This window comes from Ruditapes philippinarum, unplaced genomic scaffold (genome assembly GCF_026571515.1).
Source record: "Ruditapes philippinarum isolate M1 unplaced genomic scaffold, ASM2657151v2 ctg3334_1_1_1_1, whole genome shotgun sequence".
NCBI lineage: Eukaryota > Metazoa > Mollusca > Bivalvia > Venerida > Veneridae > Ruditapes > Ruditapes philippinarum.
Window position 1 is genome coordinate 36,328 of NW_026861874.1, and position 72,089 is coordinate 108,416.

The window sequence follows — 72,089 nt, forward strand, 5'->3', positions numbered from 1 at the left end:
TGATAATTAAACTCGAACTTGTTAAACAAGCCGTCATAAAGTTTACTGACCGATGGTTCTAGTGTATAAATCTCGTTCCACAAATAAGACTGAAATATTTTTGAATGATTATAATGCTAATGGTTTCCCTGGTTACCAGTACATTGACAGGCCAATGTAAGGTCAGATAAAAGCATTGTACATTGCTCCAGCACATTTGTCGATATATCCCTAATATTATATGATAGAAAAAAGGGATTTTCTCCCTAAAACGCTTAAAACGGAAAAATTGAAAATATTAAAGACTTTTTTTAATTTAACATGTTCGTGGACAGTACAGAAAAGTACATGCGGCCGCTCATGCTCCCTAGCACCGGTTAAATAGAGGATATTGAATGAGTGTAGTTTAATACTAAATTTATTGAACGAGTTGAATAAAATCATATTATGCGAGCCTCTGGCGAGCATAATATTGTTTTATTCAACGAGTTCAATAAATTCAGTATTGAATCTACACGAATATAATATTCTTTTTATCACATATATAAACTAAGAACAGTAAACTGTGAAAATGAGTAATTTTTCAATGACGCGCCCATAGTGTATCGCTAACATTAGCGCGCTTTAACGCTATGTTTCTATATAGCGCAAATGACGTCACGTCAGAGTGTTATTACACTAGTGTAATATCGTTTTTATTAAATGGCTTTATTACACTCCTGCGCCGCGGCTTATGTGATAAAGCAGAATATCAAACATTTAACCTGGGATGATAAAAAATGATTTTAGAAACATCAATAGATGTGTTCATTAGACATTCCACATATAAAGTACTTCAAGTCCATTTCAAAAATTAGTGGGGTGTAGATTCAACAACATTTTTACATACTGCCATGGCTTTTCATAACCGGTCTTTGTCCAAAATACATTGACCTACTTTTTTATGTATTTGTAAACAAATCTTCTTGTCAAATAGAGCATGCTTTGTTTACAAAATATACCTTCGCAAAATTTTATGTTTAACTTTATACTTAAAATGGTATAAAATAACATTTAATATATTGACAGTTGTGAGAAATTAAACATAGAAGACAAGACAATATTTACAAATAATTATTTTTTTCACGTGGTAAACCAACTTAATAGATTAATGATATGTAAATGTATGTAAACCGTGAACTATATTAAACACTACAGCTAGCCTAGCTGTACGTTGATTGCTTTAAAGAATTACCTGTATAACGAAATTGTCGTGTTTGGTGTTTGTACCTTTTTCTGAACGGGATGTAAATTTTTAGTGACAGATATTTGGCTGTCAACATTAATAAATATTGAGGATTTCGGAGAATAAACGTATGTATGATTAAATGAAATTTTTTTAATTTTTTGTTTAATAAAATTTACTTTTTAATTTAAACATCAAAATATATACATAATTTTTATTATTTACGTTTAACGTATTTACGGGTCACAAACAGGGCATACAAAAAAAATTGGGTTTTGGGACTTTTCGGTTTTGCCACCCGGGCTTGATGTTTGAAATAGGTTTTGTAAGTTTGGATTTTTCCCATGCATTTTAAAACGGTAAGGGGCGGGTTTTTTTCCCAATAAACGATTGGGAAAGTTTCCTGATACGACAAAGAGCGTCTGTCTTTGGGATCGGGCTCTATTCAAAAATTTTTATGTGGAAGTGTGTGTCTAAATAACCCATAACGTTTTAAAGTTACCGTTTAAAATTTTTTTAAAATTTCATTAAAGGGGTTTAAGGGATCCCCAGTCCCAAAAATATATGTATAAAATGCCTACCAAGTCCCAAAACAGTACCCGGGGCCCGGTTGGCGGGGACCAAAGCCCCTGCCCAGGTTTGGCCCTATGCGGGTTGTAAAGGTTTTCACTTCCGGTTTCAGCCGGGCTAGGGTTCATTTGTTATGAAAGCCGCATTTAATTATTTCAAATATGAGCCTAAAAAATGTTTACCAATTTATAACATGATTTGATACACGCTAAGTGGATATTTTAACTTAGTTACCGCGACAGTTCATGCTTCAATAAATATCAATGACTAAAAGCGCGTCTGCTTAAATGAATAAAAACGCGTCTGCTTAATACCTTGAAATATTTTTTTACGTTTTTCAGTGATGTATATAATTTATGCACTGATAAGAGTACTTTTATATTTTCAAGGTTAGTTATATTTTTTATTTGATGTTAAATCTAATTATTCATTTTCTCTTTCATCGAGTGTGCATCGTAGATTCTGATTTTTTTTAAAATTAGCAGTGAATTCTTATTTGACAAATCTCAATCTCAAATAAATAGATAAATTAATAATAAATAAATAAATAAATAAATAAATAAGTTCACATTCATTTAACCAATTATACTATATTTAACATAGCTCAATATTTGCCTCTTTTGTGTATGGTTTATAGAGGATATTCAAGTTTTTCAATAAATACAGGATTTATTTTCATTGAGTGATATGAAAATAAATATTTCATACATGAAGACGACAAGAAAATCTGCATTTAGATAAAAACACTTGAATTGTCTGTTTTTATATAAATTTTTCTCTTTTTGACATTTCATAACTTGAATTTGGTATATTGGCTAAATTTGGAAGATGAAGTCCGGCAAGACACAAGTGAAAATACGGAAAATATGTTTCACTACAGTGAAAAATATTTTTTTACTGTGAAAATACGGAATATGGAAAAATAACTTTTTATTTCATCAATATTTCTCAATATTTTATGTATAAGTATATGAGCCGCGTCACGACAAAACAAACATAGTGGATTTGCGACCAGCATGGATCCAGACCAGCCTGCGCATCCGCGCAGTCTGATTAGGATCCATGCTGTTCGCTAACCAACTATATTACAAGTGGAGAAACTGACAGCGAACAGCATGGATCCTGATCAGTCTGCGCGGATGCTGGTCGCAAACCCACTATGTTGGTTTTGTCGTGACGCGGCTCATATAATAAAGTGGTTTTATTAACCTCATCGAAATGTAGAGTGCGTGTATTTTAACCACCGTTCGTTTGATGTAATACATTATTGCAGCATCTTCAGAAAACATAAAAAGCGGCATTATTTGTATACAAGCACTAAAGCTGATGTTGTTTAAAACGTGTGTCAAAATGAGTTAGTTATTCAAAACGGAGCTTAAAATAAGTAGAATAATAGGCCTTCATGTTATATGAATATAATTTATTTCAATATAATTCAAGACAAGTTGAGTAAGCTGGTTTCAATTTGTTTTGTTTTTTTAAGGTAACTGAAATCTGGAATATTTTTGCACAGAGTCAATAGCTACATCAGAAGAAAGGCTTGCCTTGTTTAAGGCGGAGTACCCTCACACAGATAATTTTTCCCTGACCGGGGCAGATCTGGGCGTGGTGGCCGGATACTTTGTTATCATTATTGCCATAGGAGTTGTGGTAAGTTGTAAAAAAATACAAATTGTAACAATTTCTGATGTTTCATGGTTAATCTTTCTTATAAAAGAAAGAAACAGTTTGAATGTTAAAAGAAAAATAATATGTGGTTTAGTGTGGTTAATGCAAAGTTGTGGTTCTTTTTGTGTAATACAAAATATACTTTCTATATAGTGCCATTTTTAATAAGTAATATAGTTTTAGGGGTTTTCGGATCAAATTTTTGGTTTCCCGATTAAGAATTGCCGTCTGTTTAATTTTGTTATATTATTTCCTTATTAAATGACATTAATTGAAACAAATTAAGGTGCATAACAATGAGGGGGGAGGGGGGATAACATGTCTGCATATAAAGTGCAAAAACTGCATGGAGACAGTAGTTTGTCATACTTACATAAATATAAATATTACAAGGTTTATGTTGAACGTGATTTGAATAAAGAAATGATATTTTAATTTACATAAGTGAAAGGAGATAAAGTTGAGCTTCAGGAGAAGTAAATAAAGCGACCATAATGAACGTTGAGCTAATTAGAAAGTAGAGGATACGGGTTGGGGCTCGTTTTCGTTGCTTTTCATTTCAAGGTTGAAAACTTAATTGATGATTGTGTTTTCCCCCATGTTTAAGTTTAATATTGTAATTATAATATTGACTGATATTGCAGACGACACGCATTCCCACACAGCTTTCCGCATTAGCATTATTATTCTTTTAGTTCCGTTTACCAATAGTCCCATTTGGGTATAGTGAAAAACATAGAAAGCCTCTCCACGAATTCATTCTTTTTATAACAAATGAACCTACTCATAAGTGATTACCTCCCCTTTTATATTCTATAGCACAACCTCGGTATAGTTCTACGACAGTCAGTCAACACAAGCCATTAAACAAACAAGACAAAGGTTCTACGACAGTCAGTCAACACAAGCCATTAAACAAACAAGACAAAGGTTCTACGACAGTCAGTCAACACAAGTCATTAAACAAACAAAACAAAGATACAAAGGAAAACGTCATTTTAAGACAATGTGAAGTATCATATTATTATAACATCATTTTATTTCAGGCAATGTGCAGGTCTAACAGAAGCACGGTTGGTGGGTTCTTTCTCGCAGGAAGATCTATGTTCTTTTTACCTGTAAGTATTTTCATGATGTTGATGTATATTCAATGATTTTATATTAATCAAATAAAAATGTTTTAATAGTTAAAATATGACTGTGTATGACTGAAACAAAGATAGGGATGAAATGCTATATAAGTTTGATATTCATTAGAACTTACATCTGCTGTCATGATAACGTGAATACGTCAAACCTGAAACATTTACGAGTGTTTATTGCCATAATGGGTTTCTTATTATTACTATTTATATTTGTTAAATGTTTAATATCTATTGTTGTAGACGTCTTTTTGTTGGACACATATTATGATATATATCACAAGTAAAGCATGCATATGACATATAATGATATGTATATCACAAGTTAACCATGTATATGTCACATATTATGTTACATATAACAATTTAACCATGCTTTTGACACACATATGATTAGTATTACAAGTAAACCATGGTTTGAACAAATATGATATCAATCACAAGTAAACCATGCATAGGCATATATTATGATACATATTACAAGTAAACCATGTTTTTGAAACACATATTATGATATATATCACAAGTAAACCATGTTTAGGACACATATTATGTTACATATAACAATTTAACCATGCTTTTGACACACATATGATAAATATTACAAGTAAACCATGGTTTGAACAAATCACAAGTAAACCATGCATAGGCATATATTATGATACATATTACAAGTAAACCATGTTTTTGAAACACATATTATGATGTATATCACAAGTAAACCATGTTTAGGACACATATCATGATTTATTACCCTTCCAGATTTTGTCCGCCTTTTTGATTGGTTATTGATCACCCGAAAGAAATTGATATTACCGAGCCAGACGGGTAATATACACACTAAATTTCCCCGTTGGGTACCCCACGTTGCAAACAACATGCGCTGGGGTGATGCGCGTACGGTTCGAATTTACGCGGTGTAAATTCCGATTTACAAGCTCTTTTTTTAACTGTCAAATGATAAATATTTACCAAAGTAAAGTAATTTTACATATCCTCATTAGTATTGAAAACAAATATGACCTTGTAAAAGCTTGATATTAATTACAAAAAGTGACTCAATAGACTACTCATTTTCTCTTGTTTACATTCGTTAGGTACGGGGAAAAATACGTCATGTATTTATGTGACGTCATGTTGTGATGACGGGGCATCCTAAATGGAATCTTATTTCGACGTTTCATTTGAAACAAGAATGATTTTTTTAAAAATCGTTTAAACTCGGCAAGGGAAGGGTAATAAAATTATTATTTTGGTTTTGGAGTGATATATGTGGATTTATTATATACTTATAAATGAAATATTGAGAAATATTGATGAAATAAAATGCGTATTTTCATTTTCCGTACTTTCACTGTAAAAATTTATTTTTCACTGCAGTGAAACATATTTTCCGTATTTTCACTGGTGTCTTGCCGGACTACTTTGTTTTAAATTCTACCAGTACACAAAATTAAAGGGAAAGTTTTTCAAATTTTATCGCAAAAGGAGAAAAATGTACATAATAAACAGAAAATTCAAGTTTTTTCTATAAATACATGATTTATTTTCATCTTGTGGCATGAAAATTACCATATTTCACTCGTGGCTACCGCCACTCATGAAATATTTATTTTCATACCACTCGATGAAAATAAATGATGTATTTATAGAAAAAACTTGAATATCCTCTATATATTACCTGCCAAGATAAAATATCACCCTCGCCTAACGGCTCGGGTGATATACAATCTTAGCAGGTAATATATCCACATATATCACCCCAAAACCAAAATAACATATAATATATCACCAGTAAACCATGTTTAGGACACATATTATGATAGATATCACAAGTAAACCATGCTTAGGACAGATATTGTAATAAATATCACAAGTAAACCACGCTTAGGACACATAGTATGATATATATCACAAGTAAACCACGCTTAGGACACATATTGTAATAGATATCACAAGTAAACCACGCTTAGGACACATAGTATGATATATATCACAAGAAAACCATGCTTTAGGAAACATATTGTGATAGATATCACAAGTAAACCACGCTTAGGACACATAGTATGATATATATCACAAGTAAACCACGCTTAGGACACATAGTATGATAGATAGCACAAGTAAACCATGCTTAGGACACATAGTATGATAGATAGCACAAGTAAACATGCTGAGGACACATAGTATGATAGATAGCACAAGTAAACCATGCTAAGGACACATAGTATGATAGATAGCACAAGTAAACCATGCTAAGGACACATAGTATGATAGATAGCACAAGTAAACCATGCTAAGGACACATAGTATGATAGATAGCACAAGTAAACCATGCTAAGGACACATAGTATAATAGATAGCACAAGTAAACCATGCTTAGGACACATAGTATGATAGATAGCACAAGTAAACCATGCTAAGGACACATTGTATGATAGATATCACAAGTAAACCATGCTGAGGACACATAGTATGATAGATATCACAAGTAAACCACGCTTAGGACACATATTGTGATAGATATCACAAGTAAACCATGCTTAGGACACATATTGTGATAGATATCACAAGTAAACCATGCTGAGGACACATTATTGTGATAGATATCACAAGTAAACCATGCTGAGGACACATAGTATGATAGATATCACAAGTAAACCATGCTTAGGACACATATTGTGATAGTTATCACAAGTAAAACCATGCTTAGGACACATATTGTGATAGATATCACAAGTAAACCACGCTTAGGACACATATTTTGATATATATCACAAGTAAACCATGCTTAGGACACATATTGTGATAAATATCACAAGTAAACCATGCTTAGGACACATATTGTGATAGATATCACAAGTAAACCACGCTTAGGACACATATTGTGATAGATATCACAAGTAAACCATGCTTAGGACACATAGTATGATAGATGTCACAAAGTAAAACCATATTTACAGGAGAATGAACCTCTGATTTATTTATTGTATTAGTTTTGGCTTATTTCAGATTGGTGCTTCACTGTTTGTCAGTAACATCGGAACTGAACATTTTATAGGTCTTTCCGGTTCGGGTGCTGGGCAACGGGTATTGGTGTTGGGGGCAGGGGAAATTTTAAATTAAGAAATCATTTAACAATTTTTGGGGAAAAATTGATACTTATGTTTTAAAATTATATTAAAAATAGAAATCCCGGGAAATACCAACCCCCAAAATAGGGAGCGACTGCAGAAAAGGTGTATTTTTGCTGATGCCCATAACTGATAAATTTAAACTACCTTTGAAGAAATTAAAAATTTAAACATCTTTGTGAAAAATTAACCCCCCTAATTCTAAAGGGTATATTTTTTGAAAAGGGGGACACGAAACCAAAATATAAGGACAAAAAGCAAAAGAAAAACTTTTTTTTAAATGCCTATTAAACTTTAATAAATAAAAAATTCCAATTTTTTTTAGCCTAAAATGCCATTACAATTTTTTTTGTTTTTTAAAATCGAAGGAAACTCGGGTTCGACCTGTATTTAGCTTAAGCAGAATTTTGTTAAGAGTATATTTTATTGAAAGAAGGTAATGCGTCTAATTTGCGCCATGTAATAATGGTGCCAGAATTCTAAATGATTATCAAATATGATAACAATTGTAATGTAATGACATGATATTTTAATGAAACGTGTTATTTATTTTCAGGCAATCCTACTCTTACAGCTACTCGGCTGGATATTTTATCCCCGTGTACATTGCATGTGGGGTAAGTTTCTTTAAATTTGTTGTTTTGTTTTCGATGATAAGCTTTTGTCGAGAAGTTATCAATCTAAAAAAAAATATGTTGATATTATATTCTTGACCTTTTTTCAACTTATTTTACCTTTGAATAATATTAGAGAACAAGTAGAACATTATGTTTGTATATATTTACATAGGTTTATATTCAATGTTTGAATACTTAATGTTTGAACTTTCTCCACTCAAGTGTTCCATCGCCATTGACATCAACGATCCATCATCATTAAACCTAGATTTATACATGATAATGAAAATTTGAATTTTATCTTGACTATTTTAGTTTTTCTTATATGTATGTATGTGTCACTTAAGATAGTAAGAATACCTGAACCTCATTTAATATTCATGGCAAGCTAGATTTACATAAACAATCATGTAAAGTAAACATAGCACCTCCATCTATCTGGTTGGTCGACAAAATTGACAGATTGAATATGTAAATAGTTCATCATTATAAAAATATATTTATCACTGGCCGATAATAATGAGAGTTCTTTTTGCAGATATTTTCATGAGTTATATGAGCCGCGTCACGACAAAACCAACATAATGGGTTTTGCGACCAGCATGGATCCAGACCAGCCTGCGCATCCGCGCAGTCTGATCATGATCCATGCTGTTCGCTATCAGTTTCTCTATTTGTAAAATGGTTGGTTAGCAAACAGCATGGATCCTGATCAGACTTCGCGGATGCGCAGGCTGGTCTAGATCCATGCTGGTCGCAAACACATTATGTTGGTTTTGTCGTGACGCGGCTCATATATTATTATTGTCAAATTCGTAATTAGACAAAAAAAATAATTATAATCTTAATTTTCAGACGTACACGATGCCTGAATACCTTTCAAAAAGATTTGGCGGTGAAAGGCTGCGGGTTTACTTTGCATTACTATCTCTAATTTTATATATATTCACAAAATGTTCTGTAAGTATTCGAAGTACAATTAGCCATTTTCTTTTCCGCTGTAAAGCTATATAATTTGAGGTTATTATTATACATTGTCGAGTGCATTACCGAATTCTGTAAGAATAGTACACAGCTGTGAAACCTTTATAAATCGAGGCGTAAGACATCAGATATGTCTTGTTTATTTTTGTGTCAAACAGGGACTAGATCTAGTTGTTCTCCGTCATTGGTAAACATAGTGAATTACTTTAATAAACATCAAAACGCATTAAATTGGGGGTTTTTTTACAAGCGTTTATTCATAAAACTTGAGAAGGAAGTTACTTGATTGAGCTGAATGAAGTCGGTGAGATAGTGTTTAAATTTTCATCACTCTGATTAACTGGCAGTTTTTGTTAAATCAGACGTTTGAGCAAATAAAACCAGCTATATCTAGCTATACTTTTACTTTATATGGTAATAAGTATATCAAGTAATATTCCCGTGGGCAGGGAAACTGGTAAAGGGGAGTGGGAGCAGCACGGCAAAGGGGCAACATGGGTGGAAGTTGATGTAGCGATTATTAACTGCATTATAAACTCTTTGCCAATTTAATTAAGACTTCTTTTGCTGGAATTGTCACTTTTGTATGATTGTCACTGCTGTTCAATGTAATTTGAATTCATTCATAGCTACACAGTAAAAGAATTATAGTAATATAATTATACCTGGCATTTTTTCATATTTCAGGGCGATCTTTTCACGGGGGCTTTGTTTATACAGCAGTCACTAAAATGGGATTTATATTTATGTATATTTATCCTAGTCACTGTTACAGGAATAATGACCATGACAGGTACGTTCCTAACATGTTTATTTATTTATTTATTTATTTACTTATTTATTTATTTATTTATTTATTCTATTCATTTATTTATTTCATGTATTCATTTGTTCATTTTCGACCGTTCGTTGTTTGTTTCCGCCAAGACTTTCCGATAAATGTAAGGGCTTTTCGCTATCCTTTTTCCGTTATTTTCCGCATGCTGCGATATCACTACCAAGCAATATATAGGCTCTTTCGATAAATAAAGTATTCAGTCGACAAACAATTACTTCCCTTTATCATATTGAATAAAGGAAGATAAAATCTGCCATTTTAAATACAAAACAATTAGCAAAAGTGGTCTACAGGCTCTTGATATGATTTTTTATTTGTTTGGGTCGTCAGACCAAACAAATAATGGTAGCGAAATTTCAGACTCTAATGCTGTTAATTGCAAATGTCGAAAGTAGTCCGGCTTTTTTGAAGCGGTTACTTCCCTTTACATGTACACGAACGCCGAAAAAATCCAGGGGGAGATCACTGCGTAAAGATGGTCAAATGACAGGCGCATTAATTTTCAAGCAAAATAATTCCCGAATGGTCGAAGATTCCTAATATTGTTTTATTCTTTATAGATATACATTGCTTATAGTAAGCTCCATGATAATTTACATCTGTGTTAAACAACAGTTAGCGTCATTACAAACCCTAATTTAGAATAATATGGTTTTCTTCAGGCCATTAACATATCCGAGATGTTTAAGCGCTCGCTTAGGAAGCGAGAAGTCTGGAGTTCAAGTCCCAGATAAGGCAACCCATTTTTTTCCAAATTGTTTAAATCAAATAAACATTGGTTTATAATCTCACAACCTGCATCTTTCTTACATTCTGAGACCCAAACAAATTAAGCGCCTTCTGTGCTTTGATAAAAAGACTGAGTTAGCATTGATGCTAAATCGAACCATTTTCCCTGTTCTTTAATTAAAACATTTATCCTACATCATCTTATTGTTCAACACATACCATAATATTATCAATTAATTTGACATGAGCATGTTAAATTTTATCATCTCGTGGTACTCTAATATATGAAGAATATATAAATTTATTTATAAAGCGAATTAGTCTGCATAAATTTTAAACAACAAATTGCATAATTTACCACTTTTATATTTTCATCATAACAAAACTGTTACAGGTGGTTTGACTGCTGTTATTTATACAGACACCATGCAGGCCATACTGATGGTTGGTGGCGGACTAACGTTAATGGCAATGAGTAAGTTTCTATTGTATATCATTGTTTATATCGTGTATACATGTGTATATTTTGGGTGTTTTAATTGGTTTTAATGTTTGTATGTCTGTTTGGGTTTTTTTTTCGGTGTTAATTGTTTGTAGTTTTGCTTTTCGGGGTGTGGTTGGGGTGGGGAGTGGAGGTTGACTGGAAATAGTTGTACATTGTGCATAGTCACAGCAAAGAGGTACAGCAGTATGCTATTATGTTTTGTCCGTTTTTTTGCTGACAAATGAACAAATATATTATAATGACCAATGTCAATAAATTGAAAATGATCCAAATATGTAATCTAAATTTCTTTTTATGTATATTTTGTACACAAGTCCGTGCACGAAGATGCGCAATGACAATAGCACTTTAATTATTATTTGATTATCCTTCAAATTAATGTGTAACATTATTAAGCACTTGAATTAGGTAGATGCAAGAAAAGGTACTGTTTAAAAAATGTGTTATAAAAACATATTCATTTGTAAATATCGTGAATTTAAGGTTTCTCAAAGATCGGTGGTTATGACGGGCTTGCCCGAAAATACCCGAATGCAACTACCAAGATGACGTTATAGAATGGCCAAACACCACGTGTCACGAGACAGACCCGAAACTCGTTCCGGATGTTACGTGAAGCAAGACGACGACTATATTGCCTTTTGGTTAGGGTTTCTGCCTAGGACAAACGCCGGGGTCTATTTTGTACTGGTGTGCCGATCGGGGTATTCTAACGTAAGGCTTAAATTTTCTGGACCATATAATATTTGGACAATGTAATATATTGTCTTGTATTTGTATGTAATTGCACTGTAACCCCCCCCAACTTTCAGGGTTTTTTAAGTTTCTTCCAACACAAAACCGACATTCATAACATACAAATCTAAGAGATAAAAGAAATTGTTGCAGATTTCTTTTAATCGTTTGACAAAATTAGCATCTTTCCTTTTTGATAAAACATTTGTCCCAGGGCCCCTTTGTAATGGGTTTATTCAAACATCCCGACTTTGAGCCCAAAAAAAAATGTTTTTTTCATTCCGTGGAGAGGTACAGATGAAACGGGTTTTAAACAAACATATAACAATTGGGCTAATTCATTTTTCCCTTTTTCCCTTTTTAAAGGACCTTCTTTTTTGTGGGAAAGGGGACGGATATATACAAAAATTTGTTAAAAATTTTCAATGCGTTTTTTAAAGGGCGACTCTTTTTATTTTTAATAAATTTAATTTTTTTTTCTTTTTCAGGTGATTTTACAGCGCCTTTCCCAAACGGGGCCCAAAAGTTTGTTTTACATGGGTCAAGGGCCCCACTGATTTCCCCGGCCCTTTTTAAAAGTTTTTCCCTTATTTAAAGATGGTGATGGGCCGGGGGGGGGGGGTGGGTCAGCAGAGTTCTCTACGCTTTGGGAAGAAATGGTTTTCCTTTAATTAAAAGTTAAATTTCCATCGGGGGCCATGCAGATTGGGGTTGGGCAGGATGCAAGTTAGAGCTTGAACAATATTAAAATCATACAACACATGCAAATCATATATGTTGCTTTTTAGTAAGTTTGTTGTAACTTTCCCTCTCTGAAATATGGATAAGCATAATCCTGCGGCAGAATATGTTAGCAAGACTCAAGGACGCAAGATCATTAAGACTCATTATCTGAATAGTCACCCCATGTGCACAAAAAGGCCTTCGGCTTTACACGGTCACCATTTTATACTGTGCCTTTTACATACTTTATACGTGATATTTCACTGATACTGACTAAAATTCATATATACTAGGTTATTTCTTGCATGTAGCGTTAATTATGAGCTGATTTTAATGCGTAGCGTTTATTGGGAGCTGATTTTAATGCATAGCGTATATTGGGAGCTGATTGTAATGCATTGCGTTAATTAGGAGCTGAAATTTAATGCGTAGTGTTGATTAGGAGTTTATTCAAATGAGTAGCGTGAAATATTTACATGACATAGACTTAATGATATTCCTATTCATAAGTACTTTCATTGACTTTCTTCAATAAATTTCAAAAGAAACTCAGAAGTAAAATTTAAAGGTTTTAGTTCAATCGTTGTTGTGTGAAATGGATCACTGCTTATCCTTTCAAAAATTTTGAAAGGTTAACCTAAGAAATATATGAAGAAAAACCCGACTTAGCTGCAACTTGTTGTTAGTTCATAGTTCATTTTTTTCTTTTGTTATTACAGACGAAGTTGCATGTGTTGACCCACAAATATGTAACTATGTTTGTCAAAGCGAGGCTGGATGTAGCAGTATAGCCTATCCGAGACTTGTCCTCGGTATCATGCCAGAAGGTGGGTTACAGAAACAAGATGTGGTTCAGACTATCAGAATTCGCATTTTGTACATATTTCTTTTATCCCTTTTCTGCGTAATCTTAAATGCCAATATATTTTGCCAATATTCTTTTGTCAAAATAATATGTTTGTGTGTGTTCAAATGGCAATTTTTGAAAACAAAGCAAAAATATACTACAGTAACTGAACTACTGAAACTAAATCAAGCTTATATGTAATTTTAAATGACAAAAATCATACATTATTTGTAAAATACCGAATCGTTCCAATACATTTTTTACTATGAAATATGTCCGTTTGATTTGCAAAATACATTGTCAGCAATAGTTATAATTTCCCTTTAAAATAAACTCAAAAAATTGTTATATATTATCTATTTTGTTATTCTTTTTGATACATTCTTTAGCCCTTCATTAATAAAGTCTTTTGGACATAAAGGGGAAGCAAAAACTTTCCGAAAGAACCCTTGCCACATATATCTCAATTTTATTTCCGATATATGTGCTGATGTAAAAAATAACGATAAACAAGTTTTGTTGTAAACGAACATGTTTATTTAAGTTTACTGGTATTATATTCAGGTTTACGTGATCTTATATTCAGGTTTACCTGATCTTATATTCAGATTTATTCGATCTTATATTCAGGTTTACGTGGTCTTATATTCAGGTTTACGTGATCTTATATTCAGGTTTACGTGGTCTTATGATGGCGGTGATGATAGCGGCTCTTATGAGTGACCTTGGGGACTCGATCTTTAACAGCGCCAGTACCCTGTTCACTGTTGATGTTTATACTAAAAATTAGAAAGAACTGTTCTCAAAGAGAACAAAAATGCTTGTTGGCAGGTAAGATTTATTTAACATTATATAGAATATTTCATCATTATATAAAGCTATCTTTTTTGGGGAAGTATTTTGAGGAAAGAAATGTATTGACACATCTGCAGATGTTTTATATTCAAAGATCCGCCATTTTCATGTTTAAATGTTGAATTCTGCTTAAGTCGGTGCTAGGGGCGTGGACGTAAGTTTGCACTTAACACTACCGTTCATGGACAGGCTCAATTAAACCAAGGCTAATTTTGCCGTTTTTAATTATTTTAGGGATTCCTATTTTCTTTATTTTGAAATACTGTGTAGTTCTTTGTGTTTTAGAAGATACAAGTTAGGTTTTGTAGACAACATTTTTATTTCAGACTTTTCATACTCATCATGGTGGGCGTGTCAATAGCGTGGGTACCAGTGCTGAAGGAGACACAAGGGGGTCAAGTTTTCATTTATATACAAGAAATTACAAATTATTTGGCCCCACCTTTTGCAGCCATATTTCTGCTGGCAGTACTGGTACCGATGGTCAATGAACAGGTTATATGCTTATTTTGAATGATTGTAATCATTATAAACAAGGCTTAAGAAATCACTATACTTCAAAAAGTGAAAATGTTAATCTTAATCCAATTTCTTTATATTAAAGGCACATTAAAGGCACATTATGCTTCAGAAATCTTTATTTTTTCAGTTCTTTAGAAATGTCAAACTTGTGTTTGATGATGTGTTTATAATGGATTTTGAGCATATTACATATAGATGTTTTACAACTGAAAAAATGTGCAGTAATGTGTCTTGAAGCGTAGACAAATGTAAACAAAGTTGCATTTTTGACTTCCATGCAAAATACTCATTCACTTTGATTATAGTCATTGCCAACAGAGCAAAAGAAGTAAAACATTTTCCATCTATGTGGCAAATGACTTTTTTTTGAAAACTGTATCAAATACCAAAAAAAAGAAAAGTTTTGTAAAATTGCTGAGACATAATTGGCCTTTAAAGCTTGTGAAATAGTCCAACAAACATTCAGTCATTCACTTGTTGTGTTAATGTCCGTAACAACTGAAACTATGTGTCTAAGTGTCGTTTTTGATCCATTATTTGGCTTTTTATTAATTGACCATGAGTTTATGGGGATCACTTTATGAAAAAGGCTGTAAAGTATAGTATGTTGTTATTTTACAGGGAGCATTCTGGGCGTTGATGTTGTAAAAGACTGTAAAGTATTGTTAGTTCTAATTTTACAGGGAGCATTCTGGGCGTTGATGTTGGCTTTTCTGAATATAGTTTGTTCTAAATTTTACAGGGAGCATTCTGGGCGTTGATGTTGGCTTTTCTGAGTATAGTTTGTTCTAAATTTTACAGGGAGCATTCTGGCGTTGATGTTGGCTTTTCTGAGTATAGTTTGTTCTAATTTTACAGGGAGCATTCTGGGCGTTGATGTTGGCTTTTCTGACTGGTGTTATACGGATGATCTTGGCATTTGTCTACTACAGTAGTGAGGCTGTGGTAAAGATGACAATCGTCCCGCCATCTTGAAAAACTTTCATTACATGTATTTCTCGCTATTTTATCACATTGTTGACTGGTGTGACAAGCTATTGTCATCAGTTATTTCACCGGCAGACCTCATGAGAAATACGTAAGTAGTTCAACACTGGATCGTTTTAAACTTAAATGTTAGAATCTTGTCATCAATTTCTGTTATAATGTAGGTTCAACACTGAATCGTTTTAAACTTAAAGGTTAGAATCTTGTCATCAATTTCTGTTATAATGTAGGTTCAACACTGGATCGTTTTCAACTTAACTGTTTAGAATCTTGTCATCAATTACTGTTAATAATGTATGTTCAACACTGGATCGTTTTCAACTTAAAATGTTAGAATCTTGTCATCAATTTCTGTTATAATGTAGGTTCAGCACTGGATCGTTTTAAACTTAAATGTTAGAATCTTGTCATCAATTTAAGTTATAATGTATGTTCAACACTGGATCGTTTTCAACTTAAATGTTAGAATCTTGTCATCAGTTTACTGTTATAATGTAGGTTCAACACTAGATCGTTTTCAACTTAAATGAAGATTGACAACAATTAATGTGACGATACCTTTAAGAGATACATGTATATACAACTTTTTTCATGTGATAAACCTCTAGGAAAAATCTTACTTAAACTAGATTGCATACTTGATGTTTATATGTTGACCAGGAAACCATAGTGACAATCCCTAAATAAATTACGTAACAGCAAAACATCCTTTAACTTTGACAGTAATATCTCCGGTTAGCGTTATCATTTTTCTGATATTTGTTTTGAAAACCGCAAAAGACACTTTCAAACGACACAGAAAAATAGTTAATTTTATCGGCAAAACCTTACTTATTTATTTTATATGACAAACAAACAAGTGCAAATTTGCTTCATTAGCAGAATTAACTGTGTTAAGGATGTGGCAAACCTCATAAAAACGTTATACTATAAACCACATTACAAAAGTCTAAATGCCGTAACATTGATAAATTAGTGGGTTAATTGCTTTGTCGTGTCTGTTGTTTTGCTCGAATTGTCAATCTTATTGCTTTGTCATTATATCAATATATTAGTATTTTTTCTACATCTAAATTCTTAATAATTACAATTTACCTGTTTAATATATATTGAGTAAAACGTTATGTTTAAGTTCATTTTCATCTTTATATATATTTAAAATTCATAAACAGTTTCTTGTCTAAAAATGCAAATGAATTTGTTTGCTAATGTTTAAGTCGTCTTAAAGACTCCATACATTTAAATAGCTTTATATGTCACAGTTACGTGTCCGTAATATAGAGAAAGTACACAGAAAACAACAAATGTTTTACATAAGAATTTATATAAATAACATGAAACTGTAGGAAACTATTTTTTTTATAAATAATCATATCTAATTATTTTAACCTTAGTACATGGTTTTATATGGCAGGTTGAAACGATTCAAAAGTACATATTGCTATTCTACGTTTTCATACAATTCTTTTCAATAACTACGTTTTGATTTCCATCAAGTATTATAAATACGCATTAATTTGATAAAAAAATATTGTTGTTTGTTAAATATTAACAAATGTTTCAAAATTTATTGGCTATCGACATGTAAAATGTCTTTGGCCATTAACGTAAAGTATGTATAAATGTTGTATCATAAACTTAAAGATACACAACGTTTAAAAAACCAAACATTTTTTTTTCTTTTCAAGTTGACACGTACGACATTTTGGACGAGGAAATCTGCTCCGTACATAGAAGAGACAGAACCTGACAAACAAGGTGAAAGATAAGGAGAATGTTTCACAAATCTTGCAGCAACAGGTGATAATAACATGCACGTGTTCTCCGTGGAGGAAAACATCACTACAGGGACCCAAAAACTTGATGAACCGGAAAGAAGATAAAGGTTTGACACCTAATATTATATAGATCTAAATTTCTAGAGGCAGAAAAATTAAAATTAGAACTTGAATTTCAGTTTAAATCCTGCCCGGTATCATCATGAACTAGCACTTTTCGAGTTTCTTACTTCTGAAAAATATCTCTTTTATTTTATTTGAGGAGCAAGCTTTTTTAAAACAGAAACACACAACAGTCTTTCAATGTATATAACGATTTACTATAGGATTTCTTATCCTTTTAAATAGCATTATTAACATGTTTGTTCTTGCTTTGCAGAGATGCATTGCGCGGAAAAGGCGTTGAATTACGTTTTGCGGAATCACAAACGAAGGTCGACGAAGAAAAGGAAAGACAACTGCGGTTACACATGGAGAAAGTTGCGTGCCTTGAACAAAACAAATACGCCAAATAGGCCTAAATATTGGTTTTTAGTGAAATTTTATCCCTCGGTGTTTTCTTGTATATATTTTGGTCCTTTTGGAAATATGAACCCTGAGCTCGGTGTGTGTTAAAGTTGTATTTGACACAACTAATCATCAAAATAGTGTGTTAACGTTGTATTTCACACAAAATATAAAACTCGTTTAATCAGAACTAGCCTAGTGAAAGTTATAGAGAACTATTTACATTCTATATTTGAAAATATGTAACATTGTAAAATTGTTATCTCTTTAAAAAAAAACTCGCAACAAAAATCTAGATTAGCTAGCACAATAGATGTCTAAATATGTATTAATATTAAATGATTGATATAAAATTATTCAGAATACAAGTGTATAAGACTTAATTAAAACTGCAATATCAGTATTTTGAATACATTTTTGGAGTCTCAATATATACATGATTGTTTCTTCCTTTCTCAAAAAAATAACTTTAACCTTTCAGGCCATGTTGCTTCATAGGGAATGTTATTTTTTATACATATCAAATGTACACGTATATGTATTTCTATTTAAGATAAGCTCGAAAATTGCGTTTGATGTTTTTTCTTTCTATATTCTTTTTAAAATCATTAATTTATACCCCAATTTAGTTCATGTAAAATGAAAATGTAGTAAATAAAAACAATTTAGATTTTAAGACAAGACTTCATTTCTCTGACCCAGCTGTTGATTCATATATATATATATGTACAATTGTTTTTCAGTGCATTACTGGTCCAGAGATGTCGAAGATCAGGATCACAATTAACTAAGTGTTGTGCGACAAGCGCTCAACTATTCAATAGCTTGATAGTAAAGCAAGAGCCTAGATAATGTAGTAATTTTTCAATAGTTTCTCTATAATCAGGGCTGGGAATCAAAAGCTGCGTCGATCTAACAAAATGTAAACAAACGCCGCCGATCTTGGAACGAAAAATGTATGTTTTTGTTTAATAACTCTTTTTTGTTGGAAATGACTGAAAGCCCAGATATGTGTATTAACACGCTACAACTATTTCCGCTTCGTTTCGGTATATTTGCTTGCACAATCTATTTTGTAAAACAAAAGTTATAGCGAACTTGCAACTCGAAGCGGGGGCAGAATGTTTTATGAAAATGTTGTGATACGACGCAGTTCATATTGCTTTATCTATCGTTTTTCCTTCAAATCAAATTATATATTTGTTTCAGAAGTTCACCATAAACTTGAAATATAATTTTTTTTCAATCATTGACTAAATTTTCATTAAAAAGAGATGTTTATTTTCTAAAAAATAATGATTTTTACAAAATGATACGACGCTGTTGAAAATAAAATATGATACGACGCAGTTGTAATTTTAGCAGTCTTTTCAACAGGGATAATTTTGGCAATATATTTCTATTTTATGGAATAATCACTTGCGCTAGATAAAATCAAAGGGCTGCATGCTCTGTGGTATTTTCTGATCTTTCCTGTATAAGTTTATTTTTATATACTATACTTCATCTTACGCAGCGATTGCGTTTAGATTTTTTTCTATAACAGTTTGAGATTGATACATATGGAATTTTGAATGCCTAGAGCTGCATCAAAAAATCATTTTTCATTTTTTTATGACAGCCACACTTTATCCTTGCATATCGTGGCTACTTCCTTAAAAAAGACACTTAAAAAAATGTTGCCTCGACTAGGATTTGAACCATAGGCCTCTCACACCCTAAACGAGCGCGCTACCTCTGCATCACGGTGAAGTAATACGTATGTAGCTTGAATAAAAACAAAATACATTGTAATTCTAAAATTGAGAATTTCCATTTCGTGTTTGTAATCCTTATAAATTTCGAGGTATTTTTTTCACGATAAACCTGTTGTTAAACACTGATGAAAATAATTTAGCGAAAATCTTCTCGCCAAAACAGTCCGACATGTATATATTCCACTACTCGACAGTCAGATTTATTTGTGTACTACGCTCTGGAGTATTCGGTAATCGACATAGCTAAAAATAGCATTTTCATTGATTAAGCTTTACGGAAATAGTCGAACATTATTCATTGGGTAAAAAAGATATTCATCCGCGAAATTTGTTAACCTCATATTTTCTATTGACTAATCTAAACTTTTAATGCACTGTAATTCGTTAAATGTCTACATTAAAAATTATTCTTTCTTTTAAATTGCTGGTTTTTAAGCAGTTTTGAGTGAGAACTACTTTGCGTTGTTAGGTCTGTGAGGAAATTTTGTGTTAGACCGTGGATGTTAGCTATGTATTTACTGATCTTGCGATCAGAAAATACAAAAACCCAGATCATTTGCGGTGTATAGCAATGTTCTGTTGCTTTTGATTATTTAGAATACATTGTGTCATGTCCAATATAACTTTTAATTTGAAAGTTTACATTGCGGAAGCTACTTTTCAGTTAAACATGAACATGTTACCTAATTGATCATAATATCTGAAATAATTTCTTATAGTGTCCTGTATGTTCAATATTATCCCTATTTTTTCGCAAAAATATTGTAGAAATCTATTAACTTGAATTCATTTTGGCTAGCTACGCTCTAAGTTAACTGTGGGTCTGCATGTTCTTGGTAATGACTGTTTTTTGTGGTTTGTTTTCAAACTTTCACACTACACATAAGCTTGACTAGGGGTGCGCCTTTGTGCATTATTTCAGGCAAAATGTTGCACCTGCAGAGAACCGATCGACATTTTAAACTAGCTTGATAGGTTTCCACACGAAAGAATAAAAAGTCCCTGGTGGTTTTCGAATTCATAGCAGTTCAGTTTAAGTGATTTGAATTCGGTAAACATAAACAGCTCGGCCTCGGTCGGACACACCTGTCTGATTTGTTTTTTCAACAAAATTTGTTAACGTCAGCTGTACATCTAAGCAGCTTTTTATTAACTTCTGGCATGAAGTTTTAAGATTATAAATATTTTAATTAATTATAAAGAGAATAACATTTACATTTCTTGTTTCGGTAAGACTAGCAGAGAAATTTTCAATGTAAACAGGGGGCAAACCTCTGTGAAGTCATTTTCTAAAAACTTTTGTGTAAGTTTTCAGGCAATTCATTATCAAATAAAAGTCACACTTTAGTATATATGAAGGTATGTTAAGATGCCATGTCTCTAGCCTGTTGAAAATTCGATGCGATAATATGTAACTCGATTTTGAAAATTTAAAGTTTTTTAATGGAGAAAAATGATATTTAAGTGCAAATATAGAAAATACATTCCGTAGACCTTTCCTTATTGGCGATGAATAAAATCAATACGACAAAATCAGCGGCAAAGTTCCGCGGCGCTGAACATAAAATGACTAAACTGAACGCATAGCCTACTTGCAAAAATATATTGTAGCTTAACCATTTATAATATGATTTAAAAAAATTAAATGTTCAGTTTCAAATAATAAAGCTCATCTGTTCTCACCGATTCTTAAGAAAATGAATACAATAAAATTGGCACGTAAAAGACATAAGTAATAACAGAATTGACGGAAATTATTGCTAATTACAAGTAACAAAGGTAGGCATGCAAGTTGCGCATAGCTCTCTTCCGATAGCAAGAGACCTTTTCAAAAATTGTAATTCTTTCTCTCTCTTTTTTTTTTTTTTTTTTTTTTTTTTTTTAAAGTTCATTCCTGATTAATACAGGGTCCAGGAGAGGTACACTGGAATATTGAATTTTGTATCAAAAATGGTAATCACTCCAATTTCAAACTCACGGGAACAATTTTAGATACATGTACGCTAAGGCAAAACTGGAACATGTTGTCATATGGGTGTGCGATCACGTGTTTCAATGTATATTGCATTTGATACAGCTTTTCGGAATTTGTAGATGCTTATGATAGGTACTAAAATGCGACCTAATAGAATTGTATTACATTTCCATTTTTATGGAACCATTGAGTGACCTCTGCTTTTGACTTAAGTTGTAAACAAGAAATGTTGTTGGACGTTATATTGGCATTCCTAGCACATAATTTTATGCTTATACCCACACTAGCCATGACTGCAAATGAAAAACACCTGCCGTCGTATCATATTATATTTCAACTGCGCCTCGTACATTTCCGTGAAAAAACCCATTATATCTCTTGAAAAACAACATCACGCTATTTTAATGAAATTTAGTAAATGATCGCAACAAAATTCACTGCTCTTGAAGTTCTGGTGAACTCTGAAACAAATATATACAATTGATTTGAAGCAAAAAAAACGATAGATTATGCAATATGAACTGCGTCGTATCCACACATTTTCATAAAAATTCTGCTCCGCTTCGAGTTGCAAGTTCGCTATAACTTTTGTTTTACAAAATATTTGTGCAAGCAACATATACCGAACGAAGCGGAAAATAGTGTAGCGTGTTAATACATATATCTGGTTTTCAATCATTTCCAACAAAAAGAGTTATAAACAAAAACATACATTTTTCGTCCCAAGATGGCGGCGTTTGTTTACATTTTGTAGGGTACGACGCAGTTTTGATTCCCAGCCCTGTATATGGCACTACAGGTAAGTTAAAAGATCGGTTACGACTAGGTTGTTATGGAAATTCAAGGCTTACTTGAACAAGATAATAGCACCTTCACAACAGAGACGATTTATTTTCCAAGAAATTCAAAGTATTTTTCTATGGGATTCAAAGAATTTTTCCATGTGATTCAATCAAAGAATTATTCCATGGAACTCAAAGATTTCTTTTAAGTAATTCAGTCGAAGAATTATTCCATGGAATTCAAAGATTTCTTTTAAGGAATTCAGTCGAAGAATTATTCCACGGAATCCAAAGATTTCTTTTAAGGAATTCAGTCGAAGAAATATTCTTAAGAACCCAATTAAACAATCATGAATTGAAACAGTGCTGGGTTTAGAAGTATAAGAACATTTTACAACAAGAGGTTTTAGAGGAGATTTCTTTATTGATCACAAATGCAAGTTGCATATTTTACATACATAACATAATACTTATGTAACACATATATGTGCATTTATGAATCTAAACTTTCAAACTGTTAAGTAATATATATGTTATTGAAATAAAACATTCAATAACATTTATTAAATAAAATAACAAACATGTACATATAAATAACTCTGAACATAATAAAAAATCATTATCACAGTAAATATGGACGTTAGAAATAATAAAAAAGAAAAGAAAATACTTTTATCTAAATGTTAATGTGGATGCTTGAAAAAATTACTGGATAAAGGACAACATTATTTCAATAAGTTTCAGACTTATTATCCTAGAATTATTATCTAACATTTAGTAGAAAGTAACCTTTATAAGATCTACGCTTTTCCATTTAAATTTCACACAGTTCAATAATGTTAGGCTAGCCGCTTTATATAATATTATATGTGTTAATGTTGTTTAAATTTTTAAAATAATTTAAAAGCCACTTAAGTTATAGCTATAGGCATTTGCATTTAATATTGAGCACATTTTATTATAACTTTGTTTAACACATTTATATTTGATATAAGTAATATGTTTTAATGTTGACCTTAAATTCAGCATAGAACAAATTATGACAAAATTCTGCACTGTTATTATACCTAAAAATCACAGTTTTTGTTAATACATTCATAAGCACATTTAACAATATCAGAAGATAGCTGTTTCATTTCCCAGTTCATTCATTATCTTTATTTTTTTAAAGCATCATTATAAAAAGCTTTCAAAATTTTCCAAGAATTATGACAACAGAGAATTTTCCAAAGATTTTTCCATAGAATTAAATTAAAGAATTTTTCTACAAAATCCAGTCAAAATATTTTTCCAAGTAATCCAATTAAAGAATTTTTCCATGAAATCCAATAAAATAATTTTCCCAATCCAGGAAAAGAATTATTTCAAGGAATCCAATTAAATAATTTTTCCAAGGAATCCAATAAAATAAGTTTCCCAAGGAATCCAAATAAAGAATTTTTCCAAGGAATCCAAATAAAAGAATTTTTCCAAGGAATCAAACATAGTATTTTCCAAGGAATCTGAATAAAGATTTTTTCCAAGGAACCCAATTAAAGAATATTAAAGAATATTTCCAAGGAATTCAATTAAAGTACTTTTCCAAGGAATCCAATTTTTCCAAGGAATTCAATTACAGTACTTTTCCAATGAAATTAATTTAAAAAAATTTCCAAGGAATCCAATAAAAGACTTTCTTAGAAATCCAGTCAAAGTTTTTTCCCCAAATCATTCAATTAAGGAGTTGTAACTATATTAAAGTAAATAGATCTGTATTTGTATTTAAGCCTCAGTAACATCCGGGGTCTGTGGTGGAGGTTTATAGAAAGGATCTTTAGGTAACATGATATCTGTTATCTTCTGTAGTAACTCATGGCTAGATCGTACCTTGTTTTTCTGCAAAAAAATAAATTAATTTAACAATTAATAAATAAAATTTGTTTGAATGTTAGATTGGGTTTCACGTCTTACCGACACAATATAGGTCATTTGGTGATATTTCAGCTTTACTGGTGGAGGAAGACCTCAGGTGCCCTACCGTGAATTATTTCAGGCACAAACGGGCACCTGAGTAGAACAGCTGACGTTTCGTAAGCTAGCTGGATAGCTTCCTCACATAAAAAATCCAAAGTCCCTGTCAGGATTCGCACCTACTGCAGTGAGGGGCAAGAGATTTGAAGTCAACGACCCTAACCAGTTGGCCACAGACTCCTCAGAAAATACAATGAATCAATAACAATGCAAGCCAATGTTAACTTACCCCGACTAATAATCTCATAAGCCCAGTTCCGCTACTTTTGTTTTCCATACACAATGTTGTTTGATATTGCATGGCCTTCAGTAGAGCCTCAAGGCCTGTCTCACCTATCTCATTTCCTGTAATATTTTATATATTAAATATTATATATACACAATGTTGTCTGATACTGCATGGCCTTCAGTAGGGCCTCAAGGCCTGTCTCACCTATCTCATTTCCTGTAATATTTTACATATTCAATATTATATATACACAATGTTGTCTGATACTGCATGGCCTTTAGTAGGGCCTCAATGCCTGTCTCACCTATCTCATTTCCTGTAATATTTTACATATTCAATTAATCTGTGATCTATTGTTTTATTCTGATATGCAATGTCTACCTATGTCACTAAATACTGTATCTAATTTAGGTACACATTATGCAAACAATAGTTTATTTTAACTATTTATATTATTTTTAACAATGCGGGCTCCATGTTTTATCAAAATCAATCAATCATTCAAAATCAATCAAAATCAATTAATCAATCATTCAATAACTTATAAAACTGTTATTTATTTGTTGTGTTTAATGTCAAAAAAGCCTTTTGGTGTCTAAAAGAAAATTACAGACATTAAAGGCACAGAAAGACAATATTTGTGGAATCAGAATAAGACTAACATATGTTTATAATTGAGTTATTTGTTTAAAACCAAGTATGCAGTCGGTCATGTGTATTACAAATCAAAGTGTGCTTAATCAGCCATTACCATTGTTTAATGAGGTTACAATTATGCATTAATATGATTGAAATTAATACGAAACTTGAATACATACGTGACAGATTAAGGTTAATGAGAACCCTGTTACCAGCTACCCACAGTTGACCATCTATATAATCAGCACCTTCTAACAGTGGGTTTATAAAGTCAGGACTGTCAGCTGGCTGAAATATAATCAGTTATAATAACAATAATGTTCTGTTAAAATAAAAATTCATGTTTAACTTTTATTGTTCCACTGCTTTACAGCAGGACATTGCTCTATGTTTCTCATTGTTTGTATGAAATTTTAAAGTGAATTTGTTTATAATGGAAGGTCTGTAATACAATTAATTATAATGTTGATAGTATTTAGTACTATTCTTAACAATAAACCACAAAAGGTTGATACATGAAAGCTGTTGGAAAGTGTGAGATACATGATCTGATATTACATTATATTATTTTCATATAAAGCAGATAATAAAATTGTTCTAGAACAAAATAATGTATTATAATTCATTATATACATGTTCATATTAAGTCACTTTGAACATTTTCTATTCAAGAAATGTTTCATAAGAATATCCAAATGATACATTTCTATAGATTTTATCAATATTTGAATCGTTTCTGGAAATTGTGCATATAATATAGATCGATCTACTCTAAACAATGTTTTTACACAAACAAATTTTGCCTAGTATACAAACATATAACCTGCTTGTTGTTTATTATTTTCCCAAACAATACACAATAACAAAAGTTGCCATAAGACAGTGGGCTAGACTATTCTCAGTGCTTGACAGGAAGTAAAGGGGCATAACTCTGTAAAAAAGCAATCATCATATCAGATAATCATGTTAGATAATCAAAGAGAACAAGTGTGAGAAGTTTCAACCCATTCCCTTCAGTACTTTTTGCACGCAAAAGCTTCACCGAAGTGTGACAGTGAAGACTACACCGACCCTAACACTAAGGTTAGTAAACAGCTCTCCCTATTCTTCGAAAGGTCCAGCTAAAAATGTTTGTGTTGTATTGTATGATAAATCTGCATTGAAAAACATGACATCGTCATCTTAGTGTAGTAACAGGTTAAGTCCTTCTAATTTTAAAAGAATTTAACCAGTTATTGCACTAGGTTGATAAGTCACAACTGGTAACAACTTACCTCAGTTTCTTGTGTAGGTTTCCCGCCTTTTTCTTTACCTTTTGCCTTATTACCTTTACCTTTAGCATCTGCCGCCAGGGAAGCTAGAAAGTGACAAAAAAATGAGATATTAAAATATGTTTCTATAGTAACAACTTGACCTGTGTATAATACTGTATATAGTTTAAAGAAAAGTTTTTTTTTTCCTTATTTTCTTAACATCAAAACTTTAATATTATAATTATTGAAATAGTCTATACAAGTAAATGTTTATTTAATACTTATATTCACTACTGACTACTACCATTAAAAAAATGAAAATAATTAAGATCATATCTATCTAAAATATTTATTTTAAATAAATGCTTATGAAAGAAAAGTCTTTTATTTAAACAATAACAAGAAATTTATTTTTCAATGAATTATTACTGTTTAATTGTAAAGATTGTAAAATATCTTTAATTGAACGAAAGAGCTAATTTGGTAATAAATGACAGGGAAAAGGCTATAATTGACTTTATATCATTCATATAGATAATATATACATGTATATTCATAAATAACATCTCTCTTTGGTACATGTGGTAATATCGCTTACTAAGAAAAACTATCATTGCTGATTAACAAGAAATTATTAAATTTTGAAGTTTGTTTATGCATTGATAAAAGACAAATATGTCCTGGAATAATTTGATAATAAAAGATAAGATAAATTTTGTATAAAGATCAGTTTTCGAATAAATTATTAAAGTTGTAAAGTTATGCTTTTTTTATAAGAAATATTTCAAAATAATAAATATTTATTGTACAGTATACATTCTATAAATCATATTATAAAGTTCTTATATTGAATATCTTAATTTTACAAATAAATAATGTGTAAATACACTTTATTTTTTTTAACTTTTAGTCACCTTTTGATTTAAAACGAATAACTGCAAAAAGATGTACAATAAAAAGTTAATTAATTAGAAAACAATTGAACCAAAATATTTTATGAACCATTGCTGACTTCTTTACTTTGACTAAAAATTAATTAATAATATCCAATTTAAACTGTCAATGATAAACAGAGATAAATTATAAATGCAAATTTGAACAATTTTAACCCTTCCCTCCCTTTATTTATGTAACCCTTCCCTCCCTTTATTTATGTAATCCTTCCCTCTCTTTATTTATGTAACCCTTATCTCTCTTTATTTATGTAATAGACTCCTACTGCTTTGAATTTGGAACTGTCCATTATGATATTCTAGGGAAGTTCAGTTCTAATGTCCATAATCTGACCCACGGTACACATTCTGTATATACTCTAGGGAAGTTCAGTTCTAATGTCCATAATCTGACCCGCGGTACACATTCTGTATATACTCTAGGGAAGTTCAGTTCTAATGTCCATAATCTGACCCACGGTACACATTCTGTATATACTCTAGGGAAGTTCAGTTCTAATGTCCATAATCTGACCCACGGTACACATTCTGTATATACTACATTTAATACTGGTATACAGTTAAAATAGCCTGGATTACCGTGGATCATACTCAAGTCAGATATCACAAGCCTAAATTGTGCAGTTATTTTTTTATTGAGTTTTAAGCCATACTGACATTGTAATTGTCATAGCAGCCTTAGTAATGTCAAGAAAAATCTCAGGTGCCCAATTTGTGTATTATTACAGGTATGAGCAGGACAGGTAGAAATACCAACATCCAATAAGCTAACGATGTATTCCCTCCTAACTTACATTGTTAAATATTGATTGATGCTAAACATCCAAATTGTAAATTTAATTTATCAAATTTAAATAGCCAGCAACAGTGCATTATGCAAGAAAAAATAGTTGTTTTTTTAACACAGAAATATTTTATAGAGTATAGAAATCTGCTTAGTAAAATACAGAAAAAATACACCAAACATCTAAATATATAATACCCCTATAATTGCTACTCAAGATTTATAATTTAACCCTTCAGCAACAAAAAAAATAGGTTAACACAGAAATGTAACACAAATGTACAACACAGATATTACAAAAATAATACAAATTCTGTCGGAAATGGCAAAATTCATTATGGCAATGCTGTTGTATATAAATAGACACTTTAAGGGTCTATTTTAAACAGCAGTTACATAATACAGGTAAGGGAGAAATAAAGATAACATTTACAAGTAAAGTTTGCCGGAGTTTGAAAGCGGTATGAAAAATGCAGGTAAAATCAAGCTTTACAGAAAGTGACAAATATGTGTTCCTGGGAAATCTAGTTTCAAAATTTATTTACTACAAATTTCTTTAAAATAAATATAAAAACTTATTTATATTTTGATTTTGGTTTAGTATAATCATTAATATTACAATCATGTAAGATTTTTTTTTCAAAAATAGCCTGAGGTTTAAAGTAAGCTGCCCTTCTTAAAGAAAAAAAATGCATAAGAAAAACAAGGGCCATGATGGCCCTGAGGTCGCTCACCTGTATATAGGCCCCCCAAGTTTTTACTATACACATACACTGTATAAGGAAAATCAATGACCCCCGGGGCGGTGCCAATTTTGACCCCAGGGCTTTTATTTGAAAAAACTTGGTAGACACCTATTAGAACATGTTTGATGCTAAATATTTTAGCCATAGCTCTTTGAGTTCTTTAAAAGAAGATTTTTTAAGTTTTTACTATATGCATATAGGGAAAATCAATGAGCCCCCGGGCGGGGCCAATTTTGACCCCAGGGCTTTTATTTGAACAAACTTGGTAGACACTTATTAGAACATGTTTCATGCTTAATATATTAGCTCTAACTCTTTTGGTTCTTTAAAAGAAGATTTTTGAAGTTTTTACTATATGCATATAGGGAAAATCAATGACCCCCTGGGGCGGGGCCAATTTTGACCCCAGGACTTTTATTTGAACAAACTTGGTAGACACCTATTAGAACATGTTTGATGCTCAATATCTTAGCCATAGCTCTTTGAGTTCTTTAAAAGAAGATTTTTTAAGTTTTTACTATATGCATATAGGGAAAATCAATGACCCTTCGGGATGGGGCCAATTTTGACCCCAGGGCTTTTATTTGAACAAACTTGGTAGACACTCATTAGAACATGTTTCATGCTAAATATCTTAGCTCTAGCTCTTTGGGTTCTTTAAAAGAAGATTTTTTAAGTTTTTACTATATGCATATAGGGAAAATCAATGACCCCCCGGGGCGGGGCCAATTTTGACCCCAGGGCTTTTATTTGAACAAACGTGGTAGACACTCACTAGAAGATGTTTCATGCCAAATATCTTACCTCTAGCTACTATGGTTTTTTCTTTCGGTTGCCATGGCAACCAGAGTTCTGCATGGAATTAAATTCTTTGAACAATTTTTAAAGGTGACCACCAAAGGAACATTCCTGTGAAGTTTGGATGAAATTGGCTTAGTGGTTTATGAGGAGATGTCATTTAAAGTAAAAGTTTACGGACGGACGACGGACGGACGCCGGACGAAAAGCGATCACAAAAGCTCACCCTGTCACTTTGTGACAGGTGAGCTAAAAATAATAAAATTCTTGACCTAATTGAACAAAAAAGATATAAAATAAAAAATAATGAAATAAAAATGATTGTAAAAACACCAGAAGGAAAGAAAATTCAGAAGAAACAATCGAAAACAATAAGAAAATATGTAAATTAAAGAGAGAAATTTGTCATTTTCTTTTAATGTTCATTTGTTGAGGTTTGAAGAAGGTAATATAGTAGAGAGATAGGGATAATAAAATGTTTGTATAGTATAATTATCTGTCATACCCCTTCTACTAGAACTGCCATTTTGCATATCTGCTTGATGAGGTACAAATATAATTATATGTACATAATAAAACATTGATGTTATGAATAAACATTTTATATATACAGTCATCTTGAAAATTAAATTTGTTTTGTTATTTTAAGAAGAAAAAACCTATTTTAAGTTTCCTATTTAACATTATAACTAGGCTGTTCAATGAATGACAAAAGGTTAACGCAGAATTGGCCTGTTGGTCATGGTGTCTTCCAACAAAGGAACACAACCATGCTTCTTTGTATGACAACATTACAGGCCTCAAAGTTATAAAACTTTGTCTGCGAAGTGCCTCCGACCTCAAGATTTTCATTGATCAGTGCGCATTCTATGCTTATTTCTGACCAATCAGATCAGATGCTTTTCACTTATAAAGGGAGGTAAATATTGTAAAAGTCAGGAACTATCAGGAACTATCTATACCTTCCTAGAACATACCTTATTAACTCGTCTACAAGATGGACCACTTATAAGACGGGGTCCTGATTTTGACTCAAAAATGACACTTTTTGCTAACACCCTCTTATAAGACGGGTTGAAGTTTTTTAAAGGAATAATACTACTGCACCTCAGTTTCTAATAATTGGAAATTGTTAAAAATTATTAAAAATGAATTGATTGATTGGTTTCATGAATAACCTTTTTCAAAAAAAAACCTTACATTAGACAATCTTAAGATCTCATTCAAATTTCTAAATTCTAAATATAATGTAATCTATTATGTTCAAAAGCTTGGCAAAAAAGCAATATAATACTTCTGACTGTTAGAAATTACCCATGACAGGTATATATTATAATCATAATAAAATGATCCTCTTTCTTTGAGTATAAAGGTCTAAAAAGCAAAAAAAAAAGTAAAGAAAGTCTGGGATAATATAATTTTTGATATATAAGATAAGCAAATTGTGCACTTATATATGCTGATAAGTGTGAAAATCTATAATTCAAGAGCAATAATAAGAATGTTCCTATCAAAAAGCAAGAAAGTCTTACTATAGATGCAACTGTTGTTTTATTTTTGTTTGTTTTTGTTTTTATTACTTGTTAATTTTCTTTTCAAATCAGATAATAAATCACAATTTATCTCTTCAACCCTAACCCTTTATGCTTCACTCGCATTTGGACACTTTCCATTATACATGTAGTACATTTTTTTTATAATTTGTTCATTAAATTGTTGTGCCATATTGAATTTGATAAACACTGTTTCTGACTCAAGATTTTGATATTCAAATAAGCAAAAGTTAAAATAAAACAGTCAACATGACAAAAATAATAGATTCAAGACTTACTACACAGATGAGCAGACTCGGCCTGTTAGGCTTCACTCAGGTAACAATTATACAGGGACTTTTATCATTACCACTGATAAAGCCCTCAATGGTGCACATTCTCAACTATGTTAAATGATCTACTTAGTGAAAATGAATATGAAATTTCATAATTTTTTCTTCTTCTTGTGTGGTAGGAGTTTAAGGTCAAATGGCTACTTTTCAGCTAAGATTAAAGAAGATCTCGTGCCCATTTTTACTCTATTTCTGGCACAAGTGAGCAATTTCAAATCTTAATTTATATATTATAAATGTGATAAAAGAAAATGATAACGTCAGTTTATATTTTAACACTTTCAAGAAATGGAATATAATCATCTAAGTATGTCAAACATAGAAGTGTTATTGACTATCTACATTGTGACAAAAATCTCTAACATACAAATGTGTGCTTAATATAATTCATGAAAATAATCAAATAAAAAAAGTTGGATATTTGTTCTAGGGAGAAAAAAGTACAAACAAAAAAAACTGTATGTTGAACTAGAACATGCCTATTCAAACATTACAAAGAAGTTTCATATTCTAGAATGATCATTTATTGCCAGAAATTCTTGCTTTTAAAGCTGAAGCAAAAATATGCCGAAGTAACTTTAGAGCAATTAAGTAAAAGATTTGAGAAAGATATTTGTTCAAACAAGCAAGCTTCATTCTACAATTTTTTATCAGAAGAAATTTTAAAAACATTATTTATTTTTTTGGTCATATTAATGGAACTTCTTTTTCTTTTCTATAAAATTTATCTAAAAATAAATTAATGTATAAAAAATGAAAAAATAATATGAAATAATGTTTATAACGTAGTCAACCTACGGGAAGGTCAGAACTTACCCCCTGAACTGCGACCACCCACGTTTGCTCCAGCACCTAGAGTTGTAAAGGGAGATAACACACACAAAGTGATTATACAAAAGCACAGCACACTGTGAAAACATTAGGAATTGCCTCCCTTTATTGCAACTTATTTAGTGCAAAAATAAAACTTTTTTCATTAAAATGTATAATGTATTTATTTAGAAAACTAAATTAACAGTTAAGAAAGGTTAAGAATTGTTGGTTTATTTAAATCTAGTATGATGAAATATTAAGGAAGGATTAGGAAGGGTATGAAAATGAAAAGATGAAAACAAAATAACGCTTAAAAATTAAATTACATAATTTTTTTTATAAAATTCTGAAATATATTTATCAACAGGTTATATATATGCTGTAATGAACAAGAATTCTTCGCCTTATCTCAGTTTATCATTAAAGTTTATAACATAAAATCTGTTTTAAATCTTTATAAAGTATAAGGCCTTTATATAGTGGGATGTTTACAAGTAAAATTAATATGAAAGTGATTGATGATCATGCAAATTTCAAAATTTCATAATTTACTTTCTTTCACTGAAGAAATATTCAAATAATCATTGAAGGCCTAAGATGCATTTTATTCCAGTACAATATTAAATTCACCATTCAATATTAAATTCACTATTGTTCCTCCAGAATTTCAGAAATAAATTAACTTTGTATTAAATATTTATGCTAATAATAGAAGAGTTAAATTAGTAAATGCTGAAACATCACAGTAAAAAATATATATTACAATATAAAAATGTTCTTATGACTTAACAGTATTTTAAGTCACCATTTACTGCATAAGGTCATACACTGGCTTTTCAGCTGTCAGTCTATAAGTGGAGGTGTGACCTCAGTGACAGGTGCCCTTTTGTACATTATTTTAGGCAGATGAGTAGAAACACTGACATTTCATTATCTGGCTGCACAGTATTTATTTAATAACGTAAGGCAGTATGAAAAATCAAAGTCCGGCACATACATTGTCACCTTAGTGCAGTAATGATTTAAGTCCTTCTGAATTTAATAGGAGTTAACCAGTTATTGCACTAAGGTGATGACATGTAGCCTAAGACTGCAGAAAATCCCTATTAAATTGGATAATAGGCACTTAAGCTGGAATAAAACATCCACCAAAAACTTGCAAAAACTTTGTAAATTTTGTCACTTAAACCTATGTACATATCTAATGGAGCTGTCCCACTTTGAATATGAAATTTTTTATTGTTAAATAAATAGGGGTTTATATAAAAAAATGTGGAAATTAATTATCTTAAAGTTTAATGAAGAACTACAAGCCTATACAGAAAAATAGGCTAATCTGCAGGTCCCTCAAGGTTACCCTCGAGGTTAAGGTAATAAAACTTTTTTTCCGAGTTCTATCTCGAGTCTCATGATTTTCATTCGTCAGTATACATTCTATGACAGTTTCTGACCAATCAAATACTTGATGAGGCCCACATATGTGCTTGCCTCATTAAATAAGTCGTTACTTACTTACTTAGATCTAAATAATAATGAGCTGTGTAAATTTGTTTATAACCTTACACCCAGTGGCCTCTTGCCCACTATCGAAAGATCAGGAACTGGATCATTAATGATCCTGTTTTTATCTTCATCATTTTATAAAACTAAAATTTATCATAATTATTTTCCAACATGGGGCAGCTGGTCCTGTATGATATGGCCATAACTAAATATCATTGCCACTGGTGTATTTAAAGGGTTAAAATAAAGTATGTGGTGTTATGTCACCAAAAGCATTAAAATTTACAAAACTTGCTTTTATTAAACCGCCTAATTTTTTTTTTCAATTAAAAATAAAAAAACCAAAGTGACAAAATTGACAAAATTACATACAATTTTTCGACAAACTTAAACTTCTAGTGGTGCATGTAGGTGTACATGTATATTAGAACTTTAACTGGATTATTTTGGAATATCATGCATTTTGTTACAATAAAATAAGTATAACAGGAGTGTCTTGATAACAAAATTTTATAGGTGTTCCCAAAGCAGGTCAACTTAGTAACCCTTGGTTAGAAACATGCTTTAATTGATTAAAGCAATAACAGTTTTTTCAAAATTCAAAATTTTAGAGGTTCAAATTGATATTTTAACTGTAAACAAAACATTAGAAGTGTGATGTTAACAAGGGAGATAATAAACAAAAATCTGCATGATATAAAAGTTTGCTGGGATTTTAGCTGTGTTTGACATTACATAAATCTTTTTATAATATTTTTTGTCTTCAAACAGTAATCATGTGTGACTTTACATGTAGTTAACTGTGGATGTCAAATAAAAGAAAATCTGGATGTGTTTACTTGTATTGAAATGCGAATGCAAATTTTTTTCATGCCATAAAAACAAAACAAACTAAGCCAAAGCTAATTTGAATATTTTTTAATTTTTTTTCCCACTTAGATATCTAAATTATTAATAGACAAAATTATATATTGTACTATATTCATAACAAATTGTTTCCTATTGAAACTATACAATATTTTTTTTCTGAATATTTCTTATTACACATTCTTAGAGTTACGCTTATTCAATTTTTGCTGTTTAAGAATAAATTCTATTACCAAATCAAGTCGAATTTTTTTTTTCAAAATTCAAAGCCTACTTTTTTTCTAATCCTTGATAAATTTTCCCCCTCAAATTTCTTTTTTAAATTGAAGTTTGTTTTAAATTTATTAATAAAACATCCACAATTTACTCAAGTCATTTAAGCACACAGGATTTTTTCTCGATAAATAATATTCATCATCCTACCTGCTATGGCCATTACACCTATCCACGCTAAAAACAGTGAAAATATTATTGATATCAAACGTGAATTTTAAACAATTGTCCCCTTCCTCTTTTTTTAAAATAGGTTTTATGAATTTTTTAAACAATGATTTATTTTCGGCATATGAGTGTGAGTATACACGTACGCACGAACACACACACACACTCTAAACGAAGTATATACATATCATTTGGTGATAGCCCAAGTCATAATAATTATAAACTACATGTATTTAGAACATTGGTAAGGGACTATACTCTTTCTAAAATGTACTAAAATGTACGTAATTTATTTATTTGTTGTCCCCCTTGTGACATTATATTTTTAGAACACATTTATTGTTAAAAGTGTCTCCATGTTGAAGAATAAAAATATCACATTAAACCAGTGCTCGTGTGTAGCTTAAATTTTAAAAAATCTCCAGTTGATATAATTAAACTTTTGCTTTACCGTCCGAGTTGCTTATTTTCGCATTTAGTCATGATATTATTAAAAGGAGTGGGATATCGGACCCAGCAAACATGCATATATGGGACCCATATGGGCTATATCTAGGCAAGCCCATATGGATATGCCCATATTGGACCTATATGGGACCAATATGGGCAAGTCCATTTGGGTACGCCCATATTGGACCCATATGGGTCCCATATTACAGCACTATAAGGAAAAACGATTTTTCGTTTATTTATTTCTTTAGAACTTGTTTACTTTGAGCTATAGTGTGACCACCTTGGCATAAATTGCTATTATCTTTAATAAAAATCGTAGCATTAACATATATACAAGCCATGAGGGACCCATATGGGTCCCATTCGGGCAACCCAATAAATATTAGCATGCCTGAGCAATTGCGAGAAATTAATTTGTTTAGTTTTTATATTGGTTTTAATTTTTATAATCTAAATATAAAAATGTGTTTTTAGACTATTAATTCAGAAATTATTTATAAAAATCAGCATTTGATGAAAAATTTATTTCGAGCATGCGCAGACGTGATTTCCGCTGCCGCTTAAAATCAAATTGTGTATTGAAACGTTAAATTGTAAAATTGTACACGAAAACAATATTTCATTTCAATTCGGAACATTAAACGACGATTTCGTATAACGACCTTTCATATTATATCCTTACAGATTTATTGTGTGTGTAGGTAAGTGTAAACGTCATTTATTTTTTGTTTCTGCCTTTGCCATGTAATTTCGCGATAGTTTTTGTCAGTTTAATTTGCGACATTTTCTAGAATTTACGCCCACTATAAGCCACTTTAGCTGACCTATGGATGTGTATAGTTGTTATTGTTGAATAACTTAGCTGTGACGGAGTCGACACTAACATTTTAATAATATTGTTTCTATCTAGACTAAATTTTAAGAGATCCTTTTTTAAAGGGACACCATCATTTGAAATCCAGTGACCCCTCCTAGCCTTAGAAGTCCCTTCCATTTTGTACCAATATTTCATTCATAAGCATTTTAAAATATTTAAATGCAAATACTTATTATTACAAATTCAAGTATTTTTTCCAAGTACCAACCAAGCCCTATATGTTGCACAGGCACGAGTATCGGACCTGGGAAGAAAAAATATGACCCGAAAGATAATTAAACCTGTGTTCATCTTTAAAAAGTCAAAAACCGAAAAAAATTGTAAATTATACCCCCCTTTAAAAACATACTACTTTAAGTTAAGAGAAGGCCAGAAACTCCAGATTCGAGCCTGCAAGCAAGGGATTCACTTCCCGGGCCATGGTGAAAACAATTGTCCAGACAATTGAAAAAATCTTTTGCGGCACAACAATTCGGTACGTAAACATAGACTAGTACATGTTTGCCAGCCGATTACGGGTCATAATCATATTGTTACTTGGCGCAATAACTCACTTAATGTATATGTATTTTATAATTACTTATTAATGTATTTTCATTTTCTTGTAAATAGGCCATCAAAAAGGCTGTATGAATCGGATAGTGGCACTGATGAGAATGAGACAGACACAGAGAGTAGGCCACCACAAGTTATTGACCAAGCAACAATGCCCAAAGTCACAAGCCTACTTTCATCTCCGCCTCGCTTATCTGCACAGGCATTGCGAGAGGCCAGCAGTGATGTACAAAGTGCTTCTCCAATACAAGGTGCTTCTGATACACCCTTCTGTGGGCAGATTATTGGGCCCAGTAAGTATAAACCTCGGAGCTATAAATATATTTATTATTACAGAATTTACAGTACATACTTATTAAATGTTATATTCTCAAAACAAGTCAATAAATGTTATAACAAGCTGGATTGAGTGACACAGCCAAAAATGGAAAGTTTCACCTTGTGACGCCCCTAGTTCAAAAAATATTCAAAAGAAATTGATGATTACTTGTGTTAGTCTAACTCTTTATCATGATGTGAATTTGTGCGCATATTCTTGCCTGACCCCACTACTGTTATCCAAAGTTACGGTCCCTGGAAGAGTCAAGAATGTTTATTTTCACCAAATGACATGCCTAGGCTCAAAAATATGTTAACAGTTAAGTTTAATTCATGATTTCTTATCATTTTCACATTTTGTGACCTTGCACACTCAACAATCCTTTTGAGATTTTAGCGTTAATTACTGTTAAAGCCAAGGAAAAAATTTAAAATACTGGATTTTTTTTCATTTTGAGCCGGGTCATGACAAAACCAACATAATGGGTTTGCGACCAGCATGGATCCAGACCACACATAGCTCTAAAAGTATATGGCCTAGAATTATGAATCCTTTTTTTCAGCTGCTGTTACACAGATTCTCCGAGTCTTGGAGACAATGCGAGAGAAGAATCGTGAAATTAAGAGGCTGGTGCAACGAATGCTGTTAAGGTCAGCAGCAGATGACCAACCGCTGCAACTTCCGAAATATATCTCATTCCCTATTCGTTATCCTGAGCAGATGGAAGCATTCGATAAGCTTCTGGGAGATCAGACAATGCTCTCATCTGTGGTAAGCATAGTGTTAGTCATGTATGTTGCTCCATTAGTAACTGAAAAAAGTATACCCCATATCCACTGGCCTAAAAGCGAAATAACATAATGGTCTGTGGTGAGCACTTGATGATAAAAATAATGTATAATCATTCTGCTATATTTATGTTGGAAAATATTGCACAGTGGACAAACACTTTGCTGCATTAATTTCAGAATTAAAAACTGGCATGTTTTAATTTTTTGATTCATATTGCCACAGTTATGTTATTTATATATGCTATAATAGCCATGAGCACAAGACATGGGCAGTTGACCTCGTTTTCAACATTAATTATTAATTAGGACAAGACAGTCAATTCATTAATCAAAATGCTGGCAGCTTTCAAAATACCAGGAAAATGACTAGTACCCACAAAATCCAGGAATTGAGCTGTTATTATATTATCAAAAATTATTCTGTTGATATTGAATAAACTCTTGTATAAAAAAAAAACAATGATAATGTGCCCCATAACACTCGGTGGAGGGGACAAACATAAAGGCACAAGTCACTAAGGTCAAGGTGTTGTCCTAGGCTGTAAATATATGAGGAAAGATCTTTTAATTTGTCAATCCAAACAGTTTTCTTGGCAGATCATGTTTTTGAGGTCCAGTTGACAATTATTTGTCATTTGGTGACTTTTAGCCCATCACTTAGTAGTGTTAAAATTTACATTAAAAAAAGTTTATGTTCTGCTTTATTTAAGGTGCGGTTCCTCTCAATGTTTGGTATGGCAGATGTACGGGAAACTGTTGACCGCTTGATGAAAGAAACCATGTCAAATGAACTGGCAAGACTGTACAATATGAAGTGGCTGAAGGGGTAGAAAAAGTTTGTGGGCCTCTAGATACTGAATGTATTGTATAGTAAGTGATATTTTACAAATTTGCAAAGTGGTGTCTTCAAAATAGATATATTAATATTATTATCCAAGATCTTGTTATTGTGTCTTCGGGTATTGCTTTAATGAAGGAAAATGCTTGACTAGCTTTTATGGAAATTAATAAGAGAGAATATTTTACATGCTGTGTGGTTTTGATCCCATGCATTGTGTTGTGATGCATAATATAAACAGAAATCACCTTCCTGTAAAGCAAGTTATTTGCTTACCTTAACATTCTTTACTGATACACACCGATAAGATGATCTCAGCTTACAACTGACTGCAGCGATATCACAGAAATATTGTGTTAAAAGCTATGTAAAACCAGGAAACAAACATCTTTATTTGGTAAAACATACCAGAATTAGTTTATATCCAATTTATACTGCTCAAAATTCTACAAGGTGGCTTATGACCTTTGAATGGTTTCAATACCTTCATTTCATTCTTTAAGGATAAGAATGCTTGTTTTGTAGAATGTGTCCAAAGGAACTTGCCGACAAAGGCTGCAACGAGGAAGGATGTTGAAATAGAGGTTTCAAAGTGGCTGGCTGGGGCGCGGACCGCGATGGGGATGGGGGAGGAAAGCAAGAAACAAAGTGTCAGAGACCTTACCTGAAGAAAATGAAGGAAGTGACTAGACATGTTTTTAATTTAAAAATGCAAATTTATAGAGGATATTTGTTTGTTTGTGTGTGTAAGATGAAATTTATATATCATCAAGAGAGCTTTAAAAACAGTATTCTCATGAGTGCTATGCGCTCGTGAGAACACTGTTTTTTAAAGTTCCTTCAATGATATAAAATTACATCTTACACAACAAACAATAAAGTGTCTTTTTATTTTATGCTAATGAAATTTCCTCAATATTAACGTTAATATTAAATCTGTTTTCCCCACTGTTAACATCAATTTTAGTTGAATTTAAGTCCAATTTCTCATAAATACAGGAAGTCTTGGGCTGAAAATAAGTTTGACAATCAACGTTGAATAGCCATGATATTATTTATTGAATTCAAAAAATTTGAATGATGATAAAATCTTTAAAAAGTACTCTCGTCATAGAAAAGTTTGAAATTTTAATCATTTCACTGTGAAATTATCAAATATATTTTTCACGGATCCATCAGTAATACACTCAAAAGCATAAAATAAATGACTTTTATTTTACATTTTCAAACCTTTACTTCATCTGCATATAAGTTATTCCACTGATTGAAAGTCAATATGTATCAAAGTATTTTTAAAATGTGATAAGGGTCAGAACTACAGTAAGCGGCTCATTTGTTTATCTTGTTATATTTTTTGTTGCTAATTTTAATGTTTGAGGTCATCAGCATAGCATGTCTTTCTTGTAAATGCAAAATTCTTGTCTATAGTCAAATTTTGCCTTCTAGTCAGTATATTCTGCTGCTATGTTATGTTTGTTGTTGACATTATATGCTGTTTTTCTGTTGTCTATATGCTGTTGTTTTTTTTTCCATTAAACATTGTTACAGCACGGAGGAAGGTAGTCTAGTACTGGTGTAACTCTCCAGAAACGATGGTCAGGAAACTACCCGCCTATATGACGTAAAAGGCGTAAAATGAAACAAACAAACAAAAAACATTGTTACTATTTAAATCAAGACATTAAATGCTAGAGGAATGTTTTTGATACTGATCAATACAATTATAACATCTTGTCAAAACTTGACACTAACAGGGAACACATGTATTGATATGGTATTAACCTTTAAAATAAAGTTGAAATACTTTACAATGATGATTCTTGTAATCTTTATTGTTGTTATTGTTGAAACTTTGATAATATCGGAGAAATTACTGAAACCAACTATTTTTACTGACAATTTTTTTAATGAATTTCTTCACAACAAATTTGATCTTTGTGTAATATCACATTTTAATTATTATTGATTTTTACAAACTTGTACAAACTATTTTTTACTTTTCATCAGCTGCATATTTTGTTTACATGTCTATAAACAGTATTTCAATGTGCCAAGATTTTGTGTATTATATTTGTTACTTTTCATTAGCTGCATATTTTGTTTACACGTCTATTAACAGTATTACAACCGTGCCAAGGTTTTGTTAATTATATTAATTTTTTTTCATCAGCTACATATTATTTTGTTTATACATCTATGAACAGTATTACAACTGTGCCAAGGTTTTGTTTTATTATATTTGTTACTTTTCACGAGCTGCATAACATTTTTTTCTTCAGCACTACCATACCAAAGTGTAATACATGGTTGTAATGAACAACTTTTTATATTAATTGATGTAGATCTATATCATTTGAAAATGAAAGTAATTGGTAGATAGAAATTTGTAATGAATTACAGTAAATGTATAATACTTTTTCTATGAATTATGTAGAAAGTTAAAAAGACATTTGGGGTCATACTGTTGATTCACTGAAATTTAAACATTATACACATATATTTCTTGGAGTTCCAAAGACCTTCTGTAAAGTTTTACCAGTGTCTAGCATAAGTTTCATTTTTCCTTATAGTGATCTGTAAGGTATCTAATGTTATAAAACTGCATTTTTAATTATTTTGTTCGTACATTATAAACAGTTTTCCATTACATGTTGCTTATTTAGTGTACCAAAGTAATATTTACTACATAGGACTTTTTGAATAATAATTAATATTTCTGTATTTTTGAATTAAAAACTATGTAGTCAAAATGAAATTCTGTGAATTTACAAATATGTACAGTTTACTCGGATTTTTTATATTGTACACTTTTCTAAGTTTATTTACATAAGGAAAGGTTTCTTTGTTGACATCAGGCGTCCACAGAATGTATTGAGAATCTGTATATATATATGATATACACTTACCATAAGTGAGATTACTAAATAAAGTTACATTGTTAAAGCATATACATTGTGTATTGTTTTCTTGCATGATCATAAAGGCTTTGTGCCATAATCTGTCTGTTCCAGGAAACAGAATGAGTTAAAGCGTCACTTGAATATTTAACGCAAGTACAAGAATCATGCTCTGTAGCAAGCGGTTGCTATCTAAACGTTCAGCAAACTTATAATTGAAGTAATTGAAAATAGATCTACCCCGGAATTCAAAATCTACCCATAATGGAAGTATCTGGGCTGCCCATTTGAAACCGATATTTAGTACAAGGGCTGCCCATGTGGGGCCCATATTGTGTACATGGGCTGCCCAGATGGGGCCCATGTGAATCCCATATTGAGTATAAGGGTTGCCCAGATGGGACCCATTTGGAACCCGGTTGCACTTCCTATATGGGGCCCATATGGGCAGCCCAAATGGGACCCATATAGGTGCCCATATGGGCCCCACATGGGTCCCATATAGAATGCTATCTGGGGATAGATGTCCGTATGTTGAAGATTGTTTAACAATATTTGTCAATTTTGAAACGAATTAAAGATATAGAGGCGAGGGCGGATCGGTGATGTTTATAAAGAAACTACCGATATATTTATGCTATATTGGTCACAGTTAGTAGTCACACGACTGACTGCGTAAACTTACTCGTGTTATGCCAATGCGGTAACGTTTGTAAATAATATTCCTAGGTTGTCCAACAATATTGACCTGGCACTTCATTAACTTTCGTAAAGGTCATTTGAATATACATTGACCAGTTTATATCGAATACATCGATATATTTGCTAACTTAACTCGTCAGTGATGTATGGTGCGTTGGTATAGATGTCGGACTACCGATCTAAAATTGTTTGGCTCGATTCCTTACCCACACAACGTTATGATTTATTTTTTGTTTAATGTATTTCTAAGAATTGATTTGAAATCGTTTTACTAAACGTTATTTTAGAATACCTTTTAAATGGTGTTTTATACACAATTCTAACACTATCGGAAATTTTCCTATATAGACAAAGAAGGCCGGAAGCGTGTATTATTATTCTACAACAGTGCACTCTCCGTTCTTATTATCGCCCTGTGTATTTTCACATTGAGGGAAAAATCTGATAAATATAAACAATTGTTTGTCGAATTTTGTTGTGAAAACTATATAGAATGAAAGAAAATGGTCTAACTAAGAAAATGAAACCGAACACCAATATATCTAATTCAGTCGTTAACGCTGTACAGACGTTTAAAGTGTTGTTTACGTGACGTCACAATGTAGCGCCAAACAACACGTGCAAAACAATCAAATCAAGTACGCTATATTAATGTTGCAAACGAGTTAAGTTTTACATTTATTTCAATTTTAATAATTTGTATTTCGCTTGAAAAATTATACAGTGAAATAAAATAAACAAAGTTTTATCAACGTTTTCAAAATTCGTTTGTTTCTACATGACAGATTTTATCAACCCACTGGAACAGCCTTTAAAGAACGTTTCTATGGGAAACTCTGAGGCGAAAACAAATTTAACCACCCAAACATAAAGTCCAACTTTATAATAATAATTCTATTTTTTCTTGACGTGTTAGAATGGAAATAGATATTAATTCTTCGTGCAATATTGTGTAATAATGTACGTTTTTCGGTCAAATGCTTTGTAATTAATCACTCAGGCCTATCGACCTTCGTGATTACATTACTACGCATTTGAACTCAAACCGTGCATTATTCTACATTCTAACACTTACGTGATTTTGTCACTATAGACAAAGAAGGAAAAAAAACGGGTGTTAAACTGCCAATAAACACCGGTTTAAAAGGCCTTTTAAAGCAACACTAAAAAGCATTTTTACCTATATTTTCAGGCCGTATAATGTTTTCTTTTCATACAATACCGAAATAATATCTCACATACACTAACGCCACATATTAGATCCATATCTGTAAATACATATTTTGACAAAACGGAGCCAATCCGTAAGCAGTGTAATGACGTCATCCTAAGTAAACAACTCATTCATGACAAACTGACGTTATTTCATACATACAAGAATGATAAATGGGGCACTGATGTAAACACAATACGACAATAACGTTTATTTCTTTTGTTTAATAATTTCTATATGGGCCAATATTTGATTGCGGGCATACAACGCTTATAAACATTTTGTTTTATATATTACTATAAATTCATATTTTTTTCACATGATATTATTAAAGGACGCAAAAATCTTCATCAGTTAAAATAGCAGCGCATAATTTGCTTTCATCTTGTCACCATGGCAACCAGTTACTAGGCCATAACGGTAAAATGTCCTCTTCCGTTACGGGTATCAACCCAGTTATAATATCAAGTATTATAATATTCAATCAACAAAAAAGACTGAAAACATAATAATTTATAAATGTAACATAATATTTAGATATTTAACGAGATTTCAAAACTTATGGTGCATTTTCTGTTGAAATATTTTAAGAACGGTACGGACAATAAACAAATTATAGATATATATGACCTCAATCATCCATGTATTTGAACAGGAAACTTAACCGTGCGACTTTTATTAGACAGAATAAAGAAACTGATAATTATTCGACATATAGAAGATATTGTCGTACAATTCCTTGTTTCCTTTAAGATTTTAGTTAAGTTTTTCATGTACGTAACGATATGGACATCACAAGAACGGTACGGACGGACCGTAACGTGAAAAAAAATCCGCTTCCGTTACAGGTCCTAATAAATTATATCAAGTCAATTAATCAATAACTAATCCATAAAGTGGTGACAAATACGTGCATTTTTGTAAATTTAACATGGAAATAGATCGAAAAAAAAAGAAAAGAAAGGTTTTTAATTTTTGTGTTCTAAAATATTTATAGAACGGTACGGACAATCAGTATAAAAATGTAATCCTATTTCTTGATATGTTTCAGCAATTAAAAGGCCTCTGTATTATTGACTTATTTGTTAATCAATCGTGATTGTGATATGATAATCTTTACTTCAAATAATTGTAGTTAAAAATACAAACATGTGAATCTTTAAAACATTTAATTCATATAAACGAGAACAAGAAAACAAATTTATTTCATCATCAATCCATCGTACAATCTAACAATTAATCTTTAGATAGCTATAATCATTCAGCTACATTAAATGATATGAATTCATTACAAATGACAAATATGCTTTCTTTTAAATTCATTAAGGTCTTTTTCTTTAAAATTTAAAATCAAATTGAAATATTTATATCCGAGAGCACTATTTTCATCTGACAAAATCAAGTCCATGTAGTATTGTACAAAACAGTCCCGTAATCAAATATTGGCCCATATCTTTGAAACAGTAGGGTGCGAAAATCGAACAGCGTTATAGGAAAATCGGCATCGGCAGTTATTTCCGCTTGAAAAATAAACATTAGTGATTTTCCTTATTTTATCGTGTTAGAATCGAAATAACATCGGCCGGAGAGGTGTATATCGGCTATTTAATACCGGTTTTGTCGTTTTGATGCGACAAAATTAACCACTCAGGCCTACGGCCTTCGTGATCAATTCCTACGCATCAAAACTCCAAAAAGGTGTTAAATAGCCGATAAACACCTCTCCGGCCGATGTTATTTCTTAAACAATGCACTCAGAATTGATATATATTTCCTAATTATATTTTTTCCTAATTATATTTTTTTTATTTCATAACAGTATCTTTCAACGGTTCTCTTTGTGACAATATGCAATCGTATATGCTTTAGCGCATACACGCTATAAAGGCAGTACTTAAAAATACTACAAAGGTAATCACACATCAAAAAGGTTTGCAATTTAAGAGACTGGCAATTTTAAAATTAAAACAAAACATAAATCGCTGAAACAGGATTCGAACCTACTAGTTTACATCTATAATCTTATATCCCTTTATCAAATTGCGATAAGAGGGCTTTTTAATTTACACAATTTTTAACAATTGGATATTTAAATTCATATCGATTTACAAGTAGATCGTAACGTTAATGGAATATATCGACAACAAAGTCAAATGCATGAGTGCCATGTCAATGTTGTTTTACAATACGAGTTGATCAGAAAAGAAATAGACGGGGAGATTGAACTCGAGTACCCAATTCTCTTTTGACAATTTATAAACTATGTGTCAAGTAACATAATAAGCTGCCATTCTAAACTACATGACTTGAATAATCAAACGTTAGACCCCTTCAACGATTTTTTTAAAGAATAATTAACAGTGTGAATAGCTAAATGGTTATACTTTACAGTACACACGGTTAATTGTAATTGACATTGAATTATGTCAATGTTTATATTTTCACTAAACTTTTCTTTGGGTCTAAGTATTGAATATTCACTGCGATAACTTAAAATCTTCACAATATTATTATTTTACACAGCGTTCACTCCTTGTCCGCTAAAACTTCCGCTTGCGAGAAGCAAGAAACGAAAAAAATCGCTGATTTTGATCTGAAAATTGATAAAAAAAATTCAATGAAGAATTGTTACTTTTATAACGAGGAGTTACATAAAATAAATCATTTCTGACCTAAGCTTTACGGTAAAACCTATATTTTCGGAAAAAATACGATTTCTCACACCGATTCTTCAAAAACTGACACAATTGTTAACTTCAAACACCGATTTCAAGCTTTGCATATACTAAACGAGCAATTCCTCTTGAAGAACAATCTTGTGAGCTTAAAAAATTCAACAATATCTAGTGTGAACACAGTGGTTTAAGAAAAAAAAGACAAATGAATCATCATTGGTGTTGTTTCCTTACTGTACAGTTGCTTGCTAAATCATAGTATGGTTGCTAAGGAGAATAAATTGAAACCTTGTACGTTTGACTGAGAGCCTACTATTTTATGATTTCTTGATGTTTTATTTGTTTTTGCTATTGTTAATTAATTTAAGATCTAAATTTACATATGTCGATGTTAAAGCCCATCTCACACAGGACACAAGGCTTATACGGTTGGCCACCCGTGTAAACTGTACATACAACCGAACTAATCGTAGCGTTATCCGAGTTACACTCGGGCCATTCGAGTGTCGGTGTAAGCCGTGTATGATTTTTAACCGTTGCACCAAAGAAAAAAAAGACGCATTTTACATTGCTTCACCTTAAGAAAAATTAAAGGAATACACAATAAGTGTTTTCCTGATTTTGTCTTGTTCCGTACATGCTCGCTACATTTAATACCATGTTCAAATGCTGACCCAATATTATACCTGTATATGAACATCATGTCATTGAATACAAACAATATTTCTATTTCAAATTAAAAATGTGTTTTATACAGGAGCATTTAATATAAACAGATAAACATCTGTCTTGAATCTCATAAGTAATAGGAAGAACACGAGGCTATCTGGTTTTGAAAGTGATCTGTTTTTTTTATGTTAATTCTATGTATCATAGGCAAAAAGAAAAAAAGAAAGAAAAAAAAAAGGTTCCTTGTCGTCTCAATATCAAACCCCAGAAAAAAGTGACCAATGTACGTGTGTGTTTACCCTCGATATTGGAATGAACAATAAGGGCGAACATGCCAATGAACGCGCATCTAAATATGACTTTTCCTATCGTTATCTCTTTCCCTCTTGTCACATCAGTAAAGCCTAGAATATATAAGCCAATCAACGAGCATGCTCTGTTTTATCTCTGAAGACAGTGCTAAGATTAAACAGTTACACATGAACACAAGTAGAGATTTTGATGCTAAAGCATCAAGTCGCCGGATAGAAATATGATTGTATTATCATAAATAAAAGAAAATATCAGTTTAATAGAGTGTATAAAGAAAAGAGGAACAATAAGTTGAGTAATGTTTATTCATAAACACGTTTTCATTTACTTGCCACAATTATATCTTTCTTGATGAGAGTTTTATGCAAAAATTTTATCTTACGTTATAATAAAACATCATATTTGAATCAAACTTGCTTAGCAATTTTGTCAAGAAACTGTTATCATTATTAAATAAGCAAGTATTGTTTGGCAATATTTACCCGAGACTCAATAATTTTCGGGAGCTGTTTCGTTTGTTTACATAACTTATTATGATTAATGTAAACGATTTTATTATAAGTATAATTACATATATAATTACATGTATATCAATTAATACTGCTCGATGGCCTAGTGGTAAGTATCACGAAGTTGTAACCTACATGTAGTTGGCGCAAGTTCGAATCTCGGACAAATCCTGTGTGTAGTTTTCATAAATTGATTTTTATTATATCTTTTAACTTTATGAAACATAATAAGCATATAAGTTGATAAGTCGTGTGTTTCATTTCTAGCACTTTTTTATTTCATAATTTTGATAAACGGTCAAGTTTTGCAAAATACAAAAAGTATTATAAAAGAAAACAAAAAAATCACTTTATCGAACCTACAGTCTTCAATTTGAAACTAACTTAAAATCTAACACCTTGTCATCGAGGCTTGTAAAGCAATTGATATGATTATAATTCTACTTGTTATTCTACTTTATACATATACCGTTGTACGTATGGTTTTCTTCAGCATCCGATAATTACCGACAAATTATTACCGATCATCGAATATTTGCAAAGTGGCTATGAAAATATATATGCTTAATTATTGCATAAAACAATGCAATTCTACTGTAAAAGTGGTGTCTGCATCTTATGCAATATCGAAAAAAAAAATATTATTTAGCTGAAATCAATATTCCTGTCGTTATTGTTTGGTTTTATTAACCTGTCAATTACATACTGATTACACGGTCGATGCACACAGTATATTAATCTTCGGTAGATGTTCGGTAAGTTGCGTGAGATTTACGCTGTACGATGGAATTTAATTTAATTTGTATCTCTAAAATAAGTGTACTCAGCGTTATAGCGCAATGGGGTAAATCACGAGTTTATAATCTAAGTGCCAAACGTGTTTTAAGTTCGAGGCCGCGTTGGTCCATGTTTTTTTCTTATTAATACTTTAACATTATTGAATCTATAATTATATGATTAATATATGTTGTTCGTTTTTTTATGTTTTACTTAATTTTGTTATGTATATACTCTTTTTAAATAACATGTTTTTTAAGAATTCATATTTAAAATTAAAACGGATTAAAATCAATAAATGTCTTTTCAATGCCGTAAAACACACTACAAATCTGTTCCATTAAAATACTCTGCAAAAATAAAGAAAGAGTACTAAAACAATGGCAACAGTGAGGATCGAACCACACACCTCTCATTTATCAGGCATTCTCTTTACCGACTGTCCTATTGTGAATTAACGAAAATCTTCACATAAAGTTGGCGTGACTTTCAATCCATGACTTATATATAATACTCCACATTAATTCTCGTAAACTACACGGACCAAACCGAAGTGGGATCGATAATGTATTTATAATTGACAGGTTAATAAAATCAGACTATACATACGATAAAGTTAATGTTTAATTGCCTTTCAGTGCGATAAACTATCAACAAAAAGTAGGTTTATTAGTTTTCTCTGTGTATCCAATACGATTCCGACCCCTACTGTCATACCGAGATTTTTCTGATTTGCACTTTATCAGCTTTATCATTCACATGTTACCTGTATGTCTATCTTGCCAGCCATTTGTTACTATTAATAGATTTCATAACAATAACATACAACGTGTAGTCACGTGATTCTGGGAGAAACTGTTTATAATAAATAAGATAAAAAATAGAATAGGTCTCATAAGATACAAACAACCAGATAATTTAAAAGTGTCATTTCAAATATCATGCATGATTTATTTGTCATAAAATAGCAACGCTTGACACTTTAAAAAAAAGTAAAAGCATCCCTAAATTCAATGACTGGTCCATAGGGATACGTCATTAATTCATTTTATAAATATTGTAATGTTGCTTTTTACAATGTCGGTATTTGAATATTTCATTTCATTTAGCAACATTATTGTATGTTTGAATTTTTGAGATTACTGAAAACAATAGAAGTCTTTAATTGTTCAGTAATTGTTATGCTTTTATTTACAGAAATTAATGCCTTCTCCTACCATAGGTATAATATTAAACTGTTACAAATATAGTCGCCGGTTTCTACCGGCGACTAATAAAACAGTTTAGTTTACTATAATACGTGTATTTTAGCTTCGACATGTTATATAACCGAACCGCTTGGTGAAGGTGAGGATTATTTAGTTAACGAAAGGTATAACGATTTGATACAAGGCATTATAACCTGTCAAAAACTTTTATAACGAATTTTATAGCTTATTCATTGGTATAATGAAAATAATAAAATGTATATATACGTCACAAATTGACAAGTAACAAAACGTTATGGAATGATAATTAAGGCAATTACCAAATACACGAAACATTACCCATCATATTCTTTTTCCAGATAGCTAAATGAATTATCTCCCTTTATACAGTATATCGCTGTTATGCTTTATGGCACATGATGTACAGATTAATCACAAATGTCAACTTATGACAATAAAATGTTACCATGGCAATGTAAAAATATGTTTTAATGAGCAAATTAATTGAAAACGAATTACATGTCTTAGATGGGCAAAGAGTGGGGCACCCTCCACAGTTACCTCAGATTGTGCTCCCCCCTCCCGAAACCGAAAAAAATAGCACATTAAACCGATTTTTGTGTCGCCTTGAAAAAGGCGACATATAGGGGTTACTTTTGTCTGTGATGTCGGCGTCGTTGTCGGTGTCCCGGTAAGCTTGTCCGGAGCATAACTCAGTCACTATAATTCAGATTGACTCCAAACTTGGTATGCATGTTCTTATAATGACTCAAAATGCAGTGCGCAAGAATCGTTAGTCTGCACTTCTTATTTAGTTATTGCCCTTTGTTAATTTTCATACTTTATTTTTGTCCGGGCCATTTCTCCTGAAGTACGGGCTTGACTATGGGCTTGAAACTTCATAGGATAATATATCTCATTGAGAAGATTTGCAGTGCACAAAAACCGGTACTCTGTGCATTTTATTTTTGTGTTATTGCCCTTTGTCAATGTTATTACTTAATACGCGGAAAGTCCGAGCGGGGCCGAAGGCCCCGCGAGGGCTGTAGCGCTCTTAGATAACATGTATGACGCGTATCAATTCAAAAGAAATCAAATTAAAAGTTAATGAAAAATTCAAAAAAATATATATCCCAAACCTAATGAGCTGCGAAAAAATCCTTAGTTAGCGGGCGCCGCCATTTTGAAATCTATGTTGTAAAACGCTTGACGGGCGCCTCTTGTAAAACGCTTAACAAGCGCCTCAATGGCTGAATATTTAGACTGGTTTAAATGTTATGAATAGCGGGCGCTTTTTGATTTTCATTCCGAAAAGCGTGTAAACTACACTGAATTTTTATCATTAAACGGCCCAGTCGTCTGCTTTTTTATCGATGTCGTCTCAACAGGCTGAACGGTACTATTTTGGCATAATTACATTTTCCTATTTAAAGTCCTAGAATTATATTTACTTTTGCATATTTGGACTATCACAAATTTTACATGTTTCTTTTTGTACATTTAAATATATTTTAACATTTTTAATTAAGTTACTTATGCAAGTTTATGCAATAACTTGAGCTAGTCCTACTGGACTATACTGTATACAACTATACCAGTTCTAAATATGTTTAAGTGAAATTCCAAGCATATTTTCACTTGATTTCAATTGATTTTTCTGAAGAAAAAAAATTCATAAAAATTATATAGACTACCAGATCTTATGCATTATTTTCACACTTAATAATTGTCTACATTCAGCAAGCATACTGGTAAATAACTATGTCTATTTTCAACAAGCATAATTAATTGGCTGGACAACAATATTGTAGGAAATCAATTCCAAGAACTTCAAACAAAAAAAGTTAAACATTCAAATGAAATATACCAAGAAAACAATTATTCTACAGAAGTAAATAATGATTAACAGGCTTCTACACAGGTATATTTACTCTCTCCAAATCAATCTGAGCATTTACATATGCAGAATGATAATTACAATGACCATACTTATTGTCTGAACAACAATGTCAACCACTAACTGATACACTTTCACAAATATAAATATCAGAGAAAATATACTTTCCATTATATCTCCAACAACACATTTCATCACATTCAATTATTTTTCAATTAAACAACTGTTTCTTACAAGCATCTATGGACAAAACTAGATAATTTAAAAGGGACTAATAACAGAAGATTTTTTTGTGGGTGGTATGTCAACCACTAACTGATACACTTTCACAAATATAAATATCACATAAAATAAACTTACAATTGTATATGTACTTTCACCAATACATTCAATTACTAGTATTCATGTATTTTTCTAAATCTACATTAAACATATTTTCATCATTTCGTCTACATCTTCCTCTCAACATTTTTTGTCATAATGATTTTTTTAATTGATGACATGTTTATTATTTCTATGTTTCTTTTCAAAATATTCCATGACATTTCACCACTGATTAAAAGAATCTGTCTAGATTTAGAATTTAACACCATGAATAGCTACAAAACTGTATACCAACTATTTATTTAGACACTAATAAAAAGAATTTAAAGTCCGACCCATATCTTGCTCATTTTGAATATTATCAATGTATTTTTTTCTTACTAGCATGCTTTTATTACTTAATCACATGTATATATATGTAATTCAAACATTCATGTTATTAATTCATATTGCATATTTCTTTTATGATTATTAAGCTAAATTTTATCATCAATTATTCACATTTGTAATCAATACTTTTAACATTTATTGATCACAGTTCTTGGAATTGGTTAATAGTTTGTCAAATTTTCTTTAAATATTGTCATATAAATACATTTTAATATATTTAAACTATGTAGTTTTTTTTCACATGAAACAGTGAAAAACTTTTTCTGTTTTGTTCTTTTCACAGATGAATCATCTGATATTTGCAACTGACTCAAGAGGGCGTATCATATAAAAATTTGTATGATGGTGTTCATGCAGATGAACATCTAAAGAGAAATGGTTCACATTTCTTTGTCATTCTGTAGAAAATGATTTAAGGTCTTGGGACTTTAAACAATAAAAAACATTCCTGTTACACAGTACTTAAATACATAAGGACAATCATCAAAATTTCAATTTAAATTTGCTTACATAACTGAACGTCTTTTAATGTTAATAAATATTCTGTAGTGTGGGACATGTCAGTCTCTAACCAACAGAAACATTTAATTAAAAAGTATAAATCTATCGTTATTAAATACCAGCTATATATAAATACCAGCTATATTCAATAATTATACGGGGAAGTCAAAGAACGGACCCGCAAAGCGGGTCCGGGCTTTGGCTTGCCCGACTATTGACTACACGTGTATATTTAAAAGTAAATCAAATTCTATACCTATCAATGAAATTTTCAGTGTCACTTTAGTCGGGCGCCGCCATTTACAATGTAACTAAATGATAATAGGCGGGGTATTCCGATAACGGAACAAATCTCAACTTTTCGGATAAATGATAATCGTCGAGTATTCCGAGTGAAAACGGAAGAGGTGCATGTAATACCGAATGACACCTTCAAAACGGAAAGAATGAAAGGAATTTTTCATTATTATCATTACATTGTGTTAGATTACTATAGATAATGTAAATATTCAAAATATATACATGTATTTGTTTACTATATATATATACATGTTTTTTTTGTTGTTGTTTTTTCTTTAATTTTTTAAATGTTGATAAATGTTCTGAAGTGTGGGACATGTCATGTCAGTCTCTAACCACCAGAAACATTTCTTAAACAAAAAAAGTATAATTCAATTTTCAAGGTTTATTATCTTTAAACACCAGAATATTTAAAAATGAAACAAAAATTCTAAAATCACATAATTTTGATCAGAAGTAGTGTTGAACATTATCAATATAATTCAGTTAGATAATTTCTTTGATACTGCATAATTTACATGAAGATCTACATATGACTTTCCGCGCCATAGGTAGCACCTAATTTCATATTAGGCTTGTCCAGAGCATAACTTGGTCAATATAAGTTTGATTGACTCCAAATTTGGTATGTTGGCCCTTTTCATTGACCTGAAGTGCAGTGCTTAAGAATACATCACAGAGTACTCCATTTGATCTGTCAGTGTAAAACTTTTCTATGGCATTTTTTTTTTGATAATATAACAGTTTTATCAATCCCGATGTAAAATTGTTACAATCAGTTCAAATGCCACTAAAGTTATAAGAACATGCACATTGTAAGAGCAGTGTTTTAGAAGAAGATGCCTCAGTGACAGCTATATTGTTCACAATGCAACACATTCGACTCGCGGAGTTCTAGTTTTTAGTTTCAAATAATCATATCGTTCAATGTCCATTACATATAGAACATCGCAGTTCATCACTTAAAGAATTTGCATTACATTTAATTACTCATAGTATATTAATGATCATTATCACAGTTCGTCTCTTAAAATATCAGTCACAGTACATTACGCAAAAAATATCTATCACATTAAATTTGATATATAATAGGCACGTCAATTTATCATCCATAGAATATCAATCACAGTTCATCACTCAAAGAAAAACAATCAGAGTTCATCACATAAAGAATACCAATCACAGTTCATTACATATAGAATATGCATCACAGTTAATACTCAAAGAATATCACAATTCATTACATATAAAGAATATCAGTCACAGTTCATTAATCAATCACATCATAGCTTATAGTGTGCAATCGCAGCGCATCACTGATTGAATATCAATCACGGCAAATCACTCTATAATACAAAGACATTTTTAGATTATAACGCTGAGAGAATGCTATATATTCGTATCCCGCCGGGGACGTTAAATAATTCATTTTAATAAGGTATCCAGCTAACTTACAAAAGATTGGCTGTTCTACTCAGGTGCATGCTCTTTACCGACTGTCCAATTGTGAATTAACGAAAACCGTCACATTAAGCTGGCGTGACTTTCATTTCATGACTAAAATACTCCACATTAATTCTCGTAAACTACACGGACCAAACCGAAGTGGGATTGAATATTTAAATGAGTCCTATGATGTATTCATAATTGACAGGTCAATAAAATCAGACTATAAAGAGAATGCATGATAATTGAGAGGTATGTGGTTCGATCCTTACTGTTGCCATTGTTTTAGTACTCTTTTCTTTATTTTTGCAGTGTATTTTAATGGAACAGATTTGTAGTGTGTTTTACGGCATTGAAAAGACATTTATTGATTTTAATCCGTTTTAATTACAAACATGAATTCTTAAAAAAACAATTTATTTGAAAAGAGTATATACATAACAAAATAAAGTAAAACATAATAAAAAAAACGAACAACATAAAATAATCATATATAGATTCAATAATGTTGAAAGTATTAATGAGAAAAAAAAACATGGACCAACGCGGCCTCGAAATTAAACACGTGTGGCACTTAGATTATAAACTCGTGATTTACCCTATTGCGCTATAACGCTAAGTACACTTAGTTTAGAGATAAAAATTAAATTAAATTCCATCGTACAGCGTACATCTCACGGAACTTACCGAACATCTACCGAAGGTTAATATACTGTGTGCATCAACCGTGTAATCAGTTTGTAATTGACAGGTAAATAAAACCAAACAATACTAACGAGAACTTATCACGCTTTGCATGCATTCTTGAACACATTCAAAACATTTATGGCAGACGATATTTTTAGCTTGTACTGAAAACCGTTTTCTACTATTTATAAACTGATTGTCACTCTTTTACTTGTAGGTCAATGTTCAAATGCAAATCTATTCCTTTGTTCCTGAGTCGAATTTTAGGAAGCAAACCAATGGAACATAAAACAAAACATTTGACCTTTAGAAAATGGGGCTTTAAATACACACCCATATAATGTACAAGGTAGACCAAGCGTTACAAATTAAATCTACAATCTTAAGATTTTCAACACTTAAGTACGAAAATTATATTGACCTTGTCGTCTAAATGACAATAACAATGTAACTAATTGCGTATTTAAAATATTATATTACAAGATTATCAGTGTGATTATCAGATACACATTTACATTATATTGGTAGTATGTCTGAGCTAATAATGTCGTCCTTCCTTGATGGTCGTGTTTTTTCATATTTTATACATGCGATATTTTCCCCAATTTAGTTAACGTTATTTTCATACATATACGTAGCAAAATACATATCTATATGTAAAACGTTATAAAAATGTTAATCTAAGACTAGTGTAATTAAACTTGTAGAAATATTAAATGCTAAAAAAAAGAGAATATTCTGAAAAACGTGGCTTGTCAAGTGTGTTTTTTTCCCCCATTTTCAATTATGTCTGTTAATTATAAGTATAAACTATGTCTATAAAATGATTATGTACTTATTGCAAAGTTCTTGAATAAACTGTTTGTTCTGTATGATTGTTTGTGTGCGATAAGACACAATTTACGAGAAATACATACATATTTATTTCATAGGAGTACATCGAATTCATCATGTATTGTACAATATTATCGTTGAAAGCTACATGATGGTTGTTAGTACATGATAAATGTGTTCATCTTAAAGTAAATAATTACTAGAACAGAAAAAAAGTCAAATGTATTATACCATTTTAATACCAGCTATTCATTGTCTTATCTCCCTTTAAATGGTAATATTTTGCAACTTTAAATAAAATCGTTTATGTACTTGAATAGTTTTTTTAATTGTTAACAAACAATCATTGCCTTTTATCTCTTTCATTTAATCAATATTTAAAACAATCAACATGAAATACTAGACACATGTTTTGTTTTGTTTGTGTACTCTGTTACACATGTTTCAAAAGAAACACGTACTACAAAGATTGTGTGATAAATGTTTTCGTAAAGGAAGCATTTCATTTTTATTTTTGAATAAGTTAATTAAACTAGATCACGACTTAGCTATCTCTTGGCCACGACTTAGTAACTCGTGGCCACGACATAGTATCTCGTGGCCACGACATAGTATCTCGTGGACACGACTTAGCTATCTCGTGGCCACGGCTAAGTAACTCGTAGCCACGACATAGTATCTCGTGGCCACGACTTAGCTATCTCGTGGCCACGACTAAGTAACTCGTGGCCACGACATAGTATCTCGTGGCCACGACTTAGCTATCTCGTGGCAACGACTTAGTAACTCGTGGCCACGACATAGTATCTCGTGGCCACGACTTAGCTATCTCGTGGCAACGACTTAGTAACTCGTGGCCACGACATAGTATCTTGTGTTCACGAGATAAAATAAAACACACATATGTCATGTCCCCTTTGTGCCACCGTAATTTTTACTGATATTTTCCGTTCTTATTATATTTTGTTTTCCATATGATGCTGAAACTACATGATACACTAATGTCACACGTTTTTTCCAGATCAGTTGATAAGAAAAAAGTTGAGCCAATTCGTGAGCAGACATCATCCTAAGTATGCTACTCATTCATAAACAATAAAAGCCAGTCTTACAAGTAAGGTTGAATTGCTTAAATCTTTATAAAATGATTCTTTAATAGTACAGTAAGGTATTTTTTCTATTTATATATCTTTTGTTTAATAATTTTCAAGCCTTGGCGACAGTAGGGTGCGAAATAGAACAGCTTCGTAGGACAATCGGCAACGGAAGAAAAATCCACTTGAAAAAAAGCGGAAGTGATCTCCCTTAATTTGTCTTGTTATAATCGGAAAAAAATGTTCTGAATGGAGTAAATCGGCTAATTAACACCTGTTTTGTCGCTCTACGTGCTTCGTGTTAAATCCATGCGCATCAAATAGAGATATATCGGAATAGCCGATAAACACGCCAACGTTAAACTGCCAACCAATGAACATTAGGACACATATTTCGTCATTAATGTAAACATTAAGATTATAGACTTTTATATATGTTAACTCAATATTTTAACATTTATAGTTATCACTCATTTGTGTAAAACAACGTTTGACGTAAAATATTGTATAGGATTTAACTAAAACTATCATGTAATTTTAAAGATGTTCTAGTGCAAAGTTGTCCATATATGACAACATCATGACATATCAAAATGTGTTGGATATAAAAATACGATATGGACTTATTTTATAAACGGACCAGAGAAGTAAGTATCTTAATTATTAATAAGCTAAATTATGTGACTGTTAAAATTTAATGAAATGATTTTTGAAAATTCGTTCATTGTTTGTTTCCACCGCTATCCAATGTCTCAATTGTGTATACAAAATACTGACTTAACCGTCCACTTACACAAGGCAGCAGTTTCCATGTTAGCCTTGTTTTAAGTCAATGACAAAAGAGAGAAAATAGAATCCCTAAAGAACGTCCAAAATGGTTAAATACTCTGTTTGCATACATCTGCAGATGTTTTTAAATTCAAAATTTCACAATTTTCAGGAACTTCACTGTACCCTCTAGGTTTGCTTAATTTTAATTTTGCACCCCTCTTCCCCGTCCTCAAGTCTCCTTCCCTACAGCTCTTTACTTTTGTAGGCCTATTAAATAATTTTCTTTTTAATTTTCTTGTCGGTTTCTAATATCTCCTTTAATGTATTAATAAAGTTATCACCCGTCCGTGCTTTGCCTACTTTTGTTTGGTGCCCTGCTGAGCTCTTAACATGTAGCCCTGTGTTGCTGGGTCGTGTAGGGGTTGCGTTAATTGAACGCCGCCCTTCCTTAATAAAAACCAACGTATGGTCGATGTCCATGTAGCCCAGCCTCGCACAAGTGATTGTGCACAGATTTAACAGATATACGGTTAACAATGTTTTGTAAGAAGCTGCACTAACATTTTTTTCCGGTAAAACACAGAAACAAACCTGTAGCGAACCTCAAGTTACACTGCCAAAAACTACCTTGAATCTCGGAAAATTGATTCTACTACACGAGACGAAGCAAAGGACCTCTGACATAGGTTTTAAGAAATATTATATCCGGCGTATTATTGATATTAAAAGTGTCAGAAGAAAATCTATTGATACACTAATTGGTCTTTAAAGTCCTGAAAAGCGAGTGGGAAACCCTTTAGCAAATAATACATTATTGGCCAATACTTTTCCTACTTACTTCTTTGTACAGTTCACATATTGAAATAAAATTTATTGGAACGAAAATTATGCTCATCCATAGAACGATGCTGTTTATTTCGTTTAAATACTAAACACCCATCGTACAAATTTAGTAAAAGTCGATGTTTTCGTATAATCTCAAATTTAGAAGCATGTAATTAATGATGAACGCACACTTAATTGTACCTTCAGCTTTATAGCAGATCAAATTATGTTTAAGATCAGTTGGAATTAGAACATTTCGTTTTAAATGTGTATAAGTGTCTAGTTGTTATTTATTTAATTCTGTTTGCAAATTTCCGGATGAGATTTATTTGTATTATTTCATTAAGAAAAATATCGCTGTAAAGCGAATGAGATAATCTTATTCTTGTGTATTTTTCGAAGGGAGTTTTGTTGTCGTGTTCTCTGAAAATAAAAACATGTCGTGACAAATCACATGTCTGTCTACGGTGAACAATTGACCTGCTAAACAATATAAAGGCTCATTTTTCTGTACCATATTTTACATGCTTTATTCACGCACTTGATTCTTTTCAACAACGAAAATACCTAGATCTAATCATATCATTTACTTTAAAGGATATAGTGATATATCTGATGTAGATTTTTTTTACAAAATTTAAAAACAGTAAAATATTCCATAACCATTATCCTCTTGTCGATTCCCGATAGAGTTGTAAAGTTAAATGTTTTTATTATTTAGCAAAAATGTGTTGTTCTTAAACAAAATAAAATAATTTATAATAACAATAAAATAAAATATTTCAAAACATATTATTACGCATGTGTTTTTTGTTCTTTAAGGCCGATTATGCCCCCCCCCCAAAAAAAAATGCCTTTAATCTTATTTATCAAAGTTTATTTTTATAGTTTTGGTATCCATTTAGAGTTTTCAACCATAGTTTGCTTCTGTTACATTTTGTCAGTAAAGTTGTTGTTATATATAATAAAGTAGTTTTATGGAAGTCATCAAATTACGTTGTGTACATTTTGCTACATGCATTACACATAATTCAACATTCAAAGCTACCTTTTCAGGTAATGATCATCTAACATGCTCCAATATAAGTTTTTAAATGCTATAAACGAATGTACTCTTTGTAAAAAAAAGAAACAAATATTCGTATCTAAGGCATATTATACCTTTATGGGAAAATACCACAATATTTAATTCACACATGCATTTTGACGAAATTTTTGCGTCGCCTCTACGGAATAATGACGACACATATAGATCATTTCTCCATCGCAGACTGTCTGTCCGTATAAATATAAAGATACTTAGGGGGTTACAATAGTTAACAGGAAATTTCCTTTGATTCTATGTATTTAGTAAGCTCTAATGTGGCTACTTTTTCTCTTACGTGGCTAACAGAACTAAAGAGAGAACAAAAGAGTAGCCACTTAAATACAACCTTTGGGCACATCCGTCTGGCCATGTGTCCGTTACAAAAGTGACCGGACTACTCCTTAAAAACTACTCGTGTAATTTCATACAAACATTAATCAAACTAAATCAAACTTAATTAAACCGAGCCTGCAACATTTTCAATTTTGACGTGTTGGGATTTCTTAAAGCATTATTATTTTCTCTATTTTACAAGAAAGATCAGTGCTAAGTTTTGAATATCGTCGGCATTTTTTTTGTACAGTAATTTTTAGCTCGACTATTCGAAGAATATGGAGAGCTATTGCAGTCGCCCCGGCATCGGCGTCCACGTCCGCGTCTATGCGTTGGTTACACAACAGAGTTATAAACACGTTTCGTCTATTTTTGTAACTTTAATATAAATAAGTACAACACAGGTGTAACTGTAAAAGGTTTTCTGTAACCAAGGGTCAGAAAGGGAAAAGTCCATATTTACAGAGTTTTTCATATGAAAGTTATATATTATCACTGCGGATGATAACGTTACCAAAATCGTACAATGGGATTATAAAATTGCGGCCTAAACGCTCGGTAAAGGCAGTAAAATGAAGGTAAGCATACAGTTCACGTTCAATTTATATGTAAAACTAGGCCGTACGGAACCCCTGTATAAAAACCTTGTACTGTTCTGTCATTGGTTACTTTTTAGTTTTCTCTGTTTAGGCCTGAAAATCGAACAAGTTGTTTTTGAAAATGAGTACAATGGCCGGACAGGTACTAAAATGTGGTGTTTTCAGTAAAAGAAACGCATTTTGAGCAAAATTAGCAATGACATATTGTGCACAATTTCAATTTTGCCCGTCATGAACAATTTCCATCCATTGTAAAGTTGCATAACGAAGGTGTGCATCTTTTAAAAAACGAGTACAATGGTCGAACCAAATTTAATGAGTACGATGGCCGAACAATTTTATTGCCTGTCCAATGTCGTCAATTTTGTCATTGAATTATGCTTGTTTCTCGCTTCCTGTCTTTGAAATCATACAAATATAATATTTGAAAGTGACAAGTAGAAAGAAGTATAAAATTAAATGAATTCAGTTTGTTTGCTATACATTCTCATCTTAATAGTATTCTGCTTTGAAAACACACGTGTACATCAGCTTTTAAGTATTTACAATACAAAATTAAAATACAAACATGTACATTATATAGAATTTATTTCACCAGCAAAATATATGTTTCAATTACCTACATAAAGTTGTCAATTATTTTGGGTATAAAGTTGGTATCTTTTTTTTATTTCAGATGCAGAAATAGTGGTTCCTTTAAATGAAACGCATGTTTACGTAAATATATGGAATAAATACATGTTATGTTTATTTTAGATTTTAATAATGTACTTATATTATCGTTAAAGACTTCATCACACCATATTAAGTAATTCAGTATGTTTATAGGAATTGGAAATTTCTTATGTGTTTATTTGCCGGCATTATGGAAAATCGTATAGAAGACGATCAGCTTCATGTCGTAACGAGCAGGTACACAAGGGGAAGGCACCCCATAAATGTTGTTGGACATTATTTCTCAGTTTCGGCAAATTGCAAAAACATGGGTCTGTAAATTGCATATCATACATGAAGTACATAACTGTCTGATATTTCTACAAACGGCTTGTATGGCAAAGATGGAAAGAACACAAAGAAATCGTTACATAAAGGAAATTAATAAGAAAACGGATTAAGATAATCCTGGAGCAATATATTGCCCTGTTATTTGCAGAGGCATACATTCCTTTTGTGTTAAGAAATTAACGCATTAAATATGTTCCTATAAGGATTCAGTTGAAGTACAATCAAATATTATGAAACCCGGTTATAACAGCTCCAACACCGTTAAACACAACATGGAAGCTATATTTACATGCTATCACGAAAATCTTTTAGACATATAAAGCATATCTCAAGTATAATGTAAACATTTGTCAATAACGTCATAATCGGACACTTTAGGACCAATGTAGATTTTTTAAAGAAAAAAAGATCGATATCGTTGTATGGTTTTGTATTTCATTACAATGAAGGCATCTCAAATTTCTTTGTAAGTTTGACATTCTCTTAATTTAAAGCGACCTCGGCCTATCATTCAAAAGTTATTGATGACGTTTCAAAAAGATTAAATAGATCGCGGATACTAATTAATATCAATGATTTGGCTGAAAACATAGATTGTCGTTGTACGGTTGGACAGATCAATTGTAGTTAAAAGTTATATGAAATCAAGAATATTAGATATTTTATGATATATTTGATTTTAAGAGCAAAAGATCGGATATTGATCAGCAAAAAAAAAATAAAATAAAAAAATGGCAATGCGTTCTTTTTTCGGATATTGACGGGCTTGCGTTTCGTGAATTTTGCTTCGATTGTTGATCTTTATTTTTATTTTTCTTATTTTTTAATTTATTTATTTATTTATTTATTTATTTATTTATTTATTTATTTATTTATATATTTATTTATTTATTTATTTATTAAAGTCTCAATAACATATTTGTAAAGTTCAATCGATGGACAATACAAGATAAGGTAATGGCATACACATATGAAACAAAATATTAGATTACACGAAACTATGAAAATACTATACACTATCAAAATTTAGTTTAAAGCGGAAGCGCCTAATATATGGCATATTCAAATGTGCTTATAGATTTTCAGTTCCAATATTAAGCATTCAACACACACACCGGAAATTTTCATAATAATAAATGAAGAGTGATTTAATTCTTAACATTTGGGCTTCATCATATTCTAATTGCTTGGCTATTTACATATTGTACCTCTTGGATGGATGGGTGTTTAAGTTTTATACATGTTTTGTACATGTGAAGACATAGAAAATTCTTGTTAACGTTTTGTTTAAAAAAAACTCTAAGGTAAACCGTTTAAAACTGCTGTTTTTTATATTGCAAAATGCTCCACATTACAAAACGGTCTAAAAACGGTACATTTATGATCAGATCCGGTACGTGTTTAATTGCCGAGATTTTCCAGCGGATGACAAAAACAGTGTTCAGATGCTAAGACAATGTTTAAACAATATTAAAATAGAGACGTAGAGCGCAATAAGTTCTTTACTGAAGCAATGCCACAAAGCACACAAAGGCAAAAGCAGCAAGTGTAGGGTAAATATCAAGTAGGATTGCAAGATATGATCTAAACGTTCGTGGCCTGATATACTTCTTGCCACTGCACTGGAATTTACACACGATACGTCTATACTGATATCTTATTGAAGATAACTGACCGAGTAACACGGGTTTATACAGATTAAGTAATATAAAACACACTTTGATCAGAAGAGGGGTGTACCATTTAGACCAAATAGAGAAAGCCGTCATTTAGTACTTCTGTAATAATAATAATATAATAAATACCACATTTATATAGCGCCCTTTTCATTAAAATGTTCAAAGGCGCTTTACATCAATCATATATGTCTAAAACAATATAAATGAACAGGATTATGAACATTAAAAATATTTTGCATTAACTAATTAAAAGTATAAATTATGGAATTATTTTTACATATTAATACAATATAACTTAAAGATCCTTAAAACTCACTTTACAATATTATTGTCATACATTAAAATTGTCTTCAATATATAATAATAGATAAGATCTTGTTAAATCATCATTATAAAACAATAGAAATACTAAATTGATTTAAAAATTGTTTGTTTAAAAAAAAAAAAAAAAAAAAAAAAAAAAAAAAAAAAAAAAAACTTTTAATAAAACTAATATTCAAATAACAGATACTTCGTATTCACTGTTTATAAAATTCATTCATAACAGTCACTGATTATTTTCCATAAGCTAAATTGAAGTAGTGTGTTTTAAGATGTTTTTTGAAGCTTTCTACTGTGTTACAGTTTTTTAGATGACTTGGTAGTGAATTCCATAGCTTAGGAGCTGATGCCGAAAAACTCCTTTCACCAAATTTCAGTTTTGTTTTTGGTTGCACTAATCGTACAGGTGCATTTGAAGAGCGCAGATTTCGGGAAGTGGAATAAACTTGAATCATTTCCTGCATATATGATGGAGATTGTTGTTTCAGTGACTTGAAAGTATGTAATAAGATCTTGTAATTCACTCTATATTCGATTGGCAGCCAATGAAGATCTTTCATCACTGGTGTAATATGATCTTTCCTAGATGTACGTTTAATCACACGGGCTGAAGTATTTTGAACAAGTTGAAGTTTTTTCATGGTTTGTTGAGGTATACCATATAGAAGAGCATTGCAATAATCCAGTCTTGATGTCACGAGAGAATTAACGAGTGTTTTTGTAGCTTCTTCATTGATATATTTTCGAATACGTCCTATCTTACTTATTTGGGCATACGAAGATATACACACGGAGCTAACATGATGTTCCATATTAACCCTTGAATCAAGGAATGCACCCAAATTCCTTACACTTGATGACTGTTTGATTTCAACTTGGTCCACATTGACAGTTATATTTTTCACTGAGTCTGTATTGCTACCCGACGAAAAGACTATAAGTTCTGTTTTGTCTGAATTCAGTTTGAGAATGTTGCTGTTCATCCAGAATGTTATTTCTTTTAAGCAGTTTGAGACAGAATCAAGTACAAGTTCAGTTTTGGTGTTGTCCAACGGTTTGAAAGAAATGTATATTTGAGAATCGTCAGCATAGAAGTGACATTGCAGACCATGTTTTCGACAAATTTCGCCAACAGGTTTTGTGAAAAGTATGTAAAATTTTGGTCCTAATACAGAGCCCTGAGGGACACTGTATGTCATATGCACAGGGTCAGATAGTTCTCCATCAATACAAACAGTCTGATAGCGACCACTGAGATAAGATCTACACCAAGCGAGCACTTTTCCAGTAAAACCAAAGTCACATTCGAGTCGATTAAGAAGAGTGTTGTGGTCAATCGTGTCAAAGGCAGCAGATAAATCGAGCATTACTAATATTGTAACTTCGCCTTTGTCAAGAGATTGGAGAATGTCATTTTGCACTTTGATAAGTGCAGTTTCTGTGGAATGAAATTTCCTGTATGCAGATTGATTTGGTTCATGTAGATTGTTAGTGTTGAGAAACATATCAAACTGACAGTCAGCCGCAGATTCTAGAAGTTTTGAGTCATATGTTTCATTAGCAACTGGTCTAAAGTTTTTCATAATTTCTTGATCCAAATTGTCTTTCTTTAATAGTGGTCTGATTATCGAAGTCTTATTGCGTGGAGGTACGTCGGCGGTGTAAAATGATAAGTTGAACATGTGCGTTAGATATGGTGATACTTCAAGTTTGCATTCTTTTAGGAGCCAAGTCGGTATCGGATCTAGTTCACATGATTTAGTAGATGACTTTGATATGAGCTTAAGAACTTGCTCTTCTGTAATAGCTTCAAATTCACTGAATGTTTCTTTAGGCTTTTGTATTTGAGTTGAATTAGATTCATTTGTTATATTACATTCATTTTTAGATGCTATGTCAGATCTGATTTTTTCAATTTTGTTTTCAAAGAAATCACTAAAATCTTGAGCTAGTTCTTTAGCAGAAGTGTGTGATGGGAGCTTAACTTCAGGTTTGTTTCCGAGGAGATGATTTGTTACTTTGAAAATTTGTTTTTGATCATTACCACACGATTTTATTTTGTCTTTGTAATATGTTACACGAGATCTTTCAATTACATCATTTACAACTAAGCACTGACTTCTGTATATTTCATGATCTACAGTTAATTTTGATTCCTGCCATTTTCTTTCAAGTTTACGTTTAATGTGTTTCTCGTCATGTATTTCTTGATTGAACCACGGGCATTGGGGTCTGAGAACAATTGTTTTTGTTTTCTCAGGTGCATGTTTGTCTAACAAAGATGAAAGGACAGTGTGATATTTCTCTGATGCTTCTGCCATGCTGTCTGGTTTAGGACCAAAAAGTTCAGATGATCTAATATCTGCTTTGAAATCTTCAATGTTTATATCACGAGATTTTCTGTATGTGACTGTTTTACGAATAGGTGGTGGTTTCGAAACATTAACTTTCATTAGGATAGCAAAATGGTCACGTGTTACTTTTCCGTTTGAAGTTTTAAATCCAGGATCAGTTATTTTAATATCAGATACTACATTTTCATTTTCTCTTGTTATGACTACATCTAAAATGACCCTGTAAGAAAGAGATGTCCGACAAGGGAATCCATGAAGACTTCATAGATACACTTGGCAAGGAGTCCCCTTCCAATAGCACTGTGAAAATTTGGGCTCCTAAATTTAAGAGCGGCAGGGAGAGTTTTGGAGATGATGAGCGACCTGGGCGGCCAAAAGAGGCTATCAACGATGAAACTGCTGAAGTTGTGCACGATCTGGTCATGTGCGACAGAAGGCGAGACCTGCGAAACATTGAAAGGGTAGTGGGTATAAGCTTTGGCTCAGTTCAAGCAATCCTTACTGATGTGTATGTCAAAGGTTGACTGACGACCAGAAACGAACCTAATTTGACATATCAAGATATCTTTTGTTTCGCTACAGGATGAACCTTATTTATCTACCGGATCGTAACTCAGGATGAAACATGGGTCCATTACTTCGATCCAGAATTAAAAAAACAGAGCATGCAGTGGAAGCACCCTGGCTCACCACCTCCGAAGAAATTCAAGAGGGTGCCATCAGTAGGGAAAATGATGCCTTGAATTTTTGGAATAGTCAGGGTATAATCATGATTGGCTATCTTGAGCAAGGTCGTACCATAAACGGTACATACTATGCAGACGAGTTGAGACGTCTGCAACAAGAAATCGTGTGTAAAAGAGGGGTACAGGGCAAACTGACTCAAGGCACGACGATGCGCAAGCTCACACATCGCAATTTGCGATGGCTGCTGCGGGTTTGAAATTCTTGTACATCCCCCATATTCTCCGGACTTTGCCCCCCCCCCCTCTTACTTCTACCTGTTTCCAAAACTGAAAACCAAGCTTCGTGGTTGACGTTTTGGAAGCAATGAAGGTGTCATTGAGGCGGTCAATGGCTTCTTTGAGGACCAAAATAGAGAGTTCTATTTTGAAGGGTTAAAACAAGTTGGAGCACAGGTGGCCAAAGTGCATTGATGTCGAGGGCGATAACATTGAAAAGTAAGACAATATGTGGGGTTCTCTGACTACCGGAAGTACATCCGATCAATCCTCGCATATACGGAATATTACCAGAATTTAATAAATTTCTAGAGTACGTGAAATCAAAATGAGACGGTCATGAGCATAATCATTTGTAGCATCGCCGTTGTTTGAACAATTTCTCTTGCCGCTGAAACGAAAAAAAATCTCTAAAGATGCGGGCATCACCATACAACTATTATATAAAACACTCGCATTATTTATTATCCATCTTGTACGTTCTTGTAAATTCATTATTGCGAAATAAGTTAAATATACACAAGACAAAAATGATGACTAGACCATAACTTTTGAAACGGCTTACTCAATCTTAATTTCCTGTTACCATTGCAACGAGGGTACTCCTCAAAATTGCCAAAAATCATTATTTTATGTTGATTTTTTTCATTCAAAACTTAGTTCAAATTACTGCAACTTTTCAATGGATTGAGATACATGTATAGTCAAAAGGATTTTCAGCGTAGGTTACACGTTTAAGTTAACCAGAGGCTATGTTTAGCCTCTCACAAGTCCAAAATTTGTTTTGGAGATGAGAGGGTCTGCCCCTCTGGCATCTCTTGATGTATCTATTTGATAGTGGATGGCGCCGAAAAGTGATCACTTTTTTACAACATTCCGCAAACGAAAACAAGTGTTTGGGGTCTAAATATGTCATTTTTTCATTATTTAAGGCCTCAAAGGGGGGTGGGGTGGAAAGGCATGAAAATAGGTCTATATGAAGTAATGGGGTAAATGATTTGTTAATCTTTCAGAAATTCATTGTTAGAAAATAATATATTTATCCCATAATAAACACATAGATATATTTTGAACATTGGGAAACACTCTGTACCGTTAATACACATTTTACTCATTTAATACATGGGTGTGTATTTTTTTACAATAATTGTTAGTATTTAGAGGAAATGACTTATTCGAAGAACTGAAATACAAGCAAACAGCTCTGTAGACGAATTTATCATCCGCCCGATGTAAGCTGCCTCAGGCCAATACCTACGTAATATATGATCATAAATCACATGATTTCAGCATAGTTCAACCTCGGTTGTCTCGAACTACGATCTCTCGAAGAAAAATGCACAGGCCCGAACGATGTTTGACTGGACAAATAACTTAGCCATTGAAACTGGACAGTAATACAATACTGACATACAACAACGATACTGTTCTCAATTTTATAAGAATATAGTTGAAGATCCTTATCAGTTTTACTTTTGTTTGTCCTAAACAAAGGCAGTTGTTACGACTCAAATCCTTTAATCCGTAATGTTGTAGATGGTAATATATTCAAATGTTTATTACTTAAATGTCGACATATTCTGAAAAATCTGTTTACAAATAAGCTCGATTGTTTTAATTTGCTTTCAGAGAAAGACAATGAAATCACTCCCATTAAGCACTAGGATAGCAGAATGTCTAAAAACAACCTAAAATTTGTCAAATCTAAATTGTCATTTTTTTCTTCTTGTAAAGTTTTGTATGCACCGCTATACATGTAAGTATTTTTATGGCTATAAATGTGGTTTATATTTAGTGCCATCAATATTCTTTTCTGTACTGTAAACCTTCGTATTTGATTCAATTAATAGATTTCACCAAATATCCCATTGTCCCTTTGTTCGGGTGCTTCTTTCGTTTATGACTGAATAGAGAAACGTCGACACATTTATGAATTATCATTTAAAGTAATTATGGTAAATGTAAAAGAAGTATTCAAATCTCCAATCTTATTGTTATTGTTCTTTTGTTTCATCATAACTTAACACGAGATATAATCAATGATTTAAAATGATCTGTATGACGATAATACATACAAAAGCTTTAATGTTTTAGTGTAACAAGAGGTTATCGTATTAATCAGCTAAGATGTAGTATCGCACGATCAATTAGGTCCTTTAAAATATTTTTAAATGCGTATTATGTCAATTTTGATGACAATAAATATTGACTTTAAATAACAGTTGTTATTCTCAACTCTACTCTTTCAGTTTTCATTCGAAATATTTAAGCAATTTCATTACGAAGTTAAATGCCTCACGTACATAAAAGGATGCTCGCCGCGACGTTATCTAAAGTTGGTTCAAATAAACGAGTTGGGGCTATACATTGTTCTCGTTGTATATTTGTCTATGTTTTAAATATGTAGATGAGACTACGTATAATAAAGAATATATGTCATTGTTTACAGAAGTATTCCAAAGAAATTGTTTATATCATATTTTTACATTGTGTTCGTCACTTCATGCTTCTGTAAAAAGGCTGAATATTTTATTTTCTGAGTTAAAAAGTTTCAACTTTCTCATAGGGTGGTATTAACTGAATTCTTTAAAGATAATTGAAACCATTTAAACATTGATTTCTCGGATTCGAGACTGACACAGCAATAAAATAACTTTCTCTTACATGGCTACCCGTTGATATACCAAAGCAGTGTATATTATTTTAATTTGCTCATATGTGCTTACTCCCTTTTCTCATAATGGAATTTTTGATTGCGAATAAATTAATTGGTAACGCATATTCAGTTAGGTAACATCATAAGCATACCTATAGAATCAATTAGCAGCTAAGAATATGTTGATCGATCTACGCCCAAATTATTGATTTCATTTTTGATATTTTTGCGAAAATCTTTTTCTTTTTATACGCCCGTGCGTATTGGCGTATCGGTAGGTATACCACTGACCACTACAATAATATGGCATGATATTATTCATAGTGTAAAGTAGTTCAAACTACTACTAAGTTAGTTAGTTAATTAACCTTAATCCTATTTAAATAAACAGTCGCACGATAGTTATAAGTATATTATTGTCTACATGTGTGTAAACGAGGAGACATATGTATGATACATGCATTCTGTTTAATTATGTTATTTTTAAGTTATTGCAACAAAGTATCTCTTATGTTAATAATTAGAGAAGTGAACCCTAAACTGTAGCTGTAAATACGCTTGAAACCGTAACCTAAATTGTCTATATGCAAAGACCCCAACTTAAAATGTTCAAATGCATGAACGTCTGTCGGACCGTATATGTCTCGGACCGAATATGGCACACGTGTGACATATTTGGTTCGAATTTGTCACACGTGTGACATATTCGGCCGAATATGGCACACTCTTCAGCCGAATATGGACCATAAAATGTGCCATATTCGGTTGAATTGAGTTTTTCTGTGCTCACCAAAGCATATTTGTCACTTTCCAAAATTGCGCATAAAAAAGAGAATACAAACGTATACGTCACATGTGTGTTATTTTTGCTTACATAAGCCCACCCTCCGAAACAAAACCCAAAACAACCCCTTCCCCCCAAAAAACAAAAAAAAAACAACAAAAAACAGAAACAAAACAAACAAAAACACCTAATGACGGAATCGTAAAAACCACAACCGCCATTTTAATCTCCATCATCATTAACATCATCACCAGCTGCAGTAGCAGCTACAGCAAGAAATACATTAAACTGCTATAAGTAGTAAGGGTAGGCCTACTAGAAGTTACAGACTACTAGTGTTATTATGCCGTGCCATAGTGGTTAACAGTATCTTTAGATCCTCTGTGGCTCTGTCATGCGTACGAAATAATTGGCTACTCAAAATGAACTATCAAAATGTTTTTGTATCATGTTAAACATATTCTGACCATCTGAAGATATTGTAAGAACAAGATACTAAGGTGTTTTAGTTTTTTTCATAGCCAATACTTTAAATCTCATGTTCGCGACTTGCTCGTTGTTCTCAGTACTGTACGACGGAGTAAAAACTGAGAACGTGGTAAGGACGCACTGGGACTAAGTAGGACAAAGTCTGATGATGATGATCATCATCGTGATCATGATGA

At 31.8% G+C, this 72,089-nt stretch overlaps 2 protein-coding genes and 1 pseudogene across 5 annotated transcripts; 2 read left to right on the forward strand and 1 right to left on the reverse strand.

Annotated features, from left to right (window-relative positions):
- The first annotated feature begins 3,283 nt into the window (after positions 1-3,283).
- Positions 3,284-17,829, forward strand: LOC132717213 (sodium/myo-inositol cotransporter-like; annotated as a pseudogene).
- A 6,655-nt stretch (positions 17,830-24,484) lies between these two features.
- On the reverse strand, positions 24,485-35,785 carry LOC132717218 (leucine-rich repeat-containing protein 71-like). 3 transcript variants are annotated; one of them, XM_060700646.1, is made up of 6 exons: positions 32,973-33,709; positions 30,777-30,806; positions 27,012-27,094; positions 25,917-26,025; positions 25,099-25,214; positions 24,485-24,734 (listed from the first exon to the last, which is right to left on the reverse strand). In XM_060700646.1, exons 2-6 carry the CDS (start codon positions 30,802-30,804, stop codon positions 24,621-24,623), a joined length of 450 nt encoding a protein of 149 aa, XP_060556629.1. In that variant the 5' UTR covers positions 30,805-30,806; positions 32,973-33,709; the 3' UTR covers positions 24,485-24,620. The 3 variants fall into 3 exon arrangements, with proteins under 3 accessions (XP_060556629.1, XP_060556630.1, XP_060556628.1); XM_060700647.1 differs by lacking the exons at positions 30,777-30,806; positions 32,973-33,709 and adding an exon at positions 35,763-35,785; XM_060700645.1 differs by lacking the exon at positions 32,973-33,709 and having other exon boundaries at positions 30,777-32,698.
- A 518-nt stretch (positions 35,786-36,303) lies between these two features.
- On the forward strand, positions 36,304-40,224 carry LOC132717216 (uncharacterized). 2 transcript variants are annotated; one of them, XM_060700643.1, is made up of 5 exons: positions 36,304-36,934; positions 37,723-37,958; positions 38,547-38,755; positions 39,486-39,645; positions 40,139-40,224. In XM_060700643.1, exons 2-4 carry the CDS (start codon positions 37,817-37,819, stop codon positions 39,603-39,605), a joined length of 471 nt encoding a protein of 156 aa, XP_060556626.1. In that variant the 5' UTR covers positions 36,304-36,934; positions 37,723-37,816; the 3' UTR covers positions 39,606-39,645; positions 40,139-40,224. The 2 variants fall into 2 exon arrangements, with proteins under 2 accessions (XP_060556626.1, XP_060556624.1); XM_060700641.1 differs by having other exon boundaries at positions 36,304-37,958.
- Positions 40,225-72,089: the final 31,865 nt, after the last annotated feature.

Bases quoted from the DNA above. Each gene is read 5' to 3' on its own strand.
- LOC132717218 (XM_060700645.1), bottom strand. From the start codon at position 30,888: ATGACTGTATATATAAAATGTTTATTCATAACATCAATGTTTTATTAT. The intron at 26,026-27,011 runs GTAAGTTGTTAC...ATTATATTTCAG, and splicing joins AACCTACACAAGAAACTGAG to CCAGCTGACAGTCCTGACTT. The intron at 24,735-25,098 runs GTAAGTTAACAT...ATTTTTTTGCAG, and splicing joins TTATGAGATTATTAGTCGGG to AAAAACAAGGTACGATCTAG.
- LOC132717216 (XM_060700641.1), top strand. From the start codon at position 37,697: ATGTATTTTCATTTTCTTGTAAATAGGCCATCAAAAAGGCTGTATGAA. The intron at 37,959-38,546 runs GTAAGTATAAAC...CCTTTTTTTCAG, and splicing joins TGGGCAGATTATTGGGCCCA to CTGCTGTTACACAGATTCTC. The intron at 38,756-39,485 runs GTAAGCATAGTG...GCTTTATTTAAG, and splicing joins AGACAATGCTCTCATCTGTG to GTGCGGTTCCTCTCAATGTT.